This window comes from Bidens hawaiensis, unplaced genomic scaffold (assembly GCF_021521415.1).
Source record: "Bidens hawaiensis isolate Kalapana, Puna unplaced genomic scaffold, B.hawaiensis_p1.1 tig00032018_1, whole genome shotgun sequence".
In the NCBI taxonomy this organism is placed as follows: domain Eukaryota; kingdom Viridiplantae; phylum Streptophyta; class Magnoliopsida; order Asterales; family Asteraceae; genus Bidens; species Bidens hawaiensis.
In genome coordinates, this window is record NW_027495407.1 from 97658 (window position 1) to 169746 (window position 72089).

The 72089-nt window shown below is 36.8% G+C and overlaps 1 protein-coding gene across 1 annotated transcript; it reads right to left on the minus strand.

Annotated features, from left to right (window-relative positions):
- Positions 1-25946: 25946 nt before the first annotated feature.
- On the minus strand, positions 25947-29979 carry LOC143582816 (uncharacterized). The gene is made up of 8 exons (XM_077065303.1): positions 29871-29979; positions 29028-29225; positions 28811-28933; positions 28656-28693; positions 28471-28573; positions 26624-28384; positions 26313-26450; positions 25947-26195 (listed from the first exon to the last, which is right to left on the minus strand). The coding sequence occupies exons 6-8, from the start codon at positions 28349-28351 to the stop codon at positions 26019-26021; spliced, it is 2043 nt and encodes a 680-aa protein (XP_076921418.1). The 5' UTR covers positions 28352-28384; positions 28471-28573; positions 28656-28693; positions 28811-28933; positions 29028-29225; positions 29871-29979; the 3' UTR covers positions 25947-26018.
- Between the last annotated feature and the right edge of the window lie 42110 nt (positions 29980-72089).

Consider the following 72089-nt stretch of genomic DNA (forward strand, 5'->3'; position numbering starts at 1 on the left):
CATGACGAAAACAATAAATTCAAACCGAATAATAAGAATATTTTGATAAATAGGTGTTGAACTCAAACGCTCTCTACTCGAACCAATGTATTCTTCTCTTGATTTCTCTCAAGCTAATAGCCTCCTCAAACCCTTCTGTTTCGTAGGGTTTTTCTTTTTTCTTTTTCAAAGAATTCTATGGTGAAATTAATATATATATGAAAATATGCCGACACCCCTGTTTCCTTTTCTCCATAACAATTAAATTCTTTTCTTTTGTAATAATATAGCCCACTAGCAGCCCATTAGATATGTATTAACTCTCACCATTTACGAAACTATTAATAATTAGATAGGCTCTTTTCCTTTACTTATCTAGTATATGTCCCTTTAAATAAATGCAACGTTCATATCTTGACTCCTGCAACAAAGGAGAACCACGAGGTCATGGAGACTTCAAAAGCTGAAGACAATTCAGTATCCTGGACCCGTCCCATAATACGGTATCTTCAAGATAATGAGATTCCAGAAGGAGAAAATCCCAGAGCTTTCCGAATGAAGGTAACCTAGTATATTATCCTAAATAATATTTTGTATAGAAAATCACTTGCAGGTCCATACTTGATATGCTTGGAACATCATGAAGCACAAGAAGTTCTCAAAGACATACATGAAGGTGATTGTGGAAACCACACCAGGGGCAGAGCCTTAGTATCCAAGATACTGAGGACAGGATACTTCTGGCCAACAATGAAGAAAGACGCAATGAATTTCTCCAAGAAGTGTGATGCTTGCCGAAGACACAGCAACATCTTGCATCAACCAGCTGAACCATTATATCCTATCATATCCCCGTGGTCATTTATGAAATGGGGAATGGATATTATGGGAAAGCTGCCCAAGGCTCCTAGTGGAAAGGTCTTTATGCTGGCCATGACAGATTACTTCTCCAAGTGGATCGAAGTAGAGGCATTTGTCCAAGTTAAAGAAAAGGATGTGGTCTCATTCATCAAACGCAATATCCTGACAAGATTTGGTATCCCGACAGAGATTGTCTATGACAATGGATCACAGTTCATCGGTAGTAGAACAACCAACTTTTGTGAAAGTTGGGGAATCAAGATGGTGACTTCAACTCTAGTACATCCTCAAGCCAATGGTCAAGCAGAGTCAAGTAACAAGATCATCATCAACAATTTGAAGAAAAAATTGGGATCCAAGAAGGGAAAATGGGCTGATAAGCTACCATTTGTTCTTTGGGCTGATAGAACCACTTCAAAAAATGCAACAGGATAAACACCTTTTTCTTTGGTGTTTGGGGCCGAAGCTGTTATCCCAACGGAGATGGTGATCCCCACAGCAAGAACCAGCATCCAGGATACTGAGTCCAACAACCAAAGCCTTACTGAAGACCTGGATAATATTGACGAACTTAGAGATCTCGCCAGGATCAGAATGGCAGCATACCAACAAAGAATAGCCAAGTCCTACAACAAGAATATCAGAATCCGAAGATTCCAAGTCGGAGATATGGTATTAAGAAAGGCGTTTCAGAATACCACTAACCCAGCAGATGGAAAGCTAGCTCCAAAGTGGGAAGGCCCTTACTTGATTGATTCAGAAGCAGGAAAAGGGGCCTACAGGTTAATCACCATGGAAGGTGTTCCTATACCAAGAGCTAGGAACGCTATCCACCTTAAAGCATATTTTTGTTAGTATCCTTGACTGGTATGTTCGTATCCTCAGGATAAAGGTATATTCCCTCATCTATTTATATATTTTTTGAACTTTATTATCTTTAAATCAAGTTTACCGACTTAAGCATCGGAGGGGTGTTAGCCAGGCTAACACCCACCCCTCATTAAGAGCTTAGTGTTTTGCAGTTATCCCAAGGATATGTTATCTTCACAACAGTCAGAGGCTGATCACCTCACACACGAATAAGATATCCTTGATATCTTATAAGGTTTCAAGGTCTTCACCTTGCTAACGAACGCCTGGAGTGCATGAATAAGATACCCTTGATATCTTCTAAGGTTTAAAGGTCTTCACCTTTCTAACGCCGCCTAGAGCGCACGATGATTCGGATATAGTTCAAGGAGGCGGACCAGACCAGCTGATAATCCGTTTGTTGTTGGCTATATACCGAATCCTTAAGATAAGTGGCAGACGTGTAACACATATGATTTATAACATTTTCATGTTATCTAAGGTTTATAACATTTTTCATGTTATCTAAAGTTTTGGCATTTTCATGCCCATACGTTTAGGACTTTCCCCAGTTTTATCTTAAGCTTAGACATTTTCATGTCTCTCAAGTAAAGGCTTGGTCGCCAGTGAAAAGGCTTTATCGCCAGTACAAAGGCTTTGTCGCCAGTAAATGAGTTTTATCGCCAGGATTATCTAACTTTGTTTCGACAGATCGAAGATCAGACAAATCGCTAAATGTAGAAATATTACAAAGTTATTTTTGACTTAGCAAAATTCCAGAAATATGATACTTCAAAAAGCTCAACAGTTGGGGATATCATATGTAAGCTAACTAAATTTATAAATGACCTCCACAAAGGTACTCTTTACACTTAGTTTTATCACACAATTTATATTTCAGGGTATGATCTTTTGGTTTGATTGTGATAACTCACACAAGGCATAAGGATATATTATCCTTAAGATATTTTATTTTCACTCCTAATAAGTCTTTTGGTTATATTTTCCAAAAATATATAATCTTTAAAATATCTTATGCTCAGGATACATGATCCTCAAGATGTTTTATTAAAAGTATTAAAGATATATAATTCTCAAAATTTTCGAGAAGCGTGTTTTCAGGATACATTATACTCGGAATAATTTATTTCAGAAAATTGGAGATATGAAATATTTCAATTAAAACTTATTCAATAAGCTATGAACACGATGTTTAAAGCCAAAAGATTATATTATTACTAATCGTAAGTGTAGGAAATTAAAAAGGCAACACCCGGGTTTCGTCTTGAAAAGCCAAGATCCCTTCACCCGAATATTGCCAGATGTCCAAAAGTCAAGATAACATGGGCTTCGTCTTCGAAAGTCAAGATCCCTCCACCCATGTATCCTGTTATCCTAAGCATAATACTGTTTAAAGACAGAAAAGTAAATTGTTCAACAGACAATTACAATCCAACACCACAAACAACAAACATATAAAAAATTGGGCTCAAGCCTTTTCTTTACCGCTATCATCGCCCAATTGCACCCCATCACCAACTGCCTTCACCGCATCCTTAATCGCCACCTCCACAGCCTCCTCCGCAGCCTTCTCCGCTCCACTCGGACCAGTATCCTACACATTCTCACCATTAAGCTCAGCCAAGACTCGTTCCCAAGCAGCCACATTCCAAAAAGGAGTCTCCAGTCCTGCATCTTTTGCCTCCTTAGCCATCCTGAGCCGGGACTGGAAAATGGAGACAACAGCCGACTTCTTCGCCCCCTAAGTAACCTTTTGGATCTGCATCAAACGATCCGCATCTTGGTGGACGAGCTCCTTCTTGGCTAGCGAAAGTTCCTGCTTCAAGTCCTCGATCTCCTTTGTCTTCTTGTTAAGAAGGCTAGTTTTGGCATTTGCGATCTTCAACATCTCGGCTATGCGGGTGTTGGCATCAAGAAGTTCATAATGCAGATCGTTGAAGCAGGTGGATAGCTATTCCAGTCCCTGTCTAAAATAAACTTTCCTCAGCATATGTTATCTTTAAAATACGAGGATACTATCGGAAGGCATACCTTGTTAAACTCTAGGTTGCAGGTCGGAGAAGAATCAGAAACCTCTTGAGTCTTCCTCTTTTTAGAACCCTTGGCACGGCTGCCTTCAGGTTTCGGCTGGGGAACGGGAGCGACTTCCTTTTTCTTGGTGCTGCGAGTAGAGACCATGTTGTCAATGTCATCAAGGATGAAAACTGAAGCAGATTTTCCTATAAAAATACTGGTTAGTACCTCTAATCCTTAAAATATTTATACTAACATTTTAATGTTCCTTACCAGACATAACGGAGCCTGCTGATGGCGAGGGTTCTTGGAGACCTGATTGAAGATAAAACGTCCTTTCTTCCTCGTTAATAAAAAAGAAAGAGGTAAGCTTGTTTTTTAGTCTCTTTGGTAGGAGGAGCAATCTCGAAGAACTTCAAAGCTGCAAAAGACAAAAAAAAAACATGTCAGTTACGAAGATTATCGGCATACATCTTTAAGATAATGTATCCTACTTTTGGCAACCCAAAGATACGGGAGATTCTCAGGATGAGGGAGAGTATCTCTACTAACAAAGAAGAACTCTCTTCCACTGATCGTTATTTTGGGTGTTTTTTGAAACAAGTGGGATACGGCCGGACCGGGTTTTGAAGAGATATCTTGAAGAACCATGGCTACGAAGATCATACACAGAAGCAAGCTCAGAAAGGGTGAAATCAAGGTCATGGTCGGCAATTAATCTTTCCAAAACAAACAAGGTCCTCCAAACCATCGGCATGGTTTGGACAAAACTAAGTCCAGTTCTAATAAAAAACTCGGTGGTAAAAGCTGGAAAGGGGTAAGTAAAACCGATCTTGAATGGCAAAAACGGAAAACAAATCCAGGTCTTAGAGACAAGATCAGATAAGACAGCTGGATCGAAGGGTCAGAAAATGGTTCCCGGAGGGAAGCAACCTCAGGATTGTAAGCTCGCAATATCGTTGTTATTGAACGTGCATATCTCGTTCACGGGGTTGGCAAGAAGATTTTGGGAAACGAAATCATCAATACCAGAATCATGGAGCTTCGGACTCATGATTTCCAGAAGATAAAGGAGAAAAAGTGAGAAGAAATTAACTGGATAGAATAACAAGTGAGTGAAAGCTTTATTTATCCAAGTAATTATAAGGCCAACCTAGGGTTTACTCGATGGACGGAAGACTGACACGTGCAGCAAGAATCCACCGCACATGCAGAAATTCAAAATTCAAAATTCAAAAATTTTACAGCTGTAATTAGAGGTGTACAAAACCGGTTTTAAACCCAAACCGAACCGGTTTGGTCAATGGCTGGTCAAAACCGGTTTGACTCAAACCGGTTCGGTTTATAAACCGGTTTAGACACAAGATAGGCCGACCTGGTCACGTCGGTTCGGTTCGATTTATAAACCGGTTTTTCTCAAACCAGTTCGGTTTTAAAACCGGTTTGGTAAACCTTAAGGGGAACCGGTCCTGAAACTGGCGGTTTGGGTCAGGTTGGGAACCGGTTTGGGTGAAACCGGTTTTAAACCCAAACCGGTTCGGTTCGGTTTGCCAAAAACCGGTCCCAAACCGGTTTTTTTGTACACCTCTAGCTGTAATCCATATCTACGGCTGTTAAATTTGGGGACAATTGTTAGGGCTCGGATTTTTGGTATCCTCAGCAAACATTATGTTCAGGACAACTCCAGGATGCGGTATCCTCCAAGGTAACAGGTATCCTAAATATGTTATATAACTAACAATTTTTTCGCAATCTTTCCATGTTTACCAGGTCAAAGAACGTTGCCTTGATCTCCCAAAGACTCGCACTTTCAGTTAATAGAACGTGGCAGGACAGGAAAGGTGCTCATTAAGGGGATTAACGGCTAATTGGATTTAGTCCATAGTTTCCTAAATTATAAAAAAGTTTATTAGACTCTTTTTGTTATAAATAGAGCAATAAACTCCGATCAATACACACACTCTAGACACCCGAGACTTACTAGTACTCGCATCCTCTATAATTACGATCGAGTTTTAGCTCCACACTTGTAATCACTTTTTGTTATTAATAAACCGGTGGTGATAGTTTTCACCGGTCGGGGTTTTTTTCTTATTATCCTCAGGATAACGAGTTTTTTCCTCGCAACAAATCTCTGTGTTCAAGCCATTTTTACAAACACCTACTCCCATTTACTAATTTGGTTGTAAAATCACATTTGTCAAATTTTGATCAAAACACTCATGTTATCCAACTCCAACGTAATGCATAATTCAATTAACATATGCCTACATCAAACATTAACTCAATATTAATTGACATTTAAACTCCATTAATGCATCCAAATATTAATAGTTCAATTCTTGAATGTTAAGAAAATCAATTTATCATATGTAATTAATATCAATGAAAATAGAAATAAATAAGGTTTCTTTAGAATTTTACTACGACGTCAAGTTTGATAAAAATGCACAATTTTGGCTCATTATCTCTTGAAACCTTTAAAACTTTAAATATGAACCCAAGACGAGTATAATTTAGTAAAAACTTGCTCAAAAGCACTTACAAGTAGAGAATATTTATATAATAATATGTATAATTTATACTACATCAATGGATCATGGCCGAACGACATCTCTATTTGTTATTTACGCCGTCTTGGTAGCCATTGATTGCGTTCGATGAATCATGGCCAAACGACCCTTTTATGTTATATCAATTGTATTACTTATATTAGCGCGCATGATTTGCTTCTTTTAGTATTAGTATATATTAAATTGATGATTTTCTCACTCAATATGTTTGTTGACAACCTATATTATTTTTACGTATATTGCAGGTGCTTTTACTGGATGATTGTTAATGGATGAAGAAACCTAGATTTTTGACTTTAGGATATTTAAATAAATTAACAATTTGGTATTTATTATTTATTATCGGATATTTGTTGTGTTTGGTTGTTTCAACAAATTTATTGGATTGAATGAAATAAATTAAATAGCTAATGGCATTATTATTATTGTTAGTGTCGTTGAGCTATGTGCAATTGCTCGCGCCCCATCATTTCCGCCTCATGTTGAGATGTGATATACACAACACCGACCCAAAACTTATATTTCTCTTAGCTAATTCCACTAATAACTCTCCAAACCCACTCATCAAGCCAAAAACAAAGCTTCTTTCGAACCCAATTATTCCATGTGAATGAGTAATCTGTGGTCAATCGAATAGTGTAGCTCCCCCAACCTACCTTTCAAGATTTTAACCGTGAAACCTTTCAAATTATTCAATCCCTATCTTAACTTGCCACTTTCCGAACGAATACGTACCTCTTCACATAGCCCCGACATTTGTCTCTGCTCCTCCACTTCCTATGCCAACCTCGGTTGTCTCAACCACTCCCACGCACCGCATACCTCCCCCTTGCACATAACTAACCGGTCTACAAATTAATAATAACAAAAACCTAAAACGAAGAGGTTTCTCCCAACCAAATTATGATTTCCACATGAATATTGTTTCGAATACCACATCTCATTTCGACCATAAATTAGAGCCCATAGACCCTATTGTTAAGAAAATGTTACCAATACTCCTGCCACAAGCCGCAATTAACATCCTGATTGGAATAAACTCCAAGAGAGCCGTATGATGAATCGACGACACAAACTTCCATCATAACCTGTTCTTTTCTTCTTTAAATCTCCACCACCACTTTGCTAGCATTGCAATGTTCGCCCCGTAAAGACCCCAACTTAGACTCCCCGGACCTTACTCAATAGGTAGGGGTGTTCTTCGGGTTCGTTTTTCGGGTTTCGGGTTTTGCGGGTTGGGTTTTTCGGGTTTCAAAGTTTTAAATCTTGGCCCGAAACCCAACCCAAATCTCTCATGGGTTTTTCGGGTTCGGGTAATTCGGGTTCGGGTTTTTTCGGGTTGGGTTAATCGGATTTCAAGTATCCTAGAAAACAAACAAACAAAAGAAAAAAAAACACAAAAAATTTAAAAACTACAATGCTAAAATTAAATCAACATATTCTCTTTGCTTATAACACAAATAATCAAATTACGAACCAACATAACTTGATAAAACAATTCAAAAGAAGAGTAAAACTAACTCGAGCCTTAATCATATTCAATCGGGCGTAATTTGGTTGTTCGATTTCGGTTGCTATTAGTAGTAAACGGAAAACATAAATTAATAATAAACCCAACATGTTGTGGCGAGTGTCTTATTTAGTGGAATCGTCAAGAGTTTAGAAGTGAAGTTTGATCTATCCCCTCGCCAAAAGGCGGTGTTTGAATGCCTTCGGGCTCCTCGGGCTCAGGATTTTCTAACGGCTATCTCCATTGAAGGATTAGGCCAACGTATGTCGGGTTTGGAGTATCGGGCTATCCTTAAGTACCGGTTAATGATCCCTATGTTCCCGACGGATGAACCTTGCCCAATTTGTCGCAAGGTCTGTTTGGATTCTTTTGGTGACCATGCGGTGCATTGCAAAGAATTGCCTGGCTTTAAATACAGACATGATCTGGTTAGGGATGTTCTGTGTGATGTTCTTAAACGGGCAGGGATTTCTGCTAAAAAGGAGGCCCCTGTTAACTTTCTCACGGATCCTATTGAAGGGAGGTCTACTTTACGACCAGCTGATATTCTTGTGTTCGGGTGGGCAGGGGGGAAACACGCATGTGTGGATCTTACAGGAGTGTCTTCTCTTGTTGGGCTCAGGGACCGTGGGTTTGTTGTGGGTCAGGCTGCGTTGAAGGCTGAATCGGGCAAAGTTGTTAAACACGAGAAAGCTTGTTTAGATAATCAACATGTCTTTCTACCATTTGCCTTTGATACATTTGGTTTTCTGGCTCCAGAGGCTGTGAAATTTTTGAGTAGGGTTCAGCGCGTCGTACACGGAACCTCTTCAGCTTCTAGGTCTCAAAGCTTCGTTTTTAGCAGGATTGGCTTTGCTGTTCAAAAGGGGGTTGCGGCGCAGCTTGTTGCCCGTTTGCCTGCCACTTTATTGTAATCGTTTTATAGTAAATTATATAAAACTTCGATTATTTATAAAAAATAATAATAATAATAATAATAATAATAATAATAAACAATCGACCCATAATAGTTAGAATGACAATAGTCGATTAAAGCTAGATTATGATAACTTTAGTGGCTAAGATTTAGCTTATTATATATAAAAATATATTTAATTTTAAAACTAGAAGTTTATTCGGGTTGACCCGAAACTTATAAATCAAACCCGAGAACCAACCCAAATTACTTTGGTTCGGGTTCGGGTTAGTCTTTTCTCGGGTTCGGTTTCTTCGGGTCGGGTTAGTTCGGGTAAGGGTTTTTTCGAGTAAAAGTGACAGCCCTATCAATAGACGTTGTCACTTTTTTCCACACTAGCTAATTAATCTTAATTTTATCCCCCCCCCCCCCACCCCCGACACACTCAATAGGCCTACTCACTTTTTCCCACGCTAGCTAATTAATCTTCGTTTTATCCCCCCCCCCCCCCCCCCCAATAAAGTAATAATAATAATAATAACAATATAATAAAATAAACGGCCTCAGTTTGTCTAATTGTTTTTAACACCCCTTTTGGAGTCCGAAATCATGAAAAATATTAAGTCTATTAATTTACTCTAGCAAGAAGTCTATTAATTAGCAACTGTCATGCACATATATTGGCTTTTTAAGCAAAAATTTTACCCAAATAGTCTTTTGTATTCCTGTCAGGAGAAGATAATCGTCAATAATCTTCCTAATACCTTAATCGAGAATTCCGACATATCCCCAACTTCTAAACCAAAAACATTAAAAAAAAAGAGAGAATAAAAAAAGAAACTAACTATATAAGAATTCAATATTCATGCAAATGGAAAACTATGTGCATTCAGCAAGTAGTTTGGGCACAATTTGGAATGCTAAATCATCATTTAGTAGATTATGAATCATTATCCAATTAATCGATGTAAAAAAGTTAAATATATATTTATTAATACATATCATGGGAATATTAACAAATTGAAAAGGGATTAATTAACATTAAGGGGTCATTAGCCTTATCTAAACAAAAATGCTCTAGGTGGTTATAAGTTTTATGTCAAATCTATCTTCTATCTATACTAATAAATAAGTATTAGGTGATGCCACTTGTCATCTTCTTAGTCATTTTCACCAATTGTAACCCATTTTCATAAAATGGTATCTCATTTGGTTCAACCCGCTCCAATACAACCCGCTCCAATAGAAATAACCAGATCCAGTTTTTTCATTCTTTTTCTGTTTTCATCAATCCTAATTCCAGTTCCTCTCTCCTTCTAGAATCTACGCCATCACCTACCTTAATTCCAGTTTGATTTTATCAAAATCAAAATCGTATCTGGTTTTTGTGTGCCATCGCCGTATTATGCTGAACAGGCGACGGCCATCGCCGTATTCTGCCGAACAGCCACCGCCGTCGCCTCCTTCATCGCCATCGTCGTCGCCGCCTCTCTTCCGTAGCCACCTATTTTGTACGCGCCATCGCTGTCGCCACCTACTCCTCTCTTCCATAGTTCACTCTCTGTTAAAGGTATACTCCTTAACTATGTAATTGAAATTAGGGTTTTATTGATCTAAATTAGGTTTTTTTCTTGGGTGGTGTTTTTGATTGCATAAAGATGACATTTTTAATCTGTTTTTTGATTCTTTTTGTGTTCTAATTTATGGGTTTTGTGAATCAGGTGATTACAGATGGTGATTTATGGGCAGCAAAAGCTTCAAGGTTGGTGAAAAGGTTTATACAAGAGTTGGTGACGTGATGCCTAGCTTTATCTCCAATCCGAAGTAATTTCTTTTCTATTTTTCAGTAATTTTTATAAAAATTGTATATTTTTGTGAGTTTTCTTTTAAACAGTCTTTGAAATCAAAACCATCTGTTGAAAGTGAAAAAGGTTCAAATTTTTATTGTGTTCTTGGATTGTATGAATCCCGCGCCGGGGGGGGGGGGGTGGTTGATGTGAGTTTAAGTTGACTGATTGGTTCAAACCACCGTTTATGTTATTGATTGATCTTGAAGTAAATTCAAGTATTAGGAAATAGGGTTTTATTGATCTAAAATTAGGTTTACTATATTATTATTATTATTTGAGAGGTAAGTTTACTATATTAATATTATTATTATTATTAAAACTTTATAAGGTTGGGAGTATTATTGATAATTTGATCTTTTGCAACCTCCACAATCATTTCTTGTGACAATGGAGGAGTATATAAGCGAAGCACCACGGATGGTGCCCGTCCCAACCGACACTTTGGTGCGTATAAATTTACTATTGCACCCAAAAAAAATATTTATTTCATTTCGTTTTTTTTTTTTTGCATAATTTTTTTCAATTGCAAGAATATCTCGAAAAACTTATGCCGACTTATAAACCTGAAGAAAGCAATGAGCCTATTCAAGATTATGAAGATTCACCTGTTGCAGTTAAGCCTGTGCCCATTGATAAAATTGTTGTGTCAAATGACAATACTACACCTGGCCCCACACCTTTGCCGTCAACTTTTAACAGCCATGAGCCTGATGATCTGCTGGTAATTGTCAAAAATGATTTTATTTATACCAACTGTCTAAACTTGTGTATTATATTGTCTTAAGTTTAAGTTTAACATTAAGGTTGGGAGTATTATTGATAATTTAAAGTTTTGCAGCCACGGATGGTGCCCGTCCCAACCGACACTTTGGTGCGTATAAATTTACTATTACACCCAAAAAAAAATATTTATTTTATTTCGGTTATTTTTCATAATATATTGAATCTTTTATTATTAAAGGTGGATATTTTTTTATTATTGTTGCTTGTCTGTGTTTGCAGGCATCTTAAGCATGGATGGAGTAGTTAATGAAAAAAACTAAGGTTTTAGATCAAAGGGGTGACATGTCAAGAGTGGGGCGTGGCCGAACAGCAGTAGCGTGAGCTAAATATACGTGTACGGCGTCTTTCACATTCAAAGGTATTATATTTGATTGCAAGTTTATATGTATTACTATTTTTAATATATTAGATTGCACGTTTATATGTATTACTATTTTTTATATTATCGATTTCCAATAAAGTTGTATACAATTTCGATCCAACTTGACATATATACTTGCTTGTATTAATATTATTATTATTATTATCACCAAATTATTTGTTATTTTTGAGTTTAATTTGTTGTGACCAATTTTCTCTTATCATGATTTGTTTTGTCACAAAATCACCCTTTTCAAATATGATTTATGTTAGTATTATAAGAACACAACAGAAAGGCTTATGTTTTTTTTTATTTACTAACTTTACTCCTTTTTTTTCGTTAGAATACATTTATATTTTATATTTAATTGACATTTTCTAATCGGTGGACTAATAAAAATATATTAGATAAATATATTCTGATATAGTAGCAAAAATTGTAATACACGGGTCTGATTTTACAAGTGCATAATGTTGTTGCAATCGCAAATAAAGAACGTATATTCACTTAATTTGAATTATTAAGTGAATTTTAGAGAATTTGTATACAATACAAAAATTGTAATACACGGGTTTGATTTACTTTTTTATGCAAAAGATTATCACAATTTATTAATTATTATAATAAATTATTTTATTAAATGTTTTAGATAATTATAGGAAGATAATATCAGTTCATAAAAAAATTTCAACTACTTCTTAAATTATCACCTAATTTAACGGTATTAGTATTTAAAATTTAAAAACCTTCCTTATCAATTCAATTATATTTAGTTAAAATATACTGTTATTATAGAATAGAAAGATTATAGTTGAATATTCTAGATAAATTGAATAATTATGCTAAATATAAATCAAATATTTACCGAATTAGGTATATTTGAAAAACTGTATCCGTCAAAATATATAAATCAAAACTTACAATATTATTTAAAAAGCTAGATAAAAAATATATTTCAACTGTATTTTAAAAAATGATTATTTAAATGAGATAAAAGGTATTTTCAAAAATGATTACAACCAATAAACCGTAATTATTGGTTGAAATTTTACTCAAAATAAATATATTTTATTTCAAATTTTGATTTTTTCAAATTCTCAAATTATCTACAATTACCATATTTATTTTACTTTCAAAATTTACAAATTACCTATTTATAATATTTAAAAGTTTCTATAAAATTTGACCTATTTAAAATTTGACCATCATATGATAATTGTGTTATTGATTGTATTTTATTTAATGTTTAAATATTGTAATTTCCATTAATTCCCCGTGTAATACACGGGTCTCAAACTAGCTCAATATAATTAATTCGCAACTATAGATTATAAATTTATTTTACGTTGACAAAGTTTTATTTTTTTTTTGAAACCGGTATTATGCTAGAAAAAAATAATTTAACTACATATTTTTGTGTAATCTAAAAATAAGTTGTGGGTGTTCATAAACAATGTTGAGTGAGTAATTTTATAAAACGTTTGTAAATAAAATATATTAGTTGATAAAAAAGAAACAGAATTCATCTCCGACTCAATTGCGAACATTGGTGGCACATTGATATAGAACTTATCATGGTTAAGAGTCCTGACCTCGTATGACGAAGTGGCAGAATGGCAGGTATGCCAAAATGTTTTTGAATATTGTGATGTTAAGAGGTGCTTGCAACACTTGAAACTTGAAAGTGGCATTTTTGGATGAAGAGCATTATTTTCCGGTAAAGTCTATTCGGCTTGTTGGATCATTACTACAACAATTCAGTGAATAATCAATATGAAAAGAATCATTGGGTGCCATTCAAGGTGAATGTCTTCAACTATCATGCCGCTATCGGAAGGCTCCTCTCTGGGTCCGTATTGCTTAGATGACGATGACATATGCAAGTTCTTTAAGTCTTAGCTCTTTATGTGGACACAGGAGAAGATGGTTGAACATCTATTGATATCATGTGCAATAGTAAATATGTTAATGATGCAAGATGGAACCATTATTTGCAATTTCCATAAATGATATTTTGGAGGCTCATAAGTTTATCACGGGGTCCAAAAGGAGAAATAAGGTCATTGGTGTAATCCTAAGTTTGGAAGTGGGGTACCAAATAACCCACGTGATAATACAAAGTCAGCATTACGCGGATGCGGAGGACCTTCTACGGAGAAGATATAATCTTCGCAAAAGAAGTACTTTATTATCAAGGCAAACACAATCATCCGTAGGCGGAATATCTCCCGCAGAAAGAGATATATCCTCCACGGAAGAAATACTTCATCCTTATTATCTCAAAGAGTCCAGCGGAAGATATGTTGTGATTAAAAGGCAGGATATCACATGCCAGAGAAGGGAAAGACCAATCACAGGTCGAGATCCCTATAATGCCCATGATTGCACGATGGACCAATCATAGAGCGCCAGCTGTTGGAATACCGTATGCCCGAGACACATAATTAGGTTAATGTGGCTAGCCGTGTTTGATCCAAGTCGGGTCATACCCAATAACGAGTTAGACACACACCAATTATGTATTTGTTGAGATATGATCTATAAAACAAATACAGAACACAACACATTCAGAAATCGGGTTTCTGAATAATTACTTAAAGTGTTAAATAAATTAATTGGTTAATTTATTTATTCAAATAATTATTATTGGAATGATTATTTAAACATGTGTTCTTTTATAAAATGGTTTATAAAAGATGGGATGTTTATATATTTTATAAGGTATAAAATATATATTATTTAGACATGTATGCCTTACACCCTATACACTTGGTCAAAGTTAGTAAGGACTTGATGGAGGTTGAGTAACTTTTACTTGACCAAAAACCTAACTTAAGATATGAATGAGATATGATCTCATTTATATAAAGATCAACATACTTTCAAGATATAAGTAAGTAACCACAACTCTCTCTTTCCCTCTAGCTTTTGGTTCGGCCGAAATTAAGAAACAAAAGAGGTTCGAGTCTCGGTTTCTCGTGTTCAAGCTTCCTAACATAGCTCGGTGTGTGTTGGAGGCTCGGGGTATCTTCCGTTTGAGGATTTTCCCTTTGAAAGTCTAGCATCAACATCATCATCTTCTTCAACTTCAACTACACTCTTAAAGGATTAAGAATGTAAGTGTTTATAGCTTTGATAGTTTAGTTTTTCCGTATTATTTGATCCTTGCCTCGGGTTTCTAATATATAGATTATTGGTAATCTTATGACATGAATAAACTAGGTTGTTCATGAACACTATCATATAAACTTGTAATACATATATATATATATATATATATACATATGGATACATATGTTTAAGTTTGTGATTTTCACGCTTCCGCCTTAATTAATGACTAGTTAAATGGTTAACTAAGTTTAAAATATCCATAGAAACCCAACAAATGGCATCAAGAGCCGGGATACGGGAAACTAAGCTTCGGGTTTTCGGTTTTATATTTTCCCTTTGAAAGATTTTATACAAAAAATTAACATGCATGATTTTTTGTATTTAATCTTGTTATATTTTTGGCTTTGTTCAAAAAAAAAATAAATAAATAAATAAAACCGAGCAAATGGGCCGAAGCCCAATTCGGGAGTTATTGGGCCGAAGCCCACCTCATTTGGTTAATGGGTTAACCGGTAAAGGGGAAGAAAGTTAAGTGGGCCGAAGCCCATGAGACTTTCTTTTGGGCCGAAGCCCAAGAACAAGTTATTGGGTCAAGCCCAAATGGGTTGGGCTAGGCCCGATAAGGTCAAAGGGTTTTGGAACGGGATCCTAAAACATAACGGGTTATGTTTGTTATTTATTAAAACTAGACCGAGCCGTAGACCAAAATGGATGTTTGTTTGTGGTTGATGATTGTAATTGTAATTAATTATTCAAGTTTCGGTTTGTAAAAATTAATTAGGGGCAGTTTTGTAATTTTGTAATTATTTATTCATATGGGTATGTAATAAATAGATTATTTGTAATATCTTTATTTTATAGAATAAAAAATGTATTAGGACATTTGGTTTTGTAAAATTAAAGAAGATTGCAAAATTGGAAGTTTGGGCCTTATTGGGCCGGGTATGGTGATAATGGGCCTCACAAGCCCATTAAGGGGATTCAAGCCCAAAAGGACCTAAGCCCACCAATTGAGCCCAAATGGAAGCTTATGGAAGCTAAGGCCCAAGTTCAAGCCCAATGGATTACAACGGGGTTGAAGAAGATGCTTGACGCATTTGGATGCGGGATCAAGTGGGAGCTACAACATCCATGTGTCGTGTGTCCCTTAGGATCGGACCTAAGACACACACTTGTTTCGGCTAACAAGTGTGGTCTAACTTAGTGGCTCGTGTCTAGTATAATTGTGTATGCTTGTTAATTGATTGTTTGATTATGTGGTTGTTAGATATTAGGATATCAACTTCGTCACATAGAATTAATTAACAAAGCATAAAACGGGTTCTAACAATTATCGGTAATCACGTGACACGTAGTTTAATAAAATGGATTTATTAACTAGCCGTCTCACGCCCATAATAAAATGGTTTTATTATAAATTAGAATTTTGAAAATGGTTTCAAAATAATCATGTTACTAAATGCATGTTAGAACATGATTTAAAGTTTTACAACTAGAATTATTAAAACTAAAAATCCCTTTTAAAATTAAGGATAACAAGTTAAACACCATCCTTTTGTATAACGCTTAACATATTAGTAAGCTCTTAGTGGGAAAAAGGTCACCTAACCGCGTAGAGTAAATTAATATGTTGAGGTAATATTGGCATATAAATGGGAAAAAGGTCACCTAACCATTTGTATGTTGATATTACAAGTTGATACAAGTAGGACGACTTAAATTAGAACCATGTGAAGAGGGTCACCCAAGCATGGGGTCTAATAGGTGTTGATGGGATAAACATGCCGACACGAAATATGATTTCGAACCGGTCCCATAAACTCTAGAAGTTGCAAAAGGGTTTGCAATTGTTATGAATAACTACCTTGATAAACCGACAATGGGAAAATGGTCACCTAACCGGAGTCGGGTTTATCGTTGGATTCTAGATTTTAATTATTAATTATATTTGGTATATATAAAAGGGTATTAATAATTAAAATAAGTAAAACACTAAAATGAACTTAATTAAAATTCTGCAGATGGCCGCACACGTCGACGACAACATAATCCCTAACGTCCAAAATGTATCTCTCCGATCTATTCTCGCTAAAGACCGTCTTAATCACAATAACTTTTCGGATTGGTTCCGAAATTTAAGGATTGTTCTAAAACAAGAAAAATTATATCATGTTTTGGAAACACCTATCCCCAACGAACCGGAAGAGGGAAGTGAGGTCGAATACATGAATTGGGTCCAACACACGGAAGATTCCATTCAAGTGTCATGCCTCATGTTGGCGACTATGGTTCCCGAAATCCAAAAGGATTTCGAAAACCATAATGCGTACGACATGATTACTCAACTTAAGGAAATGTTCCTTAAGCAATCGAGGGTTGAAAGGTTCGAAACGGTTCGAGCCTTGCATGCATGTAGAATGGATGATAATCAACCAGTTTCAACTTATGTACTTAAGATGAAAAGTTACATTGATCGCCTCGCCAAGCTCAATTGTCCCATCTCAAAAGAGTTAGCAACGGATTTGATCCTTAACTCTTTGTCGAAAAGGTTCGACACTTTCGTGTTAAATTATAACATGAACGGGTGGGACAAAAACATTGGAGAACTTCACTCAATGCTTAAAACAGCCGAGGCGAGCATGGGTAAAAGGGTTTTACCCGTGTTTGCGATCAATGAAGGTGGATCCAAGAATCGATCTCAGCCCAATCCTAAGGCTAAGGTAGCAAAAAGAAAGGGTCCTCCTGTGCATCTTAAGGGTAAGGGCAAGGCACCGGTTTTGGCAAAGAAACAAAAGGTTGTGGAACCGAGGGGTCATAAGGATGATCCTTGTTTTGGTTGTGGGGAGACCGGACATTGGAAACGCAATTGCCCGGTCTACCTAAAGGAGCTAAGAGACAAGAGGAATGCGGGGCATGCCTCGGGTAATGTCTTTATGATTAATATTGAGCTAAATCTTATTTCTTCTAACACATGGGTATTGGATACCGGATGTGGAACTCACATTTGCAATTGGTTGCAGGGGTTCAAAAGGAATGAAGACTTAAAGAAGGGCGAAGTGAGTCTTTTCATGGGCAACGGTGCAAGGGTGCACGTGGTCGCTAGAGGAGACTTCACTTTATCGCTTCCAAGTGGTTTGGAAGTTGTTTTGAGGAATGTTTTGTATGCTCCTAGTTTGACTAGGAACATTATTTCCGTGCACCTTCTTAGACAATGTAATTTTGACTTTAAATTTGTAAAATCAGAAATGCATGTATCATCTAATGGTATCTTTTATTTTAAAGCTGTACCAAACAACGGTATTTATGAATTGGTTCATGATAATACCTCAAATAGCTCATTATATCAAACTTCCACCAAAAGACTCAAAAAGGATTTGAGTGATTCCTACATTTGGCATTGTCGCCTTGGACACATAAACAAGAATCGTGTAAATACTCTCCAAAAGAATGGTCTTTTGAAAACAAACGAGTTAGGTTCGTTTGATGAGTGTGAATCTTGTATTCAAGGCAAGATGACCAAAGAGCCTTTCAAAGGTACAAATGAAAGGGCTAAGGACTTGTTAGGTATCATACATACGGATGTATGCGGACCTCTCAAGCCCACTAGTAGGAATAGTGAAAGGTACTTCATTACCTTTACCGACGATTTTAGTCGATATGGGTATGTGTATCTAATGAAACACAAACATGAAGCCTTTGAAATGTTCAAGGAATTTCAAAATGAAGTACAAAATCAGCTCGACCGAACAATCAAGGTACTCCGCTCCGATAGAGGAGGCGAATACCTAAGTGATGCTTTTCAAAGTCATCTTAGAGATTGTGGAATTGTTTCACAGCTCACTCCTCCTGGTACTCCTCAACATAACGGAGTATCCGAGAGGAGGAATCGAACACTGTTGGACATGGTTCGATCAATGATGGCACGAAGCTCACTACCACCATCATTTTGGGGATATGCGCTACTTACAGCAGCTCGTATTTTGAATATGGCCCCGACCAAAAGGGTGGATCGAACACCCTATGAAGTGTGGCATGGAAAGGTTCCATCCCTTTCATATTTAAGGGTATGGGGATGCAAAGTTTATGTTAAACGTGACACCCCAAATAAGCTTGAGGCTCGATCCATCAAGTGTATCTTCATAGGATACCCAAAGGATGATATAGGATATATATTCTATGATCCTAGTGAACAAAGAGTGTTTGTTTCACGCAAAGGATACTTCTTAGAAACTAAGTTCCTTATGGAAGGACCTAGTGAAAAGAGAGTGAAACTTGAAGAGGTTCAAGAATCACTGGATGATACACAGTTGGTCGATACTAGCTTTCAACACGAGGATGTTGAAGGTGATCAAATGGTTGATCATACACACGTTGCTCGCAGATCTAGTAGGGTTAGTCAACCTCCCGAGAGATATGGATTTCTCGTGGATGATTGCTACTTGGTCGATTCGGATGAACCGATCTCCTACAAAGATGCTATGTCACAACCTGATTGTGAAAAATGGCTTGAAGCCATGAGCGCCGAGATGCAATCCATGCACGATAACCAAGTTTGGGAATTGGTTGATCGTCCACTTAACTCCAAACTGGTTGGATGTAAGTGGGTCTTCAAGAAGAAGACCGATATGCATGGAAATCTAGATACTTACAAAGCACGACTTGTAGCAAAAGGTTTCACACAAACTCAAGGGATTGATTATGATGAAACCTTCTCGCCGGTCACGATGCTTAAGTCGATCAGGATATTATTTGCCATTGCAGCTCATTTTGATTATGAAATATGGCAGATGGATGTCAAGACCGCTTTGCTTAATGGATATCTTGAGGAAGATGTACATATGGTTCAGCCTGAAGGTTTTGTCGATCCGTCTAATCCTGACAAAGTATGTAAGTTAAGGAAATCAATCTACGGGTTGAAACAAGCATCACGGATGTGGAATCATCGTTTTAATGAAGAAATCAAAGCGTTTGGTTTCGTCCAAAACGGTGATGAGGCGTGTGTGTATAAATGGGCTAGTGGGAGTATAGTCATGTTCCTTATTTTGTATGTCGATGATATACTTTTATTTGGAAATGATATACCAAGTATGGAAAGCGTTAAAGCGTGGTTAAGTAGTCGTTTCTCAATTAAGGATCTTGGAGAAGCGACATATATCTTGGGAATAAAGGTCTATAGGTATAGACAAAGGAAATTGATCGGACTCAATCAAAGTGCATACATTGATAAAATCCTGAAAAGGTTCAGGATGGAAAACTCTAAGAAAGGTTTGGTACCTATTCCTAGAGGAACCGTGTTAAGCTCATCCCAAAGTCCTAGCTCTAAGGAAGAGCAGGATAGGATGAAGCATGTTCCTTATGCTTCGGCAATAGGATCTATTATGTATGCAATGATGTGCACTAGACCGGACGTCTCGTATGCTTTAAGCATAACGAGTAGATACCAGCACAACCCAGGTGACAGTCATTGGATGGCTGTCAAGAATATATTAAAATACCTTAGAAGGACTAAGGATATGTTTTTAATATATGGGTCTGGTGAGGAGGAACTCGTCGTAAAGGGTTACGTGGATGCGAGTTTCCAAACTGACCGAGATGATTCTCGGTCACAGTCGGGATATGTCTTCATTTTGAATGGAGGCGCTGTCTCTTGGAAGAGTTCGAAGCAGGATGTTGTCGCGTTATCCACTACAGAATCTGAGTACATCGCCGCTTCAATGGCAGCCCAAGAGGCTGCATGGATGAAAAAGTTCATCATGGATCTAGGGATTATCTCTACCATTCAGGAGCCCCTAGAGATATTCTGTGACAATGAGGGTGCTATTGCACAGATCAAGGAGCCTCGTGCTCATCAGAAAACGAGGCACATTGAGCGCAGATTCAACTACATAAGGGATGAAGTTGAAAAGGGAAAGATATGTATTCATAAAGTTCATACCGATCAAAATATTGCGGACCCACTCACGAAGCTCCTCGATAGGCCAAAGCATGAGGGTCATGTTTGTGCATTAGGACTTCGGTATTCTAGTGAGTGGATTTAATCTGTGTTTAGTGTTTGTATAAGAACGAATGTAATGGGTATCTCATGAAAATTAATTATGTTTTAATTATTCAATGAGTTATGTTCTATATTTGCATGTTTAATCCATGAATGACTTATGTTGTTCTAAACGTCCGTAGTCGATCATACTTGTGGGAACAAGTATGAAGGTAAGACTATTATGAACCCGGATTGGTTGATATTCATGTGATGAATATAGGGCATAGGTTTGCCACCAAGGTTCATAGATATTTGTGGGATACAAATATTGGACTGACCCGCTCTCAAGGATCACTGCATGGAGTTAGTGTAACTGATCATAAGTAATCCTTGAGTAAAGGCGAGTATCATTGTGTCCTTTGACCTGAGATGCATATTGGATCTGGTTTTTCATCAAGTCTGATAACTTGACTCTCTTCTTTGTTATTTCGGTAACACGATAACGTGTAAGAAAGAGCTCAGATATCATACGAGATGTCAACAAGGGTGTATGCAGTCAAGATGGGATTTGTTCCTCTTATGTGTTGAGAGTTTAGATGTCTAAGGCCTGTTAAGTTAAATCATTGAGAGAATGATCACTCTGTGTCTCTTCGATTTGACAGGACATCTAGTAACAAAGGGATGTAGTGATAAGACTTACCTATATCATATCAAGTATGGACTCGAAGGGGATGATGTTATTGAATGGCACTTAGTCAAACACACTAGGGATGGTGACCTGTTGTTAGGCGGTATTCACCATTAGCATTAACTTCCTATGAGTCACGTGCAAGTGGGAGATTGTTGGAATACCGTATGCCCGAGACACATAATTAGGTTAATGTGGCTAGCCGTGTTTGATCCAAGTCGGGTCATACCCAATAACGAGTTAGACACACACCAATTATGTATTTGTTGAGATATGATCTATAAAACAAATACAGAACACAACACATTCAGAAATCGGGTTTCTGAATAATTACTTGAAAGTGTTAAATAAATTAATTGGTTAATTTATTTATTCAAATAATTATTATTGGAATGATTATTTAAACATGTGTTCTTTTATAAAATGGTTTATAAAAGATGGGATGTTTATATATTTTATAAGGTATAAAATATATATTATTTAGACATGTATGCCTTACACCCTATACACTTGGTCAAAGTTGGTAAGGACTTGATGGAGGTTGAGTAACTTTTACTTGACCAAAAACCTAACTTAAGATATGAATGAGATATGATCTCATTTATATAAAGATCAACATACTATAAGTAAGTAACCACAACTCTCTCTTTCCCTCTAGCTTTTGGTTCGGCCGAAATTAAGAAACAAAAGAGGTTCGAGTCTCGGTTTCTCGTGTTCAAGCTTCCTAACATAGCTCGGTGTGTGTTGGAGGCTCGGGGTATCTTCCGTTTGAGGATTTTCCCTTTGAAAGTCTAGCATCAACATCATCATCTTCTTCAACTTCAACTACACTCTTAAAGGGTTAAGAATGTAAGTGTTTATAGCTTTGATAGTTTAGTTTTTCCGTATTATTTGATCCTTGCCTCGGGTTTCTAATATATAGATTATTGGTAATCTTATGACATGAATAAACTAGGTTGTTCATGAACACATATCATATAAACTTGTAATACATATATATATATATATATATATATATATATATACATATGGATACATATGTTTAAGTTTGTGATTTTCACGCTTCCGCCTTAATTAATGACTAGTTAAATGGTTAACTAAGTTTAAAATATCCATAGAAACCCAACACCAGCATCGTACCTGCCTGCAACATTTGTATTTGTGCGCCACCTGTCCAACCAATCAAGAATCATTATCATGCTTAGCCATAAGATTAGAAAGTTCCATTGAGTGAGACAACTGCCCAAATCCTTCTCCTTCCCTTCGGCTATAAATACTAGAGGAGAACCAACGATAAAAGGATCTGCAACCCCGTTCTCTCTAAGAATATACTCATCACTTACCATACTGATTCTCATGCCGGAGGGAGGTTACGAGAAGACCCCTATTCCCCTTCTTGTAACGAGCTCACTGTGTTACTTTTTGCAGGTGATGCCTGCCGGAACTCATAACTGCTAGTCCTGAACCAAACTCAGCTGGAATCCTAATTTAAGCGTACCAAGGGTTAGTTTGGAGATTATCCATTCCTGGTTGAGATATTACGCTAAGCCTACCTGAGTTAATTTAGCGTTTTTTCATTGGCTCCATCTGCACCGGCTAGAACCGTTTAAGTAGCTTTAAGCCATTATAAGCTTAGGTCAGCCTCCTCCATTCACGTCGCCATCGTCCAACCATGCAGGACACAACACAGATGGGTCCCAGAGAGGATATGGAAGTCAACCAAAAGAACCATGTGCTCTATTGGGCGAATTATAAGGTAAAGCATGAACCAAAGCTAAATTAAAGAAGAATCACTCGCTTTTATCACGTGTCAAGGTTGTTTGATAGCATGAGGAGAGATTGGAGACCGAAGAATGATCCAGAGAGGTTCAATGAAGAAAACATAGAGGAACTAATGCCAAGGAAACATTAGGAGGTAAGATTCATTTCATTAGAGGGTGTGGTCGGTTTTTTTGGTTATGGGGATTTAACCATAATCATGTTCGAGCTTTGGTTATGAAAGATTGCTTAATTATAACTATAATTGAATGGTTGGTTAATAGTTATGGATTGGTTGGTCAAGTTCGATTAATTGTGCAATGTATTTAGTATTGATGGCCACTTACAATTTAAAGTTGACTTCACTCAATAAATTTATTCAAAATAGTTATTTGATTTTTTATATCTCATGGTTGTAATATCGCGTGATTAATTACATATTCGATTTAAGTTGCATTCGTCTTTTTACAATCTTGGATGACATCAAATACGATAACTTTTATGATCACATTAATATTTACACTACCCCTCCAATACAAGATTTGTGGTTTACAGAAACGTAATAAAAATATATATTTATTTAAGATGGTTCAACTGATAGAGAGGTTGGTCTAATGTTCGATTATAGGACACCCTTAACCATAGTCATAACTAATTTACCAGTTGATTAAATACCCTTAACCATAATGTTTTACATTTCTAACGTTCTAGATGGTTGCACCATCTTAGAACTTTGGAAAGGTTTTCATGAACATGTTCACATGGGCGGACACAAATAAAACCTATAGATTTTAAAAATTATTCAAAATTTCACTCAAGCCCATTCTCTATCCCTATACCCCATCTCTGCAATTTTTAGGGGAAAGCAAACTAGTCCCCCTATGTTTGAGAGCTATTATTCATCTCCCATGTCCGTATTTATAATTATATTTTTTGCAAGTGATAGAAAACGAAAGAAAAAAATAAAAAAAAAAATATTGTTTAATTGATTAGAGATAGTGAGAAACCGCGGTCTGATTTATTACATATGATCTAGTCATTAATATGATTACGTTTAGGTATGAATACGTTGTGTGTATTGTGTGTGTTGAGAGAGAATTTCGGTAGAGTAACGAGGCAAAATGATATAAAAGACTCTGTTTTGTTAGAATAGATTACAAGGTTTTATATAGATGACGACTAGTCTCCATTCGTTAAGTCATTCATTACACAAACCATAACGAATGACCTCATACATTAACACTCATTCGTTAAACATTCTTAACGAATGAGGTCCAAAGCACGCGGGTCTCATTTGTTATTCGGCCCGAAAATAGAGAATCCAATCCCCCCCCCCTTCTGATCATAACCCTAACGAATGAGCCTATACATTTGCCAAAATACCCCATATACAATAATATATTCTTCAAAATATGTTAAGCAAAGACCGAGACGCTAAATGATGTATCAACAGATAGATATGGTAAATGAGAAATGAGAGATTTTTAGAAAACAAGAGGCAAATTTAAAAAAGGGAATATGTCACATAATAGTAACCAAGTTTCAAAAGTGTTCTAATTTGGTCACTCATGTAATTTGTCTAAAAATCGGGTCACTAAATCTTCTAATCACGCTTCATCGGATTTTTTTGTGCATCTAGATAGCAATGGAGGACTACATGTGGCGGTCGAGATTTGCTATATATGTAGTTATGTTTTAAAAAGTAAAAATAAAAAGACGTTAATTATATTTAAAAAAAATGGAATTCACGTTACTACTCCACATTTACATCAAAAAATAGATAAAAAGATTTCTCATTGAAAACAAAACTAAAAGCATGATAAAAAAACATATTAAAACCTATAATTTAATAAAATATGAAAGTTGAGTGACTTATGAAAAATTATTTTCAACTTTAATGATCTACTTAAAACATTTTTAATACTTACTTATTAATTTATTATTCTACAAAGTTACCTTTGAAAAATGATGTTTTGTTATGAGGATGGGGATTGGACTATGAATGCTCTTAATAGATAAAAAGATTTCTCATACTTTTCTTGATGATGGATATGAGACTTATATTTTATAAGCAAATAAACAAAATAATAATTCTCCAGGTTGTATATATATTCCAGAAATCCAAATGGATATGAAAAGGAAAAGCTGTAAGTCTGCAATCTTTTTAAGCAAGCAAGGTATTTGTTTAAACTTCTAGAACTACTTTGACAAAAAGTTTGATCCCACAACAGCACAACTGCTAATGCAAGAAGTACAACATAATGATGCACCAAAAGGGGGGACCAACCTCTGAACACCCTGAAGTTTGAACATGACATCCTGCCACTCTTGACTCCTAACATGAAATCAAGAATCTAGACCTTTCATGCATAAAGTACAACACTAGTATGCCCTAGAAAGGGGACCAATTCTGATTTGTATTTGCAGCATCACAAAGAAAAGTCCAAATTTAAACACAACAATTTCTATTATCTCAAACTAGGCTGTTACAATTGCAAAATTTACAATGTTAACTACTACGTATATCTTATATTATCCATAAAATGGATATAAAATTTCTTGAAGATAAACAAAGTTGAAAAAAGAATGAAATAAAACAATATATTACTAATTTATACATCACTCGCAACTTTATATAGAGGTCATTTCAATTTTAAACAGAGAACCACAAGAATGCAATCATATTCATGCGCAGTATCTGATCATAGTGCATGCAAGCGTTTATGTGGTCATCGTGGCCCTCTAATAAAAAATGTAACGCACCACTATATGTATACATATTATTATCGCTAGCATTTCTTTGAATTTTTGAGGTTTCTTAGAGTCATTACAAGTTGTTGCCTTTCACCTTCCACTTCTGCAAATTTAAGACTTATTTCTGAATATCTTTCTTGCATTTCCATCAGTTCCGCCTCCATGGATTTGTTTAACCTCTTTAATAATGCAATTTCATCAGCTGTAGATGCCTATGACCCAGATAATATTATTATGGCAATGGTAGGTTAAAAATATTCAAACTTTAATGCATTTAACTAAAAAAAATAGGTAGGTTAAAAATATTCAAACTTTAATGCATTTAATACCTTTGAGATAGCAGTGCTTTCATCAAGAACCTGCAATCTTCTTTCCAACTCTTTGATTTTGTGTTGAAGATCTTTTTCCTTATCAAGGAACGATTTTTCGGAGCTCTTCAATGCGGTTTCCTTTGTTTTTATTTGGCCCTGCAAATAATCAAATAAAATACAGTTTTTGTTATAGGAAGATTATAAGTGTAACTCTTCTTTCGAAAGCTAGCGTTACGCGCGTAGGTTGAATTTATAAAAATGTAATTTTCCCCTATTCAAATACGAATGTTAAATAAGCCAACTTGAAATGAGAAAATAGAGAATGTTACCTCGAGTAATTCTATTTTGTTTTTCAAATTGTTTACTTCTTTCGAGCTTCGAGTATTATGTTTTGAAACCGCTTTACTTCCCTCCTTGATCTTCTTCTCCATGCTAATTAAAGCCTCTTCATTCTTCTTAATCTCCTCGTTTAGTTGAGACACTTGCTTCCTCAGCTTCTCCTTTTCATTTTCATAATCTTTCAATAACAACTTCATTCGTTCATTCACATTTTCAAGATTCTTTCTTTCATCTTCAAGAATCTTGTTATCTTCTTTTAGCCTCTTAACATGCTCCTCCATCTTCTCCAATTCCTTTGACTTTTGACTTATTTGACTTGAAAGGTCAACCATTTTTTCTTCATAATGCATGTTAAGGGAGTCTAGATCTTCTTTGACTTTCTTGACCATCTCTTCGAGACCCCGTTTCTCTACACGAAGCTGATTAGCTTCATTGATAGCTTTCATTGTTACCTTCTCGTTCGCTTCGAAACTAGAATTCATTTGTGTTGAAAGCCTTCTAAACTCTTCTTGTAATCTCTCTGCAGTGTTGATATTCTGTAATTTCATCTTTCTTAAACTTTCTTCTGCACGAATGGCTCGTTGTTCTTGCTCGACTTTTGCATTTATAAGATCTTCAATATCGGCCTCAAACCCGTCTGCTTGATCTTCTAAACCTTTCTCCAAATTCTTGATAATGTTTTCAAGCTCTTCGATTGCAAGAACTGAATCCGAAAGCTTTTCGGATTTCAGTTTTAGCTCGGTTTCTAAACCCTCGATTTGTGTCTCGAGTTCGTTGACCACATCATAAGATGTGCATTCATATTGCAAGTTTAACTGTTCTTGAAGTTGACTTTGCTCAAGCTTATAACACATGTCATGGTTTCCCTGCTTTAAGATTTCATAATCGAGGGCCATTTGGTCAATTTGCATTTCAAGCTCGTCTTTATCTCGTTTGTATGACTCGATTTCACCATATAAATCATTTATTTTTTGCTCGAGTACATGCACTTCTTGCATACCACTATTTTGTTTAACAATTTCCTCCAATGCCTTTTGATCTTCTTCTTCATCATCTGTCTCAGAACATTTTGACTTTGAATTTGACTTTGACTCGAGCATTGCATCAAGATCTTGCACTGCGAGAATCAACTCAGCGTTCGACTCTTGTGTTTTCTGAAGCTGTAACCGAAGATTTGAATTCAAATCTTTCTCGTAATTAAGTTCTTGTCTCAATTCATCAACAAGATCCCACAGATCCCCTTTGACTTTGACTTCTTTAGTACATTTCTTATTCTCCTTCAGCCTTTCACACTCGTCCTTGACCACGTTTCTTTCTTCGATCAGTACACTTACTTCTCTTGATAGCTCCAGACCCTTCTTTCTCTCCTTCACAATCTGTTTCCGAAGAGTCTGCAACTCTAACTCGGGGACATCAGCTTGTCTAGTCAAAATCTCAAGCTCGGTTTTAAGCTTTTTGATAACAGCTTCTGGTGACCCGTCTTCGGGTATTTCTGCAAGAACGGTCTCCCCGGTACTAGGTGATGAGTCATCTGTGCTCAATTCGGTAGGTGAACCATCTAACCAATCCCATTGTGACATGTGTCGCTCCTCATAAGTTGTTGCAGCCGATGGTTCATGAATCGGTTCTGTCTTCATGGGTTCGGCTTCTTGTAAGGTTTCGGGTCCTGAGCTGATGTCAGAAGCTGATAATGTGATGTCAGATCCACTCGATCCCATACGGTCTCTATTATCAGTCAAAGTCGCGTGATCCTGACAAAGATTTGTAATATTTGGATATTTGATTAATGGTTAAACGTCACATTTATGAAATTATAACGTGTGAAACGAGAACTTACTTCACTAGGATTGATTATTATGGTTTCTTCTGTATCATTGCTGCTTAATTGAGCCCATAAAGTCCTTTCATGGCGATTTGCATTTTCACTTCCATCGATTTTCCTGTAAAATTTACGACTCTTTAAAATAATACTTATTAAAGAATGAAAAATAAACACTCTCAAAATATGAAATATACAATTACCTTTGATCTAAGGACTCTTGAATCCTTTCAATTGATACCTAGTTCAAAACATATGCACAAACATTTTACCAAACATATGACTCCATGTAACCAAGTAAACAAAATTCTTTTAAAAAGTGGCAAATAAATAGCTTTATAAAAGATAAGTGACTAACATGCAAAAAAGCAGCACATTTGGCATTTTTAAGAGGAAGAGATAAAGAACAAATCTTTGCAGCTTCAGTAAAACTTGCAAAATCAATTGAAACTTCACCAACACTGCTAGATTTTGAAGAGCCCTACAAAAATTTAGAAGATGACAAGAAAATTAATTTCCATTTTAATTATAGCTTGACCTTAGTTTCACAAGCAATCATCTGAAATAATGTGTACCGTTGCGAGAACAAAGTTATAAACTTTCTCATGAAGCTTGCCACTTTTTGGATCAAGAACAAACTTCACAGTTTCATAATGTGGTTTTTCCCATTAACAACTTCCATCTTTAATTTTGACCCTTTCTAATCTTGTCGTTTTCCCGGTATCCGCTGGAATTACAGATATGATCAAAGTATCCCCAGTTACCTGTTTTAGCTGTGATCATCAGATCACCAAAAACACACTGGTCAACGATTTTCAAAATGTTGAATTTGCAGAAATTTATTTTTTATCTATACATGTTGTAAAAGTAGGAGTGTGCACAGTTCAGTTTGGGCTAAAACAGAAACAAAAGCTAAAACTTGGGTTTTGAATTAATGAAAACCGTTTAGTTGCGGTTTTACAGTTTTGGTCTTGTCATTTAAACTTGGGAAAAAAATTGACTAAAAATAATGGATTGGATTATCATTTAGCTAATTAAAAACTAATGGATTATTATATATATTTAAGCTAAAATATTTGAGTTACATATTTATTATTAAAATCATATTATTAAGCTAATTACGTATTTATTATTAAAATCATACAAATTACTTCAAATAAAAAATAAAGAAACAAAAATCTAGAAATTCGGTTCATTTCCATTCGATTTTTACAAAAGCACATGACCAAACCGTTAGTTTTTGATCGGTTTTCACTAGCTATGAACCAGATTCAAGATTTAAAGTTGTAAATTAATTAATTAACTCAAAGTTCTCTCTTGGTCAACTCATTAAACACTAAGTATGCAATAATGGATCAATCATTTCATCTTAAAAAACACATAAACAAATTATGAAAAATTCTAAATGATATTATTACCTGAGTTGCATGAAATTGCAACTTGAATACTGATTTGATCTTGTTCTTCTCGCTTCTCCATCTCGCCGACTTAAACATTGTCACCTCTCAAATGATCAAACCCACATCAAATGCCATTAGCTAATTCATCAAACCCAGATTGATCTTGAACAAATATCAAGAAACCCAGGTCAATTTCTGTATTTAAAGCTCAATGAACACGTATGAGAGTAACATACACAATGACACTGAAAATTAAAGGAAATGTGAGAGGTGTTTGGTGGGACTGGTACTTGTACATTGAAGAACTCGTGAATGAATTTATTTTATTATGTAGATCTATCTATCTATAAAGTAGACTACTTTATTATCTCTCTATACTCTGTTTTGTGTGTGTGTTTCTGTGTCTGCAATCATTTAAAGATTTATGTTTGTGTAACTGCAGTTTCTTTGAGAGAGAAATTATTATTATTATCTCTAATAGGGTGGGTTGAGTTATAATAGAAAGTATAGTTTTTGTAAGAAGTATAAGAAGTAATCTTTTTTATTTATTTTGAACATGCAGGGTTGAGATTAGTTTAGGGGAAAATCAAGCGTGAACATAAGGGGAAGGGTCAAAAGATATAACACATTTGAGAGAGAAGTTATTATTATTATTATTATCTCTATATATAATAGAGATGGGTTAGGTTCAAATAAGAAGTTTGATTTTCCTAAGAAGGCTAGGGATAATGGTATTTTTGTCTTAACACTTTTATATTAAAACTCACTTACTTTAATCTCAAAACACACTTACATTAATTTCAAAAACCCACTTAAATCTTCACTCATCTTCTATATCCACCACCACTTCACCGCCCACCGCCACCACACCCGTCACCCATCGCCACCACCTCGCCGGAAAAGTCCGAAAAAACACAATGGAAAAAAACACTACAAAAAAAACACAATAAAAAACACAATTGTATGACACAATGTAAAAAACACAATGGAAAAAACGCAACGAAAAATACTATTATATAACACAATTTTGTAAAACACAATTTGGTAAAACACAATTTGTAAAAAACCCACTAATTTTTTTTAAATTTTTATATTACAATATGGTACTCATATTAAAGATAAAAGACACTCATTATTATGGTGAATTTGTTTTTCAATAAAAACGTAGTAATAAAAAGTTATTGACGTTTTAAAATGATGGGGGAATTTGGCATGTGCCTTGCATGTGGAGAGAGAAAGTCAACAAAGGTGTTATTCCTTTTATACCCTTCCCCTTATATTCACACTTGATTTCCCCCTAAACTAATCTCAACCCTCCATGTTCAAAATCAATGGCCAAGATTACTTCTTATCCTTCCTACAAAAACTATAATTTCTATTATAACTCAACCCTATAATATATAACTCATGGGCAAATTAAGACACTTAAATTTAAAGGATTTATAAATATTATAACATATGGTACAACAAACCAAGCATATAAAAAGGATAATATAGTCTTTAAAGCATATAAATATCATATGCAATTAGAATTGGTTAAAAAAAGTTACAATTTTGATCCCTTAACTTTAATTATATTTTGTAAATATAAACAATACTTACAACTTTAACCCTAATCTTTTATCTATATATTCTTTTTATTTTCACTTTTAACCTAACTTCCCCCCATTATTTTTAAACGGTCATAACGTTTTCGTACATTAATATTTTTTAAAAGACATTGCACAATAAAAACAAGCATTTTATTATCTTTAAATTGAGTATGATATTGCTATAGTTTTTTCAGTTAAAAAACAATATTTTACGTAGAGATATTTGTAGTCCGGTTTTGATGGTTTTTAAATTAAACCGTGAGCTAGATCGTTACTAACGTTTTCTTGTCTTTGAAACAGAAAACCAACCATTTGAAAATTGAAAATCGGCTGGCCAAAAGTTAAAAAAAAAATCAACCGTAAATCAAACCAGTTATCTGTTTGAACGGTTTCACGATTTCAGATCAGATAATACTAAACCCTGTTTCCCGCTGCATCGCGCGGGCACCCACCTAGTTTAAATAATATGTTTTTGGTTAATTAATCACAAAATAATAAATAAAGAAAAGGGGAGTTAGTGACAAACGAGAAAAGTGAAAAGGAAGCTTCTCTAAGATATTTTTATAGATATAAAAACCGAGAGAGACAAATACTGCACAAAGGTTTCATTTTTAATAGGGGTGAGTAAAACGGTTCAAACCCGCAAATATCAGACCAGGACTTAATTAATTATTGTAAATGATCGGGTCGGATCAATTCAGGTCTTACTTGTTTATGCCCACCCATATATATAGGAGCAAACGGTGATAATCGCAAGGCCCGACCCGGACCCGGTTAATGATATTCTTAAAACCTGGGGGCTGGGAACCAACCCGAACCTGGTTAATGGTATTCTTAAAACCCGACCATATTGTAATATAATCAGGCCTCATAGGTCTTACACGATTTATGTTCACCCCTAATTTATTTACACATTTTACAAGTTTTTTGTTAGAAACTTTTGTTCAATATTATGATTTAAAATTGAAAGAATTTTATACCTAAAATTAGGGGTGGCAAATGGGTTGGGTCGAAATAGGTCATCGGTCGGAACGGGTTAGGGTCGAAATGGGTCAACTAAAAAAAGGGTTATTTTGGTTCAGGTCGGAACGTTAGGGTCTAAAAGTTCGGGTCAGAACAGGTCCGGGTCGGAATGGGTCAAGGTCGGAACAGGTCAAAACAAGTTACGGATTTTTTTTAAGAACGCGAGCAAAGGCGGAAACGTTTTAATTTTTTCACATTTTTTGTTTTTGATTTATATTTTGAGTTATGATTTTTTTATTATTTTTTTTGAATTTTTTTTTGGAGAGGTTTTTTTATTGTTAATAAAAACCCCTCCAAAAAAATTCAAATAAATTTTAAAAAAATCATAACTCAAAATATAAATAAAAAAAAATGTAAAAAACTAAAACGTTTCCGCCATTGCCCTCGTTCTTCAAAAGAAAAAAAAAACAAAAAAAAAACAACCCCGAGAAATGAACTAAAACCGAAAGTCGACGAAAACGAACCATAAACCAAAACTGAACTGAACTTATCGAAACCGAAAAAATCGACCAAAACGAAACTAAAAAAATGAATTGAAAAAATAGACCACAACGAAACAAAAGGCTGAAAACGAATCCGAAACCACCAAAAACAAACAAAAGAAACCGAAACCCAACCCGTCCAGTGCTCTAAAACTGACCAAAAAAAACAAAGGAAACCAAAACCCAACCTGTCCAGTTTGAAAACTCGTGTCGGCTCGAAAGCTAAACCGAACTCGTTCAAATCCAAAACCCGTTTCAACCCAAGCTTGTCATTTTTCCTTAAGACACTAACCCACATAGACTCATTTCTTAAATTTTTCGACACATTTTGACCTGAAAATAAGGTGGAATTTTAAGTGACCCATTTTGACCCATCTTATTAAAATCTAGGACCCAAACCAACCCATATGAGTTTTAAAACAACCCAAATTGACCCATTTGAAATGGTTTGGGTCAAGATTGTCACCCCTACCTAAAATGGATCACAAGTTACTCATAAAATTCTCCACATTATAGTATATCCTAGAGCTCCTTTAAGCGGTTAAAACACATACGTAATAATGTTGTATCCCTGTAGATGCATTCACGAATGTAGAATGCTACCATTTCTCGTCCAGTAGACACTCCACTATATATAGATTATTACAACCTATTCAACTTATGGGCCATATTTGATACCCCTAAGTGTCATGTGTCTGTCTTCTATTTGTCTCTTTAAATGTTTATATGGCAATCCTTCTTGTAAATAACATAATCCATTGTGAGTGGTTGAGATATTAAGATTTCTTACGTCGCTTATACATTTCTTTCTGTTTGAACATGTATAAAATTCTGAACATAGAAAAAATTTTAAGTGCAAACAACTTGCAGAATAAAAGGTGTGTGGAAATAAAGAATACATGAGTTCATGTTTTTTTTTCTTTTCAAATCGATTACAACTGAAACGCTTCTACATATTAAGGTTACTCAATCAGCAAGTTATGTAGATAGTTTTCACTCTGAGGGTCCGGTCTAGCTATTAAACAGTGTGTCATCCTATCTTGGTTTTTAATACTTTGACATAGAAATTACTCAATTTAGATAATAACAAAGTAGAATCTAAATATGTGATATAATTATCTTGTTATATGGTGTTAGTCTTCTAAGTTCATTCAAAAGTTGTTTTTTTTGTAAAATCATTCAACTTATTCCAGTCCAATGTAATTATTTGTTTTATTAATGTTTTTCTTTAATAATTAAGCAAATGAAACATATATGACTCTTTATTACAATTTAGCAATTTTTTTTGCTAATTTGTTTAAAATATAACAAATATAAAACTTGATTATTGTTTAGTGTTTTCTTTTTCTTCGTTATATATTTTCAGTTAAACATCTGTAAAAAAGTTACACATGATTTAAACATCTAATCATTGCTAAGTGATTTTAATGTATAAATTTAAAAAAAATGGCTTTGGGTGATTTTCATAAAATACTTGATAAACTTTGTTACCGTGAGTAAAGTCTTCTCTTATAATAATAGTTAGGTTTTATAAAATACATCCATGGTTTATACTTAAGGTAGCGGTTGGTATGTAAGGATATGACTATAGGAGTGAACCATCTTATAAATTAGGAAGGAACCACTCTATTTATAATAGATGCGCTAGTTTAGCTGGTAAGCTGTTGGTTTTGTAAACTGGAGGTCGCGGGTTCGATTTCGTGCACCAAACGAATTTTTGTGACTTTTTTTTTCTAGTTCACCCTTATATCAATTTTAGGGGTTTATAAAACACACACAGTTTCACAAACGCCTGCCTCTCTCCCCTCTTCATACTTCGTTGACGCACAAGGCACACCTCTACCCCACCGCTGTTAATCGCCGACCACCGCTGATGTTTTTTCGGCCGACCACACAACACCGTTGGTCCGTGCTCCTTCCTCCTGCCTTGCTACTCTTCTTCGAATCTTCCCACTGTGAAGGTAAGTTTAAATTCATTTGTTAAATGCTAATTGTTTTTTATGTTGTTAATTGTTAGGTTATTTGTTAAATTTTAGTTTTAATTTGTTAGTTTGTTAGTTTTAATTGTTGATTTCTATTGATGGTGCCTTTTTTATTATTTTATCGCATTTTTATATGCAATGAGCTTTGCCCAAACCCTCGAGTGGACCCGAACCTCGAATGTACCGGAAAACTTTTTATATCCGACTCTAAAAGTAGTGCACCACCTGAAAGAAATTCTCAAATCTGCCACTGACCTTACTGCCGTCACCATCGTCTTCTCCACCATTGTCATCGCCACCTGACCACCATCCCACCACCGTCGTTGTTGCCATTTTTTTTTTGTTAATTTTATTTACTTTATGGTATATATCTTTATCATTTGTATTTCATTCATGCAGATTTTTTTCTTACCAAACAAAATAAAGTAACAATTTATTTCATTTCCCAGACAAAACCAATAAATGATAATGATCTATTTTATTCTATTGTTCATTCCATTATCTTCTACCAAAAAAAATTCCTAACAAATCAATTACCCTATTAAACAATATCCGGTTATCCACTACCTAGTGGAGCCATAATCGGGTCCTGGCCTAGTGGAGCTCTGCGCTCACGTGGTTCCTATGGACCACCGGTTTGATTAGTGACCAATTGACCAAACCAAACATCAATATTTTTCCTGTTTTTGGGTAGCATGGTTGGCACCGGGAGTTTTTTTATTTAATAGATAACACTTCAATTCTATATACATTTTTAATATTTTCTTTAAAATGTAGAATCCATTATTCATAAATAAGAAAATTACTGTTTACGTCTCTGTGGTTTTAGAGATGAGACACAATGAGTCCCCGAAAATTTTTTTGAACTGGTTGAGTCCCCGTGGTTTCAGAAATGAACAATTTGAGTCCCTGTGGTTTCAAAAACGAACAATTTGAGTCCCTGTAGTTTCAGTAAAATGAAAGTTTATCCTGAAAGTTAAGTAACGGCAGGGACTCAAATGGTTCATTTTTGAAACCATAGGGACTCAACCAATTCAAAAAATTTTTCAGGGACTCATTGTGCCTCCGCTTTAAAACCACAGGGACGCAAACAGTAATTGTCTCTTCATAAATTTTAGTTTTTTCCCACTTCCTTCTAGTTTTTCTTTAAATTCTAAACTTTTACTTGGATTCGTTTTCATTTTTAATGTTCCCTCCAAAATTTCATGCAAATATTATTAACTTAGCGGATAAAATAAAAAACACACCATTATAATAGACTAGACACACTGCTATATACACATGCATCAAACCTTTATTACAACACTGAGGCAAATGTAACTATATACACTTACAGTTGTAAACATGCTAGATACAACATTGTAGCGGGTTATATACACCCTTCATATAAGTGTCTATCAAAACTTAAGAATCATACTTCAAAAGTTAGAAACACTATCACAATTGATTAAAGGCATTGTTGTAATGAGTTAGACATACCACGATACACATGTGCATTCAGGGCCGCTCTCAAGGAGGGCATGATGGTTGACGGACCTCGGCCCGACACCCCTATACTCCTATAGGCCCGATTTAAAAAAAAAATTCATATATCTATTTTTTGAAAAACAATATGTATATTTAACGTTTAAACTCAATTACACAATTATTGGCTTGGTCTAGTAGCAAAGTGGTGTGACTCTCAACCAAAAGGTTGTCGGTTCTTGTCTAACTTAAGATATATTTATATCTATTTTTGTACAAAAATTTTTTACATAACCCAAATTATAATCAAGTAGGTCCATTTAAAAATTAAATTGTTTAAAGCCAACAAAAAAACCCCTTTTACTTACGGCCCAATTTTTATTCGCCTTTAGTCTAAATTTTTTTAACAATTTTCGGAGACGGCGATGCGTGTATTAAAACTTATTACAATAGTTTGCCAGCCAACCTTAAAAGTTTGACACTCGGTGTTAATAGATACATTACTACAAAACTGTTTGCATTCTTCCATTTCTTTCCTGGTTCTCCGGACGCGAGATTGTTGTATAAATTTAAAGCTTTGCGTGTTGCTATCACTAGATGGGCGATCGATTGTAAAGCCAAAGAAAAGGAGGAAAGGGTTTTATTGGAGCAAGAGTTGCGTGACTTGGACCAAACCTTGGAGTTCCGGGATTTGTTGGAAGAAGAGACATGGTCTTTAAGCGAAATTAAAAGACGGCTAGGCGAGTTGGATAATCATTATTACCGGGATTTGAAGCAAAAGGCTCGGTGTAATTGGGCGATTCATGGAGACGAAAATTCTCGATTTTTTCACGGTTTTATTAATAAACGTAAAGCTACAAATTATTTTCCGGGTTTGGAAGTGAATGGGGCGTGGGAAACAAACCCGGTTCTCATTAAAAAGGAAGTTTTGCGATTCTTTGCTGGTAAGTTTAAAGAATCTATTACACATCGGCCTCGGTTGATTGGATATGGGTTTTCGGTCTTGTCTTCGTTGGAGGCGGATTTTTTGATCAGTGATTTTTCCGTGCATGAGATCAAGAAGGCGGTTTTTGATTGCGGTGGTGACAAAGCTCCTGGGCCGGATGGTTTTAATTTTAGGTTCATTCGGTTTTATTGGGATTTGTTCGAGAAGGATTTTGTGGATATTCTTGATCATTTTCATAAGGTTAAAAGTTTTTGCTCGGGGGTTGGTTCGTCTTTTATCACCTTAATTCCTAAGGTAAACAATCCGTCTTCTTTGGGGGATTTTAGACCGATAAGTCTCATTGGTTGTATTTTAAAGACTGTGTCGAAGGTGTTAGTGAATCGACTCAAAACGGTTATGAATAAGATTGTCTCAGAGCATCAGTCGGCTTTCTTATCCGGGAGATATATTCTTGATGGCCCTTTGGTGGCTAATGAGGTTATTGCTTGGGCTAAGAAGAGGGAGAGAAGAATTTTTATGTTCAAGATTGACTTCGATAAAGCCTTTGATAATGTGAATTGGGAGTTCTTGTTGTCGGTTCTTTCTCAGATGGGTTTTCCTTCGGTCTGGTGCGATTGGATTAGTGGTATCTTGTTGGCGAGCAGATCGTCTGTTCTTGTTAATGGATCTCCTACATTCGAATTTGGATGTCATAAAGGCATTCGTCAAGGTGACCCGCTATCGCCTTTTCTTTTTATTATTATGATGGAGGCTTTTTCAGGTATGTTGAAACAAGCCTGTGATATAGGTGCGTTTCATGGTATTACTCTTCCTAATGAAGGTCCTACTTTATCCCATCTTTTTTATGCGGATGATGCTATGATTATGGAAGAGTGGTCTTCTTTTAATTTTGATAACTTGAAACGTATTCTTCGCATATTTTACTTGTGTTCGGGGCTAAAGATTAATCTCCATAAATCAGTGTTATTTGGAGTAGGTGTAGAAGATGGTGAGATCGATATCCAAGCTGGTTTCATGGGTTGTAAGCCGGGTAGAATCCCGTTTTCTTATCTAGGGATTATGGTTGGCGCTAACATGAATAGGGTGGTTAATTGGGAACCGGTTGTGTCCAAGTTCAAGAAGAGGCTATCTAAATGGAAAGTTAATTCGTTATCTATTGCCGGTCGGTTAACCCTTATTAAATCGGTGCTGGATAGTCTTCCCACTTATTATTTTTCGCTTTTTAAGGCACCCAAGAAGGTTACCAATGATTTAGAAGCTTTGATGAGAAGGTTCTTATGGGGTGGTTCGAATGAAGTGAGGAAGATGTCATGGGTGGCTTGGGAGGTAGTCACCAAACCTATAAAAGAAGGGGGTTTAGGTATCGCTCGTTTAGAGGTTAATAATCAAGCGCTGATTACTAAATGGCTTGGGAGATTTCTAAATGATCATCACGCGATGTGGAGAAGAGTAGTGTTGTCTATTCACGGGTCCTCGCGCTGTTGGGGGCTTGCTCCGGTTAATAATGGAGTTCCCGGGGTTTGGAAGAATTGTGTTATGTTTTGGAACAAATTTAAGGTTGATGGTGTGGGTTTTAATAGAGTGATCGGGCCACAGTTGGGAATGGTCGCCAAGTTCGGTTTTGGACGGATTTGTGGTTGGGTTCGGCGCCGATTATGGACAAGTATCCGTCCTTATATGCGGTAGAAAAACATAAAAATGTCTTGCTAGCAGATCGGTTGGTGGTCACTGGATCTTCTCGTCGCATTGTGTGGGATTGGCTTAGAGCTCCTTGCTCCCAACAGGAGGTGATCGAGAAGCAGGAGTTGGAAGATCTCCTTCAAGGGGTGGTGATGGTTGACCGTGAAGATTCATGGTCTTGGGCGGTTGGTAGCTGCAAAGAGTTCGAGGTTTCGGCGATTAAAAGATGGATGGTGCGGTCCGTTGTGGATGCTGGGAGTTCCAGTTTCCAATGGAGCGATTGGGTCCCGAAAAAATGTAATATTTTTATGTGGAGGGCCGTTCTGGATAGTCTTCCAACCAAGCAGGCTTTAGCTAGACGTCATTTGCATTGTGATGATCATAGTTGCGCTTTATGTGAGAGTAATGAGGAATCGCTCGAGCACTTGTTAACCGGGTGTTTCATTTCTATGGCCGTTTGGAATGCGATTGGTTCATGGTGCAACATCCCTAGATCTTTTGTTTTTCATGTCAATGATTTGGTGGAAGTGCATAAGGTTTGTGGTGCGACGGGGAATAAGAGATTGATTATTCATGGAATTGTCATCATTACTTGTTGGAGGATTTGGCGGGCTAGGAATGAAAAGATTTTTTCGGGCAAGAACACTAAGGTGGCAGAAATGGTTGCGGATATAAAATCTTTGGGTTTTCTTTGGTACAAAAATAGATCTAAGATAGGGGTAGTGGATTGGAAAAGTTGGTGTTTATTTGATGTAACGTGATTGTTGGTTTTGGTTTTTGGATTTCAGCGTCTTTCTCCGTCTTGGTGATAGTCGTTGGTTGTGTTTGTTTTTAATGAAAGTCAATTTTCAAAAAAAAAAAAAATTAAGCGGACCGCAACACGTGCAGATTTTGATTCTACTTAATGTATTGCGGTTATATCTAGAGTTTAAACTAGTTAAAGATCAACTTATCAAAAGCTTAAATTGAGTGAACTTAACGAACATGAACCATTCTCGAGCTTAAACTAGAGCTTATTTAATAAACAAGTATGAAGCCGAGCTTGACCAGCATTGGAGCTAAATGAGCCTATTATTTACATAAATATATAATTATTATTCATTTATTTAACTACGAAATTATTATAACATGATATATATTAATACTTTAGATAATGAATTAAGCCTATGAACATATAAATCCATAGGGGAAGATTCATGAGAAAATCACAAAATTACAAGAAAATTAAGAAAACTAGAACAAAGTACCAACTAATCAATTTTTTAAACCTTTTCTGTTGTCATTTTATTTTAATTAAAAGATTAGTATTGTAAAAAATAAAAAATAAATAAAAATATATTTAGCCCATCAACTTGCATATAACTTCTTTAACTACACAGTTTTTTTTTCTTTTCAACTTTTTGACAAGTAATAATAAGATATAAAAAAATGTAAAAATTAAAAACTAAAAAAAATATTTTGTTAGTAATTTTCTCAGTTTTCTTATTATATATATACTAGATTTTATCCCCCGTATTACGAGGATTGTTTTACATTATTCGTTTTTATATTTATATATGTATATTTGAATTTTATTTTTATTTATTGTAAGAATAGTTAATAATTAATATACATGAGGTTTGATGATGAAATGGTTTCAAAAATAAATGATATGTTATAATCTAATATTTGATTAGATTATTTTTTTAATATAATGAAATGTTATAACCCGTTTAAGAGCTATCTAGGTTTGGTGAGACATTTACCCGTGAATTCGTTTAAAAGCTATCTGGATTTTATGACCTATGACCCGCTTATGTTTTTTACCATAATTATTTATTAATTATAAATAATATCTTTTTCTTTTTAAATTAAATATTAAATTTTAGTATATCCCTATTTTATAGGATTTTTATATCAAAAAATTGGTAGGATTAATTTTTAATTTAATAAAATGTTATAACCCGTTTAAGAGCTATCTGGTTTGGTAAGACCCATACCCATAAATTTGGGTTAAATCAATGAGAGGCCTCCATCTAAAAATCAAGAAATCTGGTGGCTTCCATAAAAAGGGGGAGCGACCACATCGCGACACAAAGGATTTTAGGGTTTTCGTTTATAGGGTTAGGTTCAAATAAGAAGTTTGATTTTCCTAAGAAGGCTAGAAAGGAAGGTATTTTAGTCTAACACTTAAATATCAAAACCCACTTAATTTAATTTCAAAAACCTACTTACATTAATTTCAAAAACCCAATTATATTAAACCCGATTACATATTTACTCTCTACAACCACCACCACTCCACCGCCCACCGCCACCACAACCGTCACCCACCGCCACCGCCTCGCCGGAAAAGTCCGGAAAAACACAATGGAAAACACAATGTAAAAAACACAATAAAAAAACACAATGAAAAAAAAAAACACAATGAAAAAAACACAATAAAAAACACAATTGTATGACACAATGTAAAAAATACAATGGAAAAAACACAATGAAAAATACTATTGTATAACACAATTTGGTAAAACACAATTTGTAAAAACCCACTAATTAATATATATATATATATATATATATATATATATATATATATATATATATATATATATATATATATAGTTTTTGTAGGAAGGATAAGAAGTAATCTTGTCCATTGATTTTGAATATGGAGGGTGAGATTAGTTTAGGGGGAAATCAAGTGTGAAATAAGGGGGAGGATATAAAAGGAATAACATATTTGTTGACTTTCTCTCTCCACATGCAAGACACATGTCAAATTCCCCCATCATTTTCAAACGTCTATAACTTTTTCTTACGACGTATTTATTGAAAAACAAATTCACCATAATAACGAGTGTCTTTTTATCTTTTATATGAGTACCATATTGTTTTATAAAAATTAAAAAAAATTAGTGGCTTTTTACGTATTGTGTTTTACCAAAATTGTGTTTTACAAAATTGAATTTATCATTGTGTTTTTCTTGTCATAGTGTTTTTTTCCATTGTGTTTTTACATTGTGCCATATAATTGTGTTTTTTATTGTGTTTTTATCATTGTGTTTTTTACATTGTGTCATCCAATTGTGTTTTTGTCATTGTGTTTTTTTTTCAATAGTTTTTTTTACATTGTGTTTTTATAATGTATTTCATTGTGTTTTTTTCGCTGCCGTTTTCCGGTAACTTTTCGGTGATTTTTCCGGCGAAATTTCTCGGGGATTGTTTTCCGGTGACTTTCCGACGACTTTTCCGGTGAACTTTTCCGGCGATGTGGTGGCAGTGGGTGACGATTGCGGTGGAGGTGGAGTGGTGGTGGTTGTAGGAGATGAGTGAAGATGTAAGTGGATTTTATGTAAGTGGATTTTTGAAATTAATTTAAGTGGGTTTTAAGATTAAAGTAAGTGGGTTTTGATATTAAAGTGTTAAGACGAAAATACTCTCCTTCCTAACATTCTTAGGAAAATCAAACTTCTTATTTGAACCTAACCCGTTATCCTATATAAATATTCAAAATAGTTATATAACTAACAAATAAAACGGAGACCTATAACTCAAAACTTTATCCATAGATAAAAGTATATTGGAAATGTATATTTTTCTTCACAATAGATTCAAGCACTAGAAAACAAAATATAGTACGAATAAGCTACAAACTACTAGAAAATTGTGCAAAAATCATGATAATACACATAAAACATCATAGAGACACGTATACAAAGTAAATGTAGCATGTAAATTCCGTAAAGGCCACAAAAAGTATTTATAAAGCTAAGCACATACGTCAAAGGATAGTTAAAACTGTACCTCATCGAAAAATGTTTTCAACCTTAATCCTACGCTGGTCTTTATGTAGTTCTATTCTTGACGATGTCCCTAGAGAGGTGTAGATCTAACAAATCTTATTTAACCTGCTTACCCCAAGTCATTTTGATCTTAACTCTACCCCTCATCCCTTCTATTATGAGAATTTCTACTTATCTAACAAGTGTTTTAGTATGTCTCCTCTCCATATTTCCAAACAATCTTAATCCCTCCTCCCTTATTTTACCAGCGATACTAGCAACCTCTTGGATAGCTTCATTTCTTATCCGGATCAGCCTTGTATGCTCGCACATTCACTTGAGCATCCTCATCACTGTTACCTCGATCAAACTTGCATGTCTCTTCTTCATGGCCCAATAATCTGTCTCATATAACCAGTGACGAAGCTTAGGCGAAGATGTCACGGGAGGGGGGGGGGGGTGAATACAGATAAAAAAATTCGTAAACGAAGGGAGTCGGGCTCAAATTTTAGGTCGAAAGCAAGTAAATTAACACTATTGCGGAACAAAAACGGAGGGGGTCGGGGTCACCCATTCTCTAACTATCCTTCGTCCATGCATATAACATAGTCAGTCTAACTGTAATCCTATAAATCTCTCCTTCAATTTAGTTAGGAATCCTCTCTTGCACAATATTCATGTGGTTGCCGCTTATACCAACCTTCATGGACGTGATAGATTACTTTACTATCTACGTTCTCTTTGCGTTGTACACATGATCATAAATATTAATTTTTTAACGACAACATAAGTACTTATGTATTTGTTACCTGACTTAATTTTAGTATTATATGCGGTGTGATGTGTTAGTGTGTTCACGTGGTGAAAACTCGTAGATGGGAATGATAAATGATTAGCTTGAAGAAGAAAAAAGAAGGTCGTTTGTGAAGAGGCCATGGGTGGCGTTCCCCGTGGAAAATGGTCCGGTCCCTCCATATCCACCTTTTGTGAACCCACTCTCCCATGATTCAATTTTGTATGACATTTTCATGTACTTAAATCTAAGACGGTGTATAGCGAATGGAGTCTCTATGAAGGCGTTTTGCGTCATGTGACGCCAAATCACCATAGGTACTTTTTGGCTATAACTGGTGTATTTGATAGGAACCCCTTCCAATCATTACGTCATTATTATCTTTTATTTAAAATAATGCAAATAACATTTTATTAAATAAAATAAATTAAAAACGCTAGATTAAAATTAAAACAAATACATTAAAATAATAAAAAAAATATCACTAGTACTAAATAAAAATTACTCGAGCTTATATTTTTTTGAGAAAATTACTGTTTGCATCCCTATGGTTTTAGGACGGAGACATAATGAGTCCTCAAAAATTTTTTTGAACTGGTTGAGTTCCTGTGGTTTCAGAAATGAACAATTTGAGTCCCTGTGGTTTCAGAAATGAACAATTTGAGTCCCTGTGGTTTCAGAAATGAACAATTTGAATCCATGTGGTTTCAGTAAAATAAAAGTTTACCCTAAAAGTTAAGTAACGGCAGGGACTCAAATGGTTCATTTTTGAAACCACAGGGACTCAACCAGTTCAAAAAAATTTTCGGGGACTCATTGTGCCTTCGCCTTTAAACCCCAAGGACGCAAACAGTAATTTTCTCTATTTTTTTTAATAATTTTATCCCTTTCTATTTCCGTTAGCCTCCGGGCATGTTTGGTAAGGTGATCGATCGGCTCATGCAAAAAAAACAAGATCTTTGTCCAATTGTCTGTCGTTCAATATATCGGCGAATACCTTGTTGGAATTAGAATTTTGTTGCATCACCTGAACGCGTTGACTCCCCTAAGGTTGTGTAAATTGACGAGTTGGCGGTTCATTTATATGAATTTTTCTCTAACTTCCACACCAGCACCCGTCGCCGACGACCCTGCCAGTTTCCCGTTTCCATGACTTCTTTTGTCGCCTGTTCGAGGCAACTCCGCATACTCATCCTCGTTATCACTGACTTCGTCATTGTTTAAGTTGATGTTCCAAGCATCAGACTGTGGCGTTTCCGGATCAACCGAGGACGACGTTGTGACATCTGCCCCGATCCGACCCGACCCAGGTACCCGTTTCTCTGACCCGATCTCTTTCTTTTATGATTTAATATTTATACTTATATTTTACTTTTAATAATAATATATATTTTCCTTCCCGCCTCTTTCTCTCTCTTTCTTTCCGCCGTCCCTCTCCTTCTCTCTTTCCGCCTTCTTTTCCCTCTTGTCGCCGTCCCGCCCTTAAGCCTTGTTTTCCTCTTTTTCTTCTAACTCTTTTGTTCCTTCCCGCCTAAGGTTGTCTGCGCAGACCCCCTTGCAAGGAAGCCTGCGTGAAGACCACCTGTTTCAGTGATACGCGAGACGAACTCTTCTCGCAGCGCGCTAAGAATTGTAATTCTTCTCGCAGCGCGCTAAGAACGGTAGTTCTTTCCGCGACGCGTTAAGGTTGTTTCTGTCTGCCTTCGCGCTCGCGCTCTCTTGACCTTCTGTGTCTGCCTTCGCGCCTTAGCCTTCTCGCGCTGAACCCTTTGAGTTTTCTTCTGTTGACTCTAGCCGTTTGCTTTTGTGTTCTCTTATCTTTTGAGCTGCTGACCTAATCTGCTTTATGTCTGAAAAGTTACTTTCGACGCAGCATGCGCACCAACCCCATTGGTTGACAGAAAAAGTGACTGACATTATCTTTTGAGATCTGCTTTTTCCATGCTTGACCAGTACCTTTATCTGACCCGCCCATGCTTTTTACTGTTAACCTGTCAGCTTTTCCTTTGCCCCCCTGCAGTTGCCATATCTTTCCATATCTTTTGCTTTTGTTTTCTTATGCTTTTTGATATCTTTTGCTTGATCCTGTTAAAGATCCTTTCCCCTTTTCCAGGGATTATGTCTCCTAGGGTTTTCCTATAAATAATAGTAATATTTTCATAACACTACACACACAAAACACTTAATCTCTCCTGTTCTCTTGCCCCTTGCTCTCTCTGCCTCCGTCTTCCTCCCTGTTCTGCCCTGCTTTTCCGGTAATATATATATATATATATATATAATAATTTACTTATTAATTATGCTAACTTGTAATCAAGACTTAAAACAAATCATTAAAACGATAATCTTATTTATAGGTTAACTTGTGCTTGTTTAAAGTTGGTTCTTGCTTTATCTTACACCGCATCGTTTATCAAGTGAGTAATCTCGTACCTAATCCCTTTTTGCTTTTAATGTTTTGGGATGTTCATGTGTTCATACAAACTTAGAGTCTTAAACTTGTTTATGAACTTTAGTCGCGCAGTATCCCATGTGTTGAGGATGTAGACTTGGCTGTTTATTTGTATGTGTGGATCATTAACCGTCTTGTCGGTCTATTCCGCAGTTTTCATGGTACCATTAGATGAACACGGGAGAACTATCGTTTATGATTTTCTCTTTTGTTTACACATGCACAGTTTGTCTTGTTTGTGAGCTCAATTGTGAGCACTGGCAGTCTTATGAATCTTAGAGTTGGTCCCGATCAGATTACACCCTTGTTGAAAACCAGACATACACATGTTGCGCGCAGATTTATTGTTATCTATGTATTGTATTAAACTTGATTTCTCACCAACACGCAAGTGTTTGACGTTTATTTTAACACATGTTCAGGTTTGCTGTAGCTACTTTTGGAGCTTGTGGACACGTAAGACGTTTTTACTTTTGGACCTAGATTAAAATGTATCAAGACAAGTTATTGCTGTTCGAATATTACGATTTATAATATATTAATTTATGTTGGTTTATTTATATCTTGTGTTTACCCTGCGCCTGCGCGAATGAATGTATTTATTAAATATTGACACCCAATAGTGTCACGAGTAATGAAACAATATGTGGCGCCCCGATGTATAATCCGCCTTTGGTCGGGGTGTTACAGATTGGTATCAGAGCTCGTTGACTTTAGGATAGGTGGTTAGACGTAACGGCCTAGAATACCTAAGAGTCCCTTCTCGCGCATGAGAGAAATCTCATGTTTGCGCGCTTATTGTTAATTACTCGTTATTTATGAATATGCTCGCGCTTGCGCAGTATATGATTTTATGTTTTATTTCGCGATATTTCGATTTTTGTTAAATTTCGATTTTTATTGATTTTACTTACATGTTCGTTTGTTGGATTTGAAAATCCGAAAAGTCATGGTGATACATGAATAGTTGATTTTCAATTTCCATTTACGATTATGTTCTGAGGTTGGAGACTTGAAAAGTCATGGTGATACATGAATTGTCAACCTCCAATACTCATTTCCTTGTGTATTTTATATTGAAGATTGAAAAGTCATGGTGATACATGAATCGTCAATCTCCAATACTCGTTTGCTCGTATATTTTAAAATTAGGAATTCGGAAAGTCATGGTGATACATGAATTGTCGATTCTTGATTCGAATTTGTTACCTTTATTAAGTCTGCATTTGAAGTCATTTAATCTACTTTAACTTTTGATAGTATCTAACCCTGCGAAACCAAGCTTTTCGAGGTTATACTTTGCGCTAAAACCAAGATATTAACTAAAATTAAAATTTTTATAGAATGCCTCCGCTATCTCGCCGATTTCAGAGAAGAGAAGCCTCGCGCATGCGTAGACAGCAACGTTCCCAGGAAATGGCCGCCGCAATAGCCCAAGCTTTGAGCCAAAACAATACCAACACCTCTGGTTACAACATTAAATCCTTTAACGCGGGTAACCCTCCAAAGTTCACAGGTCTTGAAGGTGCTACCGTGATGCTCCAGTGGCTTGAGGAAATAGAAAACACTTTCCTCCACACCCAATGCCCCTCAGACAGACGAACCCTATATGCTTCCAGTGTCCTGGAATCCAGAGCGCTTACATGGTGGAATGGAGTAGCTCATGCGCGTGGCGTAGAGGCTGCTTCTAGCATGACATGGGAGGAATTCAAGGAAATTCTTACGCGAGAATTCTGCCCTCCCAACGAAGTTAAGCGCCTGGAGGAAGAATTCTGGAACTTGAAGCAATACAGCGGAGAAGCGCGCGAGTACGCGACGCGCTTCCACGAGCTAAGCTTACTGGTCCCTCACCTTGTTACCCCTTCCCGTCGAGCCATAGAGAAATTCCTTGGGGGTCTCCCCATGGAAATTCAAGATTCTGTATGGGCCAGAAACCCAGTAACCCTCTCTGACGCCATCGAGTTGGCCGCTGTGCTCAGCGACAACCATGTCAGAGCAGGAACCCTGTTCCTGCGGGGAGCTGAGAAAACCAAACCCACCAAGACTGCCCCTGAACCAACAGAAACCAAACCAGAACCCTCAAACCGTAACAACCTCAAGCGCAGGCGCAAAGCCTATGCGCTTACCAACCCGCCCATTGTCCAGCAACCCGCATACCAACCTCCAGTTTATGCGCCTAACCCTCTGTCAACCTACCCAACACCTCCTGTAGTCCATAACTATGCCTTAACCAATCCCGCACTCCCTGCCCCGCCAACTAAGAAACCTTACACAGGAAACCATCCCTTTTGCCCAACCTGTAGATTTCACCACCCAACCCAAACCCCGTGTCGACTTTGTACCCGATGTGGCCGTACTGGTCACACTGCTGAGAACTGTAGAGTCCCTTCCGCCAATCCAATTGCGCCAACACCACCAGTCTACCCGCAGAACCCTCAACCAACCTACCAAAACCCACGACCCAGAACGTGCTTTAACTGCGGCGATCCCAGTCATTTCCGGAACGCGTGCCCGAGACTACAAGTTCAGATCACACAAGCGAATCCGGTGAACCAGATTTCAAACCAAGTAACGCGTGGACGAGCTTTTAACATAACCGCGCACCAAGCGCAAGCGAATAATGACGTAGTTAATGGTACATTTTTGCTTAACGGATTTTATGCTTCTGTACTTTTTGATACTGGCGCCGATCGAAGTTTTATCTCTCGCGCCTTCGAGCAGAAGCTTGCGCGACCGCGCAGCGATTTAAAAGAAGATTTTTCAGTTGAATTGGCTAATGGCGAAACTATTTTAATTAACTCAGTGATTAAAGATTGCACGCTTAACCTTAACGAAAACGATTTTCTGATTGACCTCATCCCCATGCCTCTTGGAAGCTTTGATGTTATCATTGGTATGGACTGGCTTTCGCATAATCGCGCCGAAGTTATTTGCGCCAAGAAATTGATTCGCATACCTCGAGAAAATGGTGATCTTCATATTTACGGCGAAAAACCCTCCAGTGGTCTTAAACTTATGTCTTGCGCCGAAGCCCAAAGACTCATGCGGAAGAAGTGTATTGCATTTCTAGCCCATGTGGTTAAACCTGCTGAAGAAAAGAAGCTTCGCGATATCCCTGTTGTGCGTGATTTCCCTGAAGTTTTTCCTGATGATCTTCCTGGTATCCCTCCCGCTCGTGAAGTCGAGTTCCGTATTGATCTTGTCCCTGGTGCTTCCCCCGTAGCTAAGTCTCCTTATCGTCTTGCACCCGCTGAGATGCAAGAATTGGCCAGCCAACTTCAAGAGTTGACTGCTAAAGGATTCATTCGCCCTAGCTCTTCGCCCTGGGGTGCTCCGGTGTTGTTCGTTAAAAAGAAAGATGGATCGTTTCGCATGTGTATTGATTACCGCGAGTTGAACAAACTCACCATTAAAAACCGGTATCCCTTACCGCGTATTGACGACCTCTTTGATCAACTCCAAGGTGCCTCTTGTTTCTCGAAGATTGATCTCCGCTCTGGCTATCACCAGTTGCGCATCCGCGATGAAGATGTTCCGAAGACTGCTTTTCGAACTCGTTATGGCCATTTTGAATTCTTGGTCATGTCCTTCGGTTTAACCAACGCACCCGCCGTTTTCATGGATCTAATGAATCGGGTGTGTAGGCCTTTCTTGGATAAATTCGTGATTGTGTTTATCGATGATGTTCTGGTGTATTCTAAGACCAAGGCCGAGCATGAGCAACATCTCCGATTGGTATTGCAAAAGCTTAGAGCCGAGCAGCTCTATGCTAAGCTTTCCAAGTGTGAATTTTGGTCTGATGAAGTACAGTTTCTTGGTCATGTTGTAAACAAGATGGGTATTCATGTCGACCCATCCAAAATTGAAGCAATCAAGAACTGGATTACGCCATCCACTCCTTCTGAGATCCGTTCCTTTCTGGGCTTAGCTGGTTATTACCGGCGCTTCATTTCGAACTTCTCAAAGATCGCATTGCCTTTAACAGCTCTAACGCACAAAGGTAAACCGTATATTTGGGGCTCGAAGCAAGAAGAAGCCTTTCTGACGCTCAAGCGTTTGTTGTGTGAAGCTCCTGTTCTTGCGCTACCTGAGGGTAATGATGATTTTGTCGTGTACTGCGATGCCTCCAACCAAGGTCTCGGTTGTGTTCTTATGCAACGAGGCAAGGTTATCGCTTACGCATCAAGGCAACTTAAGGTTCATGAAAAGAATTATACGACTCACGATCTCGAACTTGGTGCAGTTGTTTTTGCCTTGAAAATCTGGAGACACTACCTTTATGGTACTAAGTGTATCCTTTACACTGACCATAAAAGCCTTCAGCATATCTTTGATCAAAAGGAACTTAACATGAGGCAACGCCGATGGAACGAACTCATCAGCGATTACGATTGTGAGATCCGGTATCATCCTGGTAAGGCTAATGTGGTAGCCGATGCGCTCAGCCGAAAACCCTGCCAGCTTAACTGTATCTTGCCGCGCACGCAGCTTCACTTCGCGCCGATCCAAAGTAACCTTGAATCGCGCATTCGTGACGCGCAGCGCGCATCCATCAGTAATGGTAACCTTCGCGCCGAGTTAGCGTGTGGCGCGGAAGCACATTTTGTGCCTAATCTGAGTGGAATTCTCTGCTATCTCAATCGCATCTGGATTCCCTTTGATGAGAATCTTCGCGCTGATATCCTGTGTGAAGCGCACAAATCTCGGTATTCTATTCATCCTGGAGCTGATAAGATATACAAGGATTTGCGCATTACTTATTGGTGGCCCGGTATGAAAAAGGATATTGCTGTGTTCGTAGCTAAATGTCTGACTTGTTCTAAAGTGAAAGCTGAACACCAACGCCCATCTGGTTTGCTCGAACAACCAGAAATTCCTACGTGGAAATGGGAATGTGTAGCGATGGACTTTATTACCAAGTTACCTTTGACAGCAAGCAAACATGATAGCATTTGGGTAATAGTGGATCGATTGACTAAGTCTGCTCACTTTCTGCCCATTCGTGAAAACTACCGTGTTGAGCATCTCGCGCAGCTTTATGTCAAGGAAATTGTCTGCCGCCATGGTACTCCTTTGAGCATCATATCCGATCGCGATGGCCGTTTTATATCCCGCTTTTGGAAATCTCTCCAATCTGCGCTAGGAACTCGCTTGGACATGAGTACGGCATATCATCCCCAGACTGACGGTCAGTCTGAGCGAACTATTCAAACTCTTGAGGATATGCTCCGATCTTGTGTTCTTGATTTTGGAGGTAATTGGGATTCACACCTGCCTTTGATCGAGTTCTCTTATAATAACAGCTATCATTCCAGTATCGGTATGGCCCCATTTGAAGCACTTTACGGTCGTAAGTGCCGCTCCCCGATTTGTTGGAGCGAAGTGGGTGAAACTCAAATCACAGGACCCGAACTTGTTCAAGAGACAACCGATAAAATCGCCAAGATCCGTGATCATCTGCTGACTGCCAGAAGCCGACAGAAGAGTTACGCAGATCGTAGGCGGAAGCCTCTCGAACTTCAAGTTGGTGATCTTGTTCTCCTCAAAGTGTCGCCTTGGAAAGGTGTTGTCCGCTTTGGGAAGAAGGGTAAGCTTGCTCCTCGTTATGTTGGTCCATTCAAGATTCTCGCGCGTGTGGGAAAAGTTGCCTACAGACTTGACCTGCCGCCCGCGCTCAGTAATGTGCATCCAACGTTCCATGTATCCAATCTCAAGAAGTGTTTAGCTGATGAGAACCTTCACATTCCACTTGATGAAGTTCAAGTTGATGAAACTATGCATTTCGTTGAGAAGCCTGTTGAGATTATGGATCGCGAGGTTAAGCAAACCAAGCGCAGTCGTATCCCTATCGTGAAAGTTCGTTGGGAGTCCAAGCGCGGAGCCGAGTTTACATGGGAAAGGGAAGATCAAATGAAGATCAAGTACCCGCACCTGTTCTCTGCGCAACCTACTTCGAGATAAATTTCGGGACGAAATTTCTTAAAGTAGGGGAGACTGTGACATCTGCCCCGATCCGACCCGACCCAGGTACCCGTTTCTCTGACCCGATCTCTTTCTTTTATGATTTAATATTTATACTTATATTTTACTTTTAATAATAATATATATTTTCCTTCCCGCCTCTTTCTCTCTCTTTCTTTCCGCCGTCCCTCTCCTTCTCTCTTTCCGCCTTCTTTTCCCTCTTGTCGCCGTCCCGCCCTTAAGCCTTGTTTTCCTCTTTTTCTTCTAACTCTTTTGTTCCTTCCCGCCTAAGGTTGTCTGCGCAGACCCCCTTGCAAGGAAGCCTGCGTGAAGACCACCTGTTTCAGTGATACGCGAGACGAACTCTTCTCGCAGCGCGCTAAGAATTGTAATTCTTCTCGCAGCGCGCTAAGAACGGTAGTTCTTCCCGCGACGCGCTAAGGATTTGTAGTTCTTCTCGCAGCGCGCTAAGAATCGTAGTTCATCCCTCGACGCGCGAAGAATTATAGTTCTTCCCGCGGCGCGCTAGGAATTCTAGTTCCTCCCGCGGCGCGCTAAGAAATGTGATTCTTCCCGCGACGCGCTTAGAAATGTAGTTCTTTCCGCGACGCGTTAAGGTTGTTTCTGTCTGCCTTCGCGCTCGCGCTCTCTTGACCTTCTGTGTCTGCCTTCGCGCCTTAGCCTTCTCGCGCTGAACCCTTTGAGTTTTCTTCTGTTGAGTCTAGCCGTTTGCTTTTGTGTTCTCTTATCTTTTGAGCTGCTGACCTAATCTGCTTTATGTCTGAAAAGTTACTTTCGGCGCAGCATGCGCACCAACCCCATTGGTTGACAGAAAAAGTGACTGACATTATCTTTTGAGATCTGCTTTTTCCATGCTTGACCAGTACCTTTATCTGACCCGCCCATGCTTTTTACTGTTAACCTGTCAGCTTTTCCTTTGCCCCCCTGCAGTTGCCATATCTTTCCATATCTTTTGCTTTTGTTTTCTTATGCTTTTTGATATCTTTTGCTTGATCCTGTTAAAGATCCTTTCCCCTTTTCCAGGGATTATGTCTCCTAGGGTTTTCCTATAAATAATAGTAATATTTTCATAACACTACACACACAAAACACTTAATCTCTCCTGTTCTCTTGCCCCTTGCTCTCTCTGCCTCCGTCTTCCTCCCTGTTCTGCCCTGCTTTTCCGGTAATATATATATATATATATAATAATTTACTTATTAATTATGCTAACTTGTAATCAAGACTTAAAACAAATCATTAAAACGATAATCTTATTTATAGGTTAACTTGTGCTTGTTTAAAGTTGGTTCTTGCTTTATCTTACACCGCATCGTTTATCAAGTGAGTAATCTCGTACCTAATCCCTTTTTGCTTTTAATGTTTTGGGATGTTCATGTGTTCATACAAACTTAGAGTCTTAAACTTGTTTATGAACTTTAGTCGCGCAGTATCCCATGTGTTGAGGATGTAGACTTGGCTGTTTATTTGTATGTGTGGATCATTAACCGTCTTGTCGGTCTATTCCGCAGTTTTCATGGTACCATTAGATGAACACGGGAGAACTATCGTTTATGATTTTCTCTTTTGTTTACACATGCACAGTTTGTCTTGTTTGTGAGCTCAATTGTGAGCAATGGCAGTCTTATGAATCTTAGAGTTGGTCCCGATCAGATTACACCCTTGTTGAAAACCAGACATACACATGTTGCGCGCAGATTTATTGTTATCTATGTATTGTATTAAACTTGATTTCTCACCAACACGCAAGTGTTTGACGTTTATTTTAACACATGTTCAGGTTTGCTGTAGCTACTTTTGGAGCTTGTGGACACGTAGGACGTTTTTACTTTTGGACCTAGATTAAAATGTATCAAGACAAGTTATTGCTGTTCGAATATTACGATTTATAATATATTAATTTATGTTGGTTTATTTATATCTTGTGTTTACCCTGCGCCTGCGCGAATGAATATATTTATTAAATATTGACACCCAATAGTGTCACGAGTAATGAAACAATATGTGGCGCCCCGATGTATAATCCGCCTTTGGTCGGGGTGTTACAGACGTTTTGGACCTGTTTGCTCATCGCCTACTTTCGGACCCGGCGGGGGTACGACGTTCCACTTAGGGTGATAACGAAGAAAATTCCAACAATTCATATAGATAAAGTTCCCTCGAACACTTTGGGACTCAGTCACGCTGCTGCAATGATCTCAGCATCACCGGCACCACTACCCCACGATTTTAAAACCCGATTGTAAACCCCTTGAAAGTGTAGGCATTTGCCGTTTATATCAGACCATTTTCCCGATATAGAATTGGACTTTCAGTAGTCATCCCTTTACCCATTTCCTTGGAAAAACGTTCCCGAACTTTGTCCCAAAAATGTTTAATTTTTGATAGTTGGCTAAAAAAAATTAGAAAACATATTAGTAACCGTTAATACGAGGCTCGATCAAATACTCCTTGGGGGTCTATAGTTGAGTTGTTCTTTTTGTACGAGGCTCGGCCACGTCTTTCTTTTTGTGTGACCGTCCTCGTCCGGCTTTGCTTGATCCGGCGTTTTTAGATTTTTCTCAAACCGGATTTTTGTGTGACTGTCCTCATCTTCAGCACCGTCTCCTCTTGTGTCTCCGGGAAGTTCGGATGAGTCGGTGGGTTAAAAACACTAGATGGTGTGTTGGTGGGCATCCCTAAATATTGCATGTACGACAACATGTTTGGTCGAAATTCAAATCAGCAGGAAGGTGGGTGTTTGTTGACTTCCTTGGGTGATGTTTGGTTGAGTCAGTTGTGTAGTGTTCGGTTGGGTGGTGTTCAGGCGTTGGTTGGTTGCAAATTGCCCAAAACCGAACATAGAATGGTTGAATGGATTCATGGTTGGTTGGTAATGAAAGATTTCTTGTTTTGATTTTAATAGAGAATGAAAGAATGAGTTGTGGTGTTTTAAAAAAATTGATTGTGTTTGATTATATAGAGGTTGAAGTTAACAAATAAAATAGCCTTTTGTTTTCTAATTTATAGCCTCTCAACGGCTATCTTGACCAAAAGAGACCAAGACCCGCCTCCGTGTTGGAACCCTCCATAGTGCCAAAGCATCCCGAGGGCGGCGTTTCTGACGCTTTGGGGGCGCCTTGGGGGTGAGAAGCGCCCCACTACACCTGGTCTAATAAAGATGTTGTAGGCCCACTTCGGTAGGATTTAAGAGATTCTTAAGCGGCATAGGTAACTACCGTTCTTAGATTCGGTTTGTCTTTAAGATTTCGGGTGCCTAAAAAAACAAAAAAACAAAAAAATAAGCCCTATACATAAAATTCCTCAACATTTGATGATTGTAATAACAATAAATTAAACAGAGTTATTATTGCAATAATGAATACAAAACAAAGTTAACCAAATCGAGAGACTCTACATGGATTTTCAAAACAAAGTTGTTATTATATTCTTCATAATTAGACTCACAACATCATTCGTTTTTGTTCAAAACAAAGGAGATTTCAGATTAGGGGTGTGCATGACCCGTTTTTGGTTAAAATCGAAATTTGCTTTATGAGTTCTTGAAAACCGTTTGGTTTGGTTCGATATCATATTTTCGGTATTCCATTTGAGCTTGAAGTTTTTGGGCGGAGAAAAAATGCCCTAAAAATATGAGTTTGGGCCTAAATCTTTATGTTAATTAATAACAAACTAGTTCTTCTACCCGGCGCGTTGCACCGGGACAACTGAAAAAACTCTAGCGTTGAAACACGGGCGTTGGTAAAACCTGAGCGTTACGACAATGAATCATGCGATTCGTTCTATATCGGTTACGTTCGTTGGAGCATAGACATTGTTGATAAAGTTTGAGCGTTAAAGCCCAAAAAATTAATTCGTCAAATTAACATATAAAAAAACAAAATATTTAAAATGATGATTATTTGGTCGGCAAACCCAAGCGGTATAAAATCCAAGTGTTGTTGATCTCGGGCATTGTGGCAGTAATTTAACATGAACTCAATTGGCTTTGATTACGTTCGTTACAAAATGGAGCTAAAAGCTTAAAGAAAAAATATATATACAAATATGAAGGTGGACCAATGGCTAATTGGGGGGGGGGGTGTCGGGCGATAAAGTTGCGCGTTTGTGAAACCCGATCATTGTCAGTCACAGGCATTGAGGTGGCGAGTCTACTCGAATTTGGTCGGTTTCCGTCAACTTTGTTATAGTACATGAACTAAAACAAAAAAATTGACATTTGGTTGGTTTCCTTTACGTTTTTATGAAAACTGAACTAAACAAAAAAAAACAATAAAACAAATTCATCGACTAATATGGTGCCGCCAAGTGGCCCAACAGGCGCACTTGCGGCACCAAAGTCCTAATTTATATATAATTTATATATAGTAGTAATTAATTGTAATGTGTTTGAGCTTAAATATTTGTGTTATTTATTAATTTTCTTTTTATAAATTTCTACATTGAAAGTACAAGAAAATTTATAAGTTTGTTTTGTTTTTTTCCTGTTCATTTTCATTCACACCCATATTTCAGATTGCTGACATGAGTACAAAACTTCCCAATTCATTCATTGATACGGATTAAATAACGATATTAGTATTGGACTAATTACTAAACACATACATATTTAAACAAAATGATATTATGGGTTAAATAAAATGGGCATCGGAATATCACTATTGGGTCATCTTACTCTTTTAGTATGTTATTATTGAGTTAAAATTAGATGGGGCTTAAGAACTATAGGTGTGTTTATGTATTTGTTATTGTTTCAAAAAAGAAAAAATATATCAAAGAATAACTTGGAGAAATTTGCGGGATCAGTTAACATCATTTCCCATTTCAGAGGGTCAAATACAGCTATTAACAGACCATAATTCCAACTATAAACAACTTGTATGAAGTTATTGATATTGGTTGTGGTGACTAAAGGGTGTAGTTTATCCATTGGTAAAGGCGATCAATGAACAAGGGTTGAATCAGAAAAAAACGAGAAAACTTGGGGATCAAGTGTCACATCCCAATTTAGGTCTAGAAGTATGACCAATAGTTGGGACATGTTTTGTGAATATATCAGACTTGCGATTTCTGTTTTAACGGAAGACTTTAGTTTATTAAAATATTACTTTATATTGAAAACTTACTCGAGAATTCAATACCCAAGTATTTGAATTACAAAACACTGTTCCATTTGTTTATAAAGATTTGTTTATAAACTGAGCCATCTTCATATAGAGAACATCTAATTCCATGAGTGACTCTAATTCCTCGCTACTTGTGCTAAACTTGATTTCTTGAAATGTGGGAAAAAATACGTCAGCGATATGCTGGTGAATTGTTGACTCTAAAAACATTTAACAAATATTTATTTGTCATGATAGATTCTTGAACAAACTCAGTAGCAACGTTTCTTATTCCTAGGATTTGTACCACTTACCACACACACATAATTCAAAGGTTCTCTAGGAATCGATGCCCATCGGAGAACTGTTTAGGACTGTTTGTTTAGTTATGTTTGGCTCCAGACACATGTGTAATTGGCCTGAGTTGCTTTTATTTTCTATCTTGTATGTGAGAGATCACGTAATCTCTTATAAACATTTGACTGTGTTTTTAAGATAAACTACCAGTTTATCTTATTGATTGATTGTAAAAAGATTTAATGTATTCATCTGTGATTATCTGTTCTAAAGGATGTGGTGATCTCGTTTGAAAACCTTTATGAATGAATGACGCTTAACCTATAATAAAATAGGTTTACATAAATACCCAGATCGTCTCTTAATCCGGCTATAGACCTTTAGTCTGGCTTTGACAGCTTTAAACATTGATAGATCATATGTTTGAATAAAATATTTATACATGAGGTCTTTCTTCATGAAGAAACATTAATGTTAGGTTTCTTCTTCAAGAAAAAACATCAATTTGACTATAATTCTTGTATGTAAAATATTACGTTTCTTAGTCATAAAGAAACATTATTTTAACTACATCTCTTGCATGTAAAAGCTTATGTTTTTTAATCATGAAGAAAAATATTTTAACTATAACCTTTGCGTGTAAAGCTTATGTAAACTTATTTGATCAAGGTTTGGGATATACCCCGACTAGGGTCTAAGCCATATAATAAAATAATAACTTAAGGGGAACCCCTACCTCACACAGGTATTTGTATTTAAACGCCCAAGGCTGATTGCGCAACACTTCTACTCTATATCGCGTACTAGGGATTAAACCGTCGGAACTTCGGGGCTTGGCCTGCACTACAAGACCGACACACAAAACGATGTAAAGTGTGTGTGTGTGTGGAATGTCTGTTTGTTGTGTGAAATGTAAGACTCCGTGCACCCCCTTATATAGGCGAATTTCTGAGTTCACCGCGTATCACGATGAGTCATTATACTCAGCGACTGGCACGTGTTGACACATGGCATGCCACGTAGCGGGACACGCATAACCTTGCTGTGGAGATTACATCGCGTATCGCAACGGATTTTAGGGTGTTTTATCACGTAGCGCAACACTGTCCAATATCGGGTTTTGTGAAACTTTGTCCCGTATTGCGATGGGATTATCCTTTGCCCATCACATAGCGCGACAGGCTATAAAACTCAAAATTTCATTTTTAGTTCCTCAACTTTCCAAAAATACTTAGGCGGCTCGCGATGATACAAGTGTGCGAAGTGCAAAGTGCGTCATCAAAGCGCCACATTACGCCCCTCATCCGTATCCGTGCCCGTGCGCGTTGGGTGCTTTGCACCCTTCCTAAGACCACCAAGTTTCTTGTCATACAAAATATTATATTGTGAACCCCTCTCCTTATAAGGAGCTCACAAATTTTATATTCAACTAATGTGGGACAAGTTCTCCTTTCCTTTTTATACCCATGTGGAATAACTCCACTTTCTTTCTACACCAATGTGGGACAAGCTTTCTTGTTTCCTCAATGTGGGATGCTTCCATTTTCTTATTTCATATTCTCCATTACTCATTTTGAGAATACCTTTTGTTCTTTATCTTTCACGTACTGTCAAAAAATAAACCAGAATTTTCGGGATGTTACATGAAGAAAGAAAGAAGTCAAAGAAGGTGATTAGGGTACTTTCAGAATCGGAGAGGGATCTGATACCATGACAAGAATTGGATAATTGGTTGATGATTTTATTCACCTCAATTACAAGATATAACATATATTTGAATACAATTACATTTCAATTCTGTTTAAAATTAAAGGTGTTTCTAAACCTACCTCTTTCAACTATTTTTGTTGATTATACAACTAAACACCCCCCCCCCCCCCACCCCCACCCCAAACGTTCATTTAAATTGCAACATCCTTTAACAATGATTACTTACATATCGGGCCCCTAAATCGTTTTTATACTTATAGTCTTTCTCTTTATATATCAAATAAAAAAAACTATTAAGTTTCTGGTTTTTACATTTTTTTATCCTTTTATTATTATTATTATTATTAATTTGATTGCTAACTTATGCCAATTACATTGTAAATATAATAATAATAATAATAATAATAATAATAATAATAGTGTGATTAATAATAAAAATAATAACACAAACTCCAGAAGACGGGAAAAACTTAATTTAATAGTTTATAATTTAATATTTCAAAAGACTGTAAAATGAAGAAAATGATTAACGCCACTTAAAAAATTAAGAATGAAAGTTTTTTTATTTTCTATTATTATTTTGTGTGTGTATGTGTTTGTGTGTGGGGTGGGGGGGGGGGCTAGAGCCCGCCAAAGGGAGGTTGAGGACTTCCGAGAAATTCATAATTGCTTAAAATACTATATATATATATATATATATATATTATATATATATAATTTTGTTTTAAAACATAAGTGTGTATAATAGCTCCTTAGTGTAAGTGTGTAACAGATTAATTTTCATATAAAAATCATTTTTTTTTTCAATCCTCATTAGTGGTATTTAATATAGAAAAAACAATTTTTTTTTGTTTTATATGGACTATTTTTGTAATTTTTTCTTATTAGGTTTTGCTTTGGTCTGTACCGAGCTTTAGAATTGCAACCGAATTGGTAAAATTGACAAACTATTTATCATATAATTTAAAACATGATTTCATAGATAATTTTTTTATACTCGTCTCAATCCCCGAAATCTTAAGGGATTCTCAAAAATGATCATGCGTTTAGCAAGGGAAGGGAGAGAAGTACGTTTCTAATCCAATACTAATATTTACATAAGTTTTTTCTTTAAGAATCAGGTTGTCTGGAAATAACATGTATCCCTCAATAACTTTTTAAAAAGAATTTTGAGTTGTGGTGTACCAACGACTTAAATGCTTTGGAGCAGGTGCCATACATTTATCACTTAAGAATATGTAGGTAAACTAATAATAACTTAAATTTAGTTATATTTATGTTTTCAAAACTGTTCAACTTTGTTATTTATATACAAACTTTGACAGAGTGGCCATTAATATGACCACTTTTAACTCGTCTAAAATGTTAATTTTACATAAATGTTGTGTCCAATAAACATGACTGAAAAAACTAACACATTACTCACGCATGAAGTGATGTCTTAATAATACATGGCTTGTTGATTTATTTTAAAATTTATGACGTTATCATATTAAAAACATTTACATGTGAGATTTAATGATACTATAAATAAAATGACTACGATATATAGTATTTGCAGGTGTCATGTGCTCATGCTCCCCCGAGATGATCCGTATACATTGGTTTATAACTTCAAATAAAATAATAGATGCTGAAAATGTCTTTAAAAAAGGAAACTAATCACGTGCTCCGACAGGCTGAAACACCGAACCCCTCACGTGATCACACTTCCATGGAACTTGAAGCCAACGATTCCTAGTTGGAACAAAATTCAGGGTTGTTATATACAAACACCATCCCTATGGTGTGTGAATAAGGCTATACGGGAGGGCTTATACGAGTTGTATAGGCCTAACTTATTAACATGCATACGAGGTGACAGTATGGCAGCTTTTTGCAGTCTATACGAGCCGTATAGACCATATACGAGTTGTATAGATATTTTTGTTCGTATACACCTATACGAGCCGTATAGGGTCTATACGACTCATATAGATAGCATTATAATTATTTTATGGTCTATACGAGCCGTATAGATGGTATACGACCCGTACAGGCCAGGTATCAGTTTTTCTTACTCCAAACGTAATTATTTTTATGGCAGTTATATTTCAAAAGCTTAGATAACTCATATGAGCGTCAACCAAAATGGATCGCATGACCACATATAAAAAGTCGTTACCCAAAAACGCTTATGTTGTTCGTATGTTTTTATGTATGTAGCAAAATATTTACTTTTAAATTACGTGTTTCTATTTTGTAAACAACTCGAATGTTATTTTTAATATTTTGTAATTTTAAAAAAATCTAAAAGAAAAAAACACTATACGAGTTAAACAGACTCTATACGAGTTGTATAGCCCTATACGACTCGTATAGGGGCTATACGATGCAAATAAATGAAAACTGACACTCCTGACAAAAAATGACTTGACACTACACCTATACAAGTCGTATAGGCCCTCCTGATGTGTGAATAACCTCCTTGATGTATGAATAACCTAATACCAAAATCTAATGTCAAGGCATAATCATCTTTATCATGTTTATGTTATATGATTTCATTTCTTTCCATAAACTGCAATAGATTAAAGGAAAGTTTTTGAACATTTATGGGGGCATCAAGTTTCACTTTATTTAGATATATATAATTCTTTTTTGTATTCTTAGACCTAACATCGGTTTATAATATGAATTATAAAAATATATATGTGAAAAGAATTAGAACATAAAGTAATAGAAGTCAAAACTAACTACAATTAAAAATAATGAGCATCAAAGGAGAGAAGTATAACTAAAGGTTGATAGAGTTATGCGTTTAACAATTAACACGATTTGCATAAAACAATCACCAAATCAGTTCACATTCGTTATTTCAAGGTGAAATAGTCAAATCCGTAAGATCGAGAGGGTCAACAAGCTTAAAAATCGTCACAGCACGGGCTTGTAATCACGAACAAGGGTGTTATAAGCAAGTGTGTGACTATTCGCACGTTTATTAGTAAAGATGACTACAATATCTTCTCTTTAATTCGTATCATGGAATTGAACAAGAAGGTGTTCACAACTGCTCCTATCTACTAGGAAATTGTCACACCGCACCTTAAGACAAGGCTACACATACCTAACGGATGCATCAATAACTCAACAACGAAAATACAAAAGCACGTCTTGTCTTCTAAACTTAGTGACAATCCACAAACCAATGGCTAGTACTCTTTAAAATCTTCTCAATATAATGAGATTGAGATATTAAAATACCATTGTTCTCACATTTAATCCTTATACCAAGGATCACTTCAGCCTCCCCCATATCCTTTATATCAAAACAAGATGACAAAAATTTCTTCGTTTTATCAACTTGATCTTGGTTTGTACCAAAGATCAACATGCCATCTACGTATAAGCAAATTATAACTCCTTTACAAGAAGCATCAAACTTGCTGTATACACACTTGTCTAACTGGTTTAAAAGAAAACCATTAGACAACACCATATCATCAAATTTTTGATGCAATTGTTTTGGTTCTTGCTTTAAACCATAAAATTACTTAACAAGCTTACACACCTTATGCTCATTACCAGACATAACAAAACCCTCTGGTTATTTCATATATATCTCCTCATTCAATTCACCATTCAAGAATGCAATTTTCACATCCATTTGATGAATCACAAGATTATGTATTGCTGCTAAAGCAATCAACAATCTTATTTTGGATATCCTTCATACATGAGCATATGTATCAAAGTAGTTTATTCCTTCATTTTGTCTAAATCCTTGGATAACCAATATGGCTTTAAATTTATCAATAGAACCATCTACTTTCATCTTCTTCTTGAAGATCCATTTACAACAAAGGGGTAAATCAGATAATTTTCAAGTGTTATTTTGCATAATAGAGTCCATCTCACCATTAATTGCTTCTTTCTAGAAAGCAGCATCCTGAGATGCCATGGCCCCACTATAGGTTTTAGGATCTTCCTAAAAATTAAAACAATATTCATGTTGCATTTGAATCTCATTTCTAGATCCTTCAACCAACATAGTTGAAAATCAGAACCATAGTTCTTAGGCTTTCTAACTCTATTACTTCTTCTTGGCTCAGCTGAAGCTGATGGAACACCATTCTCATGATTAATTGTAGAGAATTACTTGAACTCGCTTGGTCTACGTATATATGAAAACCTATTCTTATCCAAAATTGCATCCTTGACTCAATAACAGTGTTTTACTAATACGTAGTCATTAGGTTCTATAACATAGAACCTATAAGCCTTAGAATGCTCAATATATCTAATAAAAATGCAATCAATACTTCTATCGCCCAATTTTCCTTTTTGGTTTAGTAAGCCTTACTACAGCTCTACAGCCCCATATATTCAAGTAATGAAATTTTGAAGGTCCACCATGCCAAAGTTCATAAGGGGTAATCTCATTCCTTTTATTAGGAATCCTATTTAGTAAATAACAATGATATAATGCTAAATATATATAATTCCCTTGTATATTTAATATAATATTTTATTAGTTTTCGTTCGGTTTTTATTAGAATTTGTATATTACTAATTTATTTAAATAATGTATGTTTCGGAGGTTTATCGTGGTTAAAAAGAGCGAAAAAAGAGCTAAAACAAGCCAAACCGGTGAACCGGAGCATCAGAATTGAACCGAACCGCATCAGAATTGAACCGGACCGCATCAGGAAACGAATCGGACTGGTCAGCCCCCCTCATCCGGAGTGCCGCGCGACCGGGAGGCAAATTCCCACCCGCAGCGCTTTGGGCACCCAGTTTCGCGTATTTTCTTCATTTTTATCAGTTTTGTGCCCAAGAAACCTATATAAACACCCCTAAACTTAATCCTGAGCATACCCTGCGAACCAGAGCCGAATTTGGAGTTCCTGGAGCTTAGGATTGAAATATTTGGCAGGTTTGAAGGCAAGGAATCAGCCGGTGAAGTGTCAATCGATCAAGAACAAAGACTACTGGTTTTATCACATATTTTCTTCCGTTTACATTATTTTTCACCATGATTTCCTTTAAGTTTGTTTTGTTTGATTTTATAATGATAGGCTAAACATTATAGACTACCTAGGCTTATGATGAACCTACTTTGACGCTGTGTTTTGATTTGGGATTATTTATCGTTATGGTTTTATGATTTAGTAAAAGGTTTAATCATATTAAATTAATGTATATGGATACTTAGGATTGTTTAATTGACTGTTATTATTCAATAGTTGCCTTGATTATTGTTTGTCATTATGATAGGTTGCTATTAGGTCATCTACTTTGTGTTTTTGACTATTTTATGATTGATATGCATTAAGATCATAGGAATAATAATTAGTAATTAATTAAACCTAAGTGTACTACTAACCTAAATAGCTGTAAAGTGCTAGGTTATTGATTGATCTTTATTATTTGATCTTGCTAGATTTAGTTCTTCGTAAGGAGTCCGTCTAGGTTTGATTATTTAATTATTGTCTATTGAATCAATTAAATATATTAAACTGCCTTTGATTTTTGCGCTGTAAGGTAGGATTTCGTATAAATGAGCTAAGTCATAAATAATTAGGTGACCGTAAGGAAATTTGATTTTTATTACTGGTGTGCGTTGAAACTTATTAGAAAACCATAGGTGTCTCTTGAGAAGGGTCAGGGGTCCTGTTCGGGTTTTCTCTTAGGTGTCTATTTTACGATCCCAGTCCATAACTAAATATTTTCCCGGTTAATTAACAATTGAAATTTAGGGGATTCTAGCCTGGGTAGTTATCTCGTCATCGTCTGAATTAAGCCAGGTTCTAAGTTTAGTCGTCTTTAGTTTTCTTAATTAGTTTATTAGTAAAACCCCCCTTAAATAAATAATAAATAAATAGTCATGTTTGTAGTTGAGTCTAATTTAGCTAGTTTACATAATTAAAAGAGTCTCGTGGGTTCGATATCCGGACTTACTTAGCTGTACTAGAGTCGACCGGTTCACTTGCCGGTTAATAGTTTTTGTTTAGTTAAGAGTCTAGAATTTATTACTTAGTGTCTAGATTAATGTGTTTTTATTAGACTACTTTTAGCACATTAAACAAGCTGTCAACATAGCTTCACCTGAAAACCCATCACTGAGTCCTGAATAGGATAACCTAGAATTTATCATTCTTTTAATGTCATATTCTTCCTCTCGGATACACCATTTTTTGTGGTATATAAGGATGTAGGTTCCCGTACGGATCTTACACGGGATATCGCTATCTACGTAGGTGCGGAATCCCTGCGTAGATAGTTACGAGCGTAGAATACGTAAAACAATCACACGCGATACAAACGAACACGTTATATATTATAACTTGAAACACGTCTATTATAGACTCTCGGCACGTTCACTGAACTCAACTACTGATTCCTCTCTCGTTCTTCTAAACAATCCGTCGGCTACAGTATATATAGACACGACAACTTCGCCCGATATGTTCAGGCGAAGTTGTCCATAACTTCGCTCGTTCAACAAGTTCGCCTAGGCGAACTTGTCGACAACTTCGCTTGTTCAACAAGTTCGCCTAAGAGAACTTGTTGACAACTTCGCTTACATACATAAACATAAACTTAAACATAATTACATTACAGACTCGATTACAAACGCTAGACTATGAACTACTGACATTTATGTACCAACAGACTCCCCCTTGGCAGTAGCTTCATATCTTGATCTTCAAAGCTTGTGTCTTGTAATCTCTCGTCTTCTCTCTTCATCTCTTCAAGCATGCACTCCCTGTCTAACACATACAGAAACCAACTTCTGGTACTTCTTAGCTTCCTCTTTCCAAGCAGGAATGCAGAAAATCTTCTTAGCATGTAGTACATGCAAGTCAGCTTGAGACAGATTGGCTAAGTGCATAGGATCATACACTCTCATGATCTCTTGCTCATCTTCATCCTCCATGACCGCTTCAGCAGTTTCACAATCCACGTACCACCACTTCAAGTCTTTCAAGACGTTCTTGGGCATCACCTTCATCGGCACTTCTTTTAAATGACGGACTGGTTTATACTTCATAACCATCCATGGTTTGCCGTCTGCCCTCATCCCTCTATCTTTGTCTTCTACTAACTTCCCTTTCTGAGGCTTCAGAAGTTCAAACTTTTTATCTTTAATGGCCTCCTTCCAAACAATTTTCCCAATTACTCTCGCCATGTTATCATCACTTCTGTTTATCAGCCCCAGTCTTGCTAAGTCTTTCACCTCACACTCCGGTAAGGTATTCAGGGATCTTAACATCTTCTTGAAGTACTGAATGCCGTCGTAACGTTTGATCACAAATAGTTTCAACTCTTCATCGTACAACCAGCATATGATTCCCTTCTTTGATTCTGCATATCCCTTTATATTATACAACTTTTTGAACATCGTCGGTACTGCTGGCTTCTTCGTCTTTACAAACCACTGAGCGCAGCCTTCCTTCCAGTTTGGCTGATCTTCCCACTCAGTGTTGTCAACCGCAGCATCTTCACATATAGTCGACTGTTCAACCACAGGGATCTCATGCTCTACATTTTCTTCAACAATCTCTCCTTTTTCTATCACATTCTCAACCACAATTTCTGCACCAATCTTTTCGATCTCATCGATTGGCAGAACATCATCTTCATTTATCAACTCATCATCCTCTAACATATCGTCTATCTCTTTCAGCGCATCAATCATATCATCAACAATCTCAACATCTTCAACCACATCCACATCATCACCAACAGCAACCACATCATCACCAGCGGCAGACTCCCCCTCAGCTGTGGAAGCCCTAAGAGCTATAGTAGTTCTTGGCAACTCACCACCTGCACCTTCCGGTGCATTGGGATCATCGTCTTGATCATTTCTTCTTTTCGTCCTCAGCTCGTCGCCTCTACAGCTCATCTCCCCCTGAGATGCCAAGAACACCTTCAAGGCATCTATAACTTTCCCGTGCTCAACCTAGGTGAAGTTATCCACAAGTTCGCCTGATTCAACAACTTCGCCTATATTTTCATAACCAAACCTTATAATTTTGAACAATTTGAATTAGCTCTTTAAAACTTCCCTTTAAGAAATAAGCGACATGATCAATTCTAAGTAACCAGTTAAAATTAATACAACTACAAAACTAAGAAAAACTTATAAAAATTTAACGAATAAGGGATCAAATTTCAGTCTAGTCAGGGACCACCATGTTTTAGAAAAGATCCTAACAGGAATCATACTAACTCCGTGACTGTCACATAGATCCGTGTTTAGCTGTATTATGACATAGAGAAACAGGTTGTACACATGTAAATAACTTAAAATGGTTTTCATCGTTTCTGTGATACGAGTTAAGTTCAATTAATCTCAAAAAATAAGTGGGCAACAACTCAGAGATTAAGATGCCTCCTATCTATTCTCAAAGCGTATTTGGCTTTCCCCAAGTCACCCCGAATTGACTTCGACCCATAGTGTCTGATTAACTTGTAAGTATTCTTTGTCTGCTTCCCGTACTCTTTCTTACTCCATGATTGAGAAGTCTCGAACTCTCGAAGGTTACAATAACTCATAAGTACTAATTTTTTTTTTTTTTTTTTTTTTTTTTTACAAACATACTTATAGACTTCAGAGTAATAAACAACTGCAAGTCCCGAATCTGGATCACTGCAGTGTCTTGAAACGCTTTCTTCACGGGAATCAGAACACTTACGGGCTCGTGTATGACTGGGTAAACGCTTTTCTGCCTATCATTCGGAAAGATATGTATGAAGACATACAAAACTCTTAAGGAGTTTCCACGTAAAATTGAGTAGATTAGGTTAGTATCACATCTACTTTTACGCACCATAAAAAGTTACCATGACATACAATGACTGTTCTAAGGCCTTTTAAGCCTAATAACTTCACTAGTTAAGCACACACAATCAGTATATATATATCATTTTCCAAGGTTGGATCAATTTTCTGTGAACATAGCAAAGGTACTTCATACGAAGTAGTAGACTTGAAAAGTAATTTCATTTCCCCAAAAAAAAAATTTTGACTTCAATCGCCCCGATCACGTCAAAGTCTTCAGGTAAACGGCAATCCTGAAGATCCAATGGATCAACTGGACCGACCACATACAAGTATGTGTCCTTCTAACTAAGTATGAACGACTAATTTTCAGCGACAGAAAGAAAACACATCATAACCGCCCCGGTCACTTTCAGTCATCTGGTTAATGGCGACCCTCATTCTCTACAAGTAGAAACGAGGACCAAAACATATCCGATGATATGTCCATCAAACTGAGGTAACCGACTAATTTTAAGCAATAGTGATGTTTTTTTTTTTTTTTTTTTTTTTTTTTTTTTTCAAACAAACACAAAAAAAACATGGTTACTCGGGATTGATCATCCCGTTCAGCTCAATTAGGTTTTGAAATCTGGATTTATCAAACGCTTTTGTAAATAAATCAGCGAAATTTTCTAGCGTATCGACCTTTTCGACCTTAATCAGTTTCTTCTCAGCACAATCCCGTATGAAATGATGACGAATGTCAATATGTTTAGTTTTACTATGTTTCACGGGATTGTTAATTACTGAGATGGCAGCAGTGTTATCAATAAAAATAGGAGTGAGTAAGAAATTCAGACCATAGTCGCGCAATTGTTGCTGAATCCACAAAACCTGAGAGCAGCAGTTGGATGCTGCCATATATTCAGCTTCGCACGTTGTGATTGCGACTGATGTCTGTTTCTTGCACTGCCAGGAAACTAATCTTCCACCGAGAAACTGACATCCTCCTGTTGTCGACTTCCGACTCTGATTGCACCCTCCATAATCAGAATCTGTATAAGCAACCAGTTCCACGTCTCCTCCCTTCGGGTACCACAACCCTAGCTTCGGCTTGCCTTTGAGATACCGCAAAATCCTCTTCACACCCTTCATGTGAGATTCCTTTGGGTTTGCCTGAAAACGAGCACAAAGACAAACAGCAAACATTATATCAGGCGTAGAAGCAGTCAAATACATCAAAGAACCTATTATAGCCGGATACTGAGTTGGGTCCACATCTGCGTCACCGTCTATTTCAGCTCCCAACTTCTGGTTGACGCAAATTGGAGTGTCAAATGGAGAACAGTCCTCCATCTTGAAGCGCTTGAGGACATCATGAACATATTTTGTTTGATGAATGAACATCTCATCCTTCTTTTGATCAACCTGCAATCCTAAAAAGAACGTTAGTTCACCCATAGCACTAATCTCAAATCTTTTCTTCATGACGGCCTCAAATTCCTGACACATGGAGACTCTTGATGCAGCAAATACGATGTCATCCACGTAGACTTGAACTAGCAGGAAGTCACTTCCATCTCTCTTCACAAACAGTGTGCTGTCAATCAAACCCCTTTCAAAACCATTCTCTAGCAAGTAGTCCGATAACGTTGAATACCAGGCACGAGGTGCCTGATGTAATCTATACAGCGCCTTGCTCAACTTGTACACGTGATCAGGAAAGTCTGGGTCAGGAAAACCCGGAGGTTGCTCAACATACACAACCTCATCAACTTTCCCATTGAGGAACGCACTCTTCACGTCCAACTGAAACACTTTCATCTTCTTAAAAGCAGCAAACGCCAAAAACAATCTTATCGCTTCCAACCTGGCCACCGGAGCGAACACTTCATTATAATCTATCCCCTCTTGCTGATTAAAACCTTTAACGACCAGCCTCGCCTTGTTTCTTATAATAATCCCCTTTTCATCTCTCTTGCACTTAAACACCCATTTTGTGCCTATCGAATGCACATTCCTTGGTTTTTCAACCAAAGTCCAAACTTCCATCTTCTTAAATTGAGCCAACTCTTCTTGCATGGCCTCGAGCCACGAGCTGTCCTTAAGAGCCATTTGATAATTTTTCGGTTCAATCTGGCTAATAAAGCAGGAGTACAAACATTCGTTCATTATACCCGTTTCCTTAATGCTTGTATAAACACAGGTGTGCTCATTCAAGCTACTTCTGGTTTGTACACCGGAGGACACATCACCTATAACATTCTCCAAAGGGTGATCTATGTGAATTCTCGTGGTCGGAACAGCACCGACATGCAAATTATCTTCTAAATTAGAAGAGAGCTCATCAATGGTTGTTTCTGGCTGAGAGTGAAATGGATTGATAAACTCTTCTTCAGGAGAGACAGCAGGGGAACCGATAGAATTTGATGAGGAAGGTTGACAATCATCAAATAGCTGTCTATGTACCAAATTTTCCTCCTCATCTAGAATCATCTTCGTAGCAACACGTTCTTCTTCTTCTGTACAAAACAAATCAGGTATGTTAAAAGACTTGAAGAGCCTATCATAGTCGAAAATCCCAGGAGGTCCGATGCTCGGTCTTGGTGATCTGTAACTCGTAATGTCGGTGTTACATACCACCTCAACCTTGCCGTTCGTTGTATTAAAGACACGCCTGTTGGGAGTCCCAACTTCATAGCCGACTAAGATTCCTTCATCGGCTGCTTCACCAAACTTTGAATGTGCCTTTAAAATTGAACACGGGGACCCAAAAGCTTCAAGTCCACACAAATTGGGCTTTCTCCCATGCATAAGCTCGTAGCATGTTTTATTAAGTCTTTTTACCGTTAAAACTCTATTCAGTACATAGCAAGCTGTAGAAACAGCTTCAGCCCAGAACACCACCGGAAGCTTCGAATCAGCCAGCATAGTTCTGGCTCCTTCAATTAAAGTTCTATTCTTCCTTTCAGCCACTCCATTCTGTTGCGGAGTATACGGAGCGCTGAATTGGTGTTCAATCCCTCTTGACAGACAGAAGATCTCCATTTCAAAAATTTTAAACTCGGAACCATTGTCACTTCTGATGAACTTCACTCGTTTATCCATAATGTTCTCAACTTTGGTAATCAGATTCTTCACCATTTGAGCCGTTTCGTCTTTTGATTTCAGGAAGTATACCCACGAGTATCGTGAGTAGTCATCAGTGATCACCAAGCAATAAGTTGTACCACCTAGACTTCTTACATTCACAGGACCGAAGAGATCCATGTGAAGCAGCTCTAGTGTACTGGCAATTGAATTTACTTTCTTGGTGAGATGGGACTTCTTGTGCTGCTTTCCCTTTTTGCACGCAAGACATTTGTCTTCAAAATTGAAACTTTTTAAGGGAACACCCAACACAAGCCCATGTCTGACAATATGGTTCATCTTCCGAAGATGAATGTGCCCCATTCTCCTGTGCCACAGTTCAGATTCCAATTCGCTTGCTTTCGTCAAAAGGCACGATTCTTCCGTAGACATTTCAGTTGAACTTAGATCCATCATATACGTATTTCTATCACGTGGAGCCTTCATTACTATCCACTCCTCTGGTATTTGAAAACCAGGCTTCAACACAATCGCATCATTCTTCGTGAAGTGTACGGTATAATCTTTATCACAAATCTGCGACACACTCAGCAGATTGTGCTTCAGTTCTTCAACAAAGTTCACATTTTCTAACGTCATCTTCCCGTTAGTTACCGTACCCCTTCCTGTTATTTTGCCTCCACTCTCACCGGCAAAACTGACTCTCGCTCCTTGAACAGGTTTTAAATCTTGTAACAAATCCTTGTTACCAGTCATGTGCCGGGAACAGCCGCTGTCCACAACCCAAAGATTATTGGAAGCCCTGTTCAACTGTTCCTGCACAAACAAAAGAGATTATTAAAATTTGGGGACCCAAGACCTCTTGGTCTTGGGTCGATTAACCTTCTTAACAGAACTCACACACCTTGGCTGACCAAAGTTAGCATTAGAAAAATTTCCACGAGTCCTAACAGGATACCTCCTTGGAGACTGATAGTGAGGCCAACCAAACCGACGTACATTAAGAGAATCAAAAGAATTATAGCATTTGGTTTGGTTATTAGTAGTGTAAAAACGAGATGTGTTTCTTTGAAAACCTGTATTATCTCTCAAATTTGAATGGTTTTCATTTTTAACATTTAAACGA

Bases quoted from the DNA above. Each gene is read 5' to 3' on its own strand.
- LOC143582816 (XM_077065303.1), bottom strand. From the start codon at position 28,351: ATGGGATCGAGTGGATCTGACATCACATTATCAGCTTCTGACATCAGC. The intron at 26,451-26,623 runs GTAACATTCTCT...GATTATTTGCAG, and splicing joins ACAAAATAGAATTACTCGAG to GGCCAAATAAAAACAAAGGA. The intron at 26,196-26,312 runs GTATTAAATGCA...TCTGGGTCATAG, and splicing joins AAAGCACTGCTATCTCAAAG to GCATCTACAGCTGATGAAAT.